General features: G+C 40.7%; 3 protein-coding genes across 12 annotated transcripts; 2 read left to right on the forward strand and 1 right to left on the reverse strand.

Annotated features, from left to right (window-relative positions):
* Positions 1-1,600: 1,600 nt before the first annotated feature.
* FAAP24 (FA core complex associated protein 24) lies at positions 1,601-5,574 on the reverse strand. Of its 6 annotated transcripts, none has more exons than XM_071567380.1 (5): positions 5,399-5,574; positions 4,221-4,593; positions 2,945-3,084; positions 2,502-2,654; positions 1,601-1,886 (listed from the first exon to the last, which is right to left on the reverse strand). In XM_071567380.1, the coding sequence occupies exons 2-5, from the start codon at positions 4,330-4,332 to the stop codon at positions 1,644-1,646; spliced, it is 648 nt and encodes a 215-aa protein (XP_071423481.1). In that variant the 5' UTR covers positions 4,333-4,593; positions 5,399-5,574; the 3' UTR covers positions 1,601-1,643. The 6 variants fall into 6 exon arrangements, with proteins under 6 accessions (XP_071423481.1, XP_071423480.1, XP_071423482.1 ...); XM_071567379.1 differs by having other exon boundaries at positions 4,221-4,877; XM_071567381.1 differs by having other exon boundaries at positions 4,221-4,372; positions 5,337-5,574.
* Positions 5,575-5,799: 225 nt separating this feature from the next.
* On the forward strand, positions 5,800-34,957 carry CEP89 (centrosomal protein 89). Of its 4 annotated transcripts, none has more exons than XM_071567658.1 (19): positions 5,800-5,967; positions 8,353-8,459; positions 10,514-10,663; positions 11,938-12,139; positions 12,566-12,671; positions 13,569-13,600; positions 14,823-14,910; positions 16,233-16,451; positions 16,807-16,949; positions 17,284-17,334; positions 18,878-18,961; positions 19,307-19,414; positions 22,097-22,208; positions 22,790-22,970; positions 24,154-24,321; positions 24,971-25,112; positions 26,694-26,783; positions 30,578-30,747; positions 33,806-34,957. In XM_071567658.1, exons 1-19 carry the CDS (start codon positions 5,929-5,931, stop codon positions 34,041-34,043), a joined length of 2,430 nt encoding a protein of 809 aa, XP_071423759.1. In that variant the 5' UTR covers positions 5,800-5,928; the 3' UTR covers positions 34,044-34,957. The 4 variants fall into 4 exon arrangements, with proteins under 4 accessions (XP_071423759.1, XP_071423761.1, XP_071423760.1 ...); XM_071567660.1 differs by having other exon boundaries at positions 14,823-14,877; XM_071567659.1 differs by having other exon boundaries at positions 13,572-13,600.
* Positions 34,958-40,813: 5,856 nt separating this feature from the next.
* Positions 40,814-53,407, forward strand: SLC7A9 (solute carrier family 7 member 9). Of its 2 annotated transcripts, XM_071567798.1 has the most exons (14): positions 40,814-40,931; positions 41,539-41,858; positions 42,057-42,183; positions 43,313-43,460; positions 44,376-44,618; positions 45,674-45,799; positions 46,134-46,233; positions 47,568-47,612; positions 47,932-48,055; positions 49,692-49,795; positions 50,608-50,704; positions 51,437-51,586; positions 52,130-52,304; positions 53,173-53,407. In XM_071567798.1, the coding sequence occupies exons 3-14, from the start codon at positions 42,079-42,081 to the stop codon at positions 53,235-53,237; spliced, it is 1,482 nt and encodes a 493-aa protein (XP_071423899.1). In that variant the 5' UTR covers positions 40,814-40,931; positions 41,539-41,858; positions 42,057-42,078; the 3' UTR covers positions 53,238-53,407. The 2 variants fall into 2 exon arrangements, with proteins under 2 accessions (XP_071423899.1, XP_071423898.1); XM_071567797.1 differs by lacking the exon at positions 53,173-53,407 and having other exon boundaries at positions 52,130-53,160.
* Positions 53,408-70,821: the final 17,414 nt, after the last annotated feature.

The raw sequence follows: 70,821 nt of genomic DNA on the forward strand, positions 1-70,821 counted from the left end.
CTGAGATTACTATCCAAGTAACAACATCTTTAGCAAAGTCACACAAATCCCCCTTCCAGCTCTTCATTTCTCTGAACCCACTATGAGAGTCTTCCTGCAAGTATTTTCCCTCTTAGCCTCACGATGAACTGCCTGGCCCTTCCCATCATCACAGTTGCTCGTCCTTGGGCAAAGGTTGGGGTGAGGGTTGTCTTAAATTTAAACCACCCCTCAATTCAAGTCAAAACTTGTGGTTTCTGTCAGCCAGCTAAAGACTCCTACAATGAGTGGTAGCCAACAGCTAATTAACTTAGAGTGAAATTAGTCTGTGCCTTATCTTCACGCTCACACCACAGGAAGATTTGTAACAAACGTGGATCCACAAGGATGTACAAGACTATAAAGCCCAAAAAAATAAAGTTAGTAATAGTTCAGCTTGTACCTCTATTAGTACTGGCTGTTACTATTCAACTGAACTCTATTCAATGCAGGGAGCAGATGGCCTTTTGATGCTGTAAAAAGTTTATTTGCCTTGCAACATAATAGCCACATGCAAAAAAAAAGTACCTTTTTCTGTACTTCTGGAAATTCTGATTGTTATTCCAAATGAAATATCTCTGTGTAAGTTACAGATATATTGATTCCACCCTTGGGATGAAAATACAAATAACAGGCCTGTCTGCTGCCCATTATAACTAACCAGGGCATGAGGTTGCTTACAGAGCAAGGCTCCCCCAAAAGAGAGTTGAAAATCCTACTCAGCTGCTTCCTGCTGCAAACCAAACCCCAAGCAGTGTGAAAGATGCTTTTTACACAATTCCTCAATAGATACATAAAGAAAAAGGCAATTTTACCCTTAGAAAATAGGGTAAGAATATAATTTAAAATTAAAATGTGAGATGTCAGGAAAACCAATCCTCTTTAAAAATAAATTTTCAGAACATTAACACTAGAACAGTATGCAATAGGAATTTTGTTCAAAGCCTCCCCTGTTATTTCCTTTACAGTGTAAATTACAGTATAATTAATGTTAAAGTTCTAACCAATATGTCAAAGTATATTGTAATTTATTATTAGTATCCCAACCTATATGCAAAAGGACAACATGAATTAACCAAGATTTTGGATATCAGACACAAGGGAATTAATTTGATATCACTCTGTGAAATGGGATAGGAACCAGAGAAATAAGTTAGTGTGAAGTCAAAGGACTTTCCAAAGGAACTCCACGAAGTTGTAAATCAAAGATATTACTATAAAGCAACCCCTGCTAACTTTTTTCAAGTGCTGTAACTCCTATTTCCAGTTACTGAGAAGGTAACACTGGGCACAAGGTGTTCTTCTGGAAGACAAAATTAAGCTTTTCAATTGTTTTTTTATGGATGCTGAAGAAGACAGCTGGCTGGTTTTTGTTCCAGGTAGAGGCAAAGCACTTTGCAGCCCTCTTTTTAAGGCAATTTTCACAGCTCAATCTCCATGAGCAGAGCAGCTCTAAAGAAACAGCAGCAGAGCCTGGACAATGAGTCAATATCCTCCAGTTGTTGCCAAGCATGATTATAAAAACTACCACAATATGTGCTTATCAACCCCAAAATTTTGTAATTCACAAGAAAACCAGACATACAGAAAGTCTTTATTTTGCACAATAGCACTACACACGCATGTCAGGAACATAAAAAGGCATAAATTTGTTGTGCTGCTGTTTGTCCAACCGCTTGCTCCAGCTCGCTGAGGGATGCGTTACAAAGGCGGTGGAGGCTTCCGAAGTGCTCCAGGAGAAGCAGAGCTTTTGTTTTCCCGACGCCCGGGATGTGCTGCACTGCCTGGAACGCCGCTGGCTCTGCCGGCGGAGGGCGCTGCTGGCGCAGGAAGGGGTTGGTGCCGTGCTCCCTGCTCTGCTCCCGCACCTGCGGCCAAACAGCCGTCAGAGACATCTCAGGAGCTCCACTTTCAGCTTCTAAAGTCGCTGCGTTCATCTCTAAACAGTCCAGTGCAGTCACTGGGAAGTTTTGAAAACCAACCCCCTCCTTATGTGTGCCCTTAGTACGGGTTTTGATGCAGTTCCCCACAAAGTCTCACTAGGAAACAGTTTCTTAATAGCAACCACAAATGAAAACAATTATTTTTGTCATCTTTTTGATGCAGAGAAAGGATAAAGAGAAACAACACAAGAACAGTTTCCTTAGAGAAAACAAAACCTCAGACTGGTTTTGACAGAGAACTTAAGTGAGGTTTGCCTGATGTCATCTGGTGGCACCTCAGTGCAAGGTCCCATGAAAAAAAAACAGGATCACATTCTTCAACTTTTTTTCCTTGTTTTCTTTGTTCCCAACTGAGCCCTCTTCCCACTGAACTAAACTACCACCCCACTGCTGCAGGATATTCATTCCTTACACTCACACAACGTTGTGCTCCTTCAGATCCCAGGTATTCTTTCTGAAATGAGTGATGATTGAGCCCCACCTGCTTTCCCACGTGTCCCACATTTTAATAAAGACTTGCCCACTAACACAGGAACTCACCAGCTGAGTAATGAGCTGAGCAGCTTCTCCTTGATTTGCCACAGGAAGCAACACCATTCCAAGTTCAAGCACCACAAATTTTTGTACTGCTAAGAAGTACTGATCACTTATCTGAGTTTTCTCTACAATTACAAGTCCCCTAAGATTGCTGGCCTGTATTGAAAGGAAAAAAAAGAAGAAAAGATCTTGTTAATGACAAGCTGATTGAAGGTAACAGAGTGAAATTCTTTCAAGTGTGGGCGGCCTGACACCAAATCAGAGGAAGAACGTTACTGAGGTTTAATGCAGCACCATCACAGCTTCAGAATTTTTCAGTTCTCAGGTGGAAATTATCTCAAAAGTTTAGCTCCACTAGAATTTAAAAATAACACAAGGAAAATGTTTTCAGAAGCATGGAATAAACAAATATTAGTTGAAAACTTTCATCTTTATTTAGCACTTACATTTCTAAACCTCACCAGTCTTCGTTTGAATTCATCCCCTGCAACCAAATCTGCTTCAGAAATGTATAAAATGCAAGTTCTGTTTGAAAGATGAAAGTCCACCAGTCCCAAACCATCTTCAAAGATGAGTCGAACTTTCCCTAAAGGTGAGATTGTTACAAGAAGAAGTACAGGAGTTAAAAAAGTTGTAACAATTACTGCACAGCACAACATCCCTCACGTGCCAGTAATTCTGGTCACTTCACAATGAACTTTATATTCTTTAAAAGCCTTTCTTCTCCTTAAGTAAAACTGAGCCAAGCAGTCCAAAGCATTGTGTGATGTCTTCAGTAATGCCAATTAACAGCACGTCCCAACTACAGATCTGTAAGTGCTGTAACTGCCCAGTAAACTCTGAACTTGAACAAAACTATCAGATGCTTTTCTGGGAGGATCATCCTAACTTAGTTTGCTGTGCCAACAGCTGATATCACAGTTTCAGTGTCCATGTAAATTCCAGGGAGTCCAGTGGAGATGCAGATCCACAAAGCCCCCCAGCAGCAGATTCTGCTGCTTCTCCACAGGGCTCTGCAACCACGAGAACATGACAGGGCTGACCACACAGATACAAGACAGAAAAACGTGGTTTTTCAGCCTGTTAACATGGTCTGCACCAAAAAAATGGTACCAATCAGGCACAGAGTAAAACAGTTCAGTTCTGGGCCCCTCAGTTCAGGCAAGAGATTGAGGGGCTGGAGCGGGGCCAGAGAAGAGCAACGAGGCTGGAGAAGGGACTGGAGCACAAGTGCTGTGGGGAGAGGCTGAAGGAGCTGGGGGTGTTTAGCCTGGAGAAGAGGAGGCTCAGAGGTGACCTCAGCACTGTCTGGAACTGCCTGAAGGGAAGTTCTGGCCAGGTGGGGGTTGGTCTCTTCTCCCAGGCACTCAGCAATAGGACAAGGGGGCACGATGGGCTCAAGCTCTGCCAGGGGAAATTGAAGTTGGAGATGAGAAAAAACTTCTTTGCAGAGAGAGTGCTCAGGCATTGGAATGGGCTGCCCAGAGAGGGGGTGGATTCCCCATCCCTGGAGGTTTTTAACCTGAGCTTGGCCTTGGCACTGAGTGCCATGATCTGGTAAAGGGACAGGAGTTGGACCAAGGGTTGGACTTGGTGATCTCAGAGGTCTTTTCCAACCCAGTTGATTCTACTATTCCATATTCCAGCCATTAACACTACTGGATGATAGAGGGCAATGCTTTACCTGAATTGTTTGTCCTCTTCCAATTTGTTTCTGCTTACCTTGCAGCCTTTGGGCTACCTCTGACCCTCTCCACTTCTCATTTCCAATCACATGCCCATAAGGGACAACTATAGACTCTGCTGTCACTGGGAAGTTTGTTTTTGTTGCCATCAGACCTCCTTTAAATCTTCCCCTCAGCAGCAGTTACACCCTAGAAGGAAATGTGGAAGGGATATTAACATATTTTACAAACCTGTTCCAAACTTATACATTTTAATCATAAACTTAAGATGTAGTATTGTGGAAGAGGCACCATCTCCTCCCCAAGATTCCTCACAGTTATGGTTGGCATATCAGACTCAGTGAGCAGCTCTGTTCACTCAAATACAAGCTGCTGGTTTGCAAATTCCACTTCAGCTTTAGCCACTCAATCTGAAAAACACTGGAATTAAAACACATGGACAGAGATAACCCCTCCACGGCCTCTCCCAGCCTTCACCCACCCTCCCTGGGAGAAACTCTGCTTGAATTGCAAAGCTGGTTCCAAAGGCACCTCCAGCCCTTCCAGCTCGTGGAAGTCTCCAGACAGATTATTAGAAGGCAGTTGCTGGAAAGGATTATTTTCAGGTCTGCCAAATTCTGACTTCAGGGGCAACTGGGAGCCTTGGAGGCCAAGGCACAATGTAGGGAGCAGCACCACAGAGGAGGCAGCACCACTGCAAACACAGAATCACTGAATGAGATGGGCTGGAAAAGCCCTCTGAGATCATCGAGTCCAACTTCTGCCCCAACAGCACCTTGTCAGCCAGACCATGGCACCAAGTGCCACATCCAGTCTCTTCTTAAACACCCCCAGGGATGGTGACACCACCACCTCCCTGGGCAGCCCATTCCAATGCCCAATCACTCTGTAAAGAATTTCCTCCTGATGTCCAACCTAAACCTGCCCTGGTGCAGATTAAGACTGTGCCCTCTTGTCCAACCGCTGGTTCCCTGGAAGAGACCGACCCCACCTGGCTCCACTCCTGTAACTCAGGAAGTTGTAGAGACCGATGAGGTCTCCCCTGAGCTGCCTCCTCCTCTCCAGGCTGAGCCCCCCCAGCTCCCTCCTCACAGCACTTGTGCTCCAGACCCTTCCCCAGCCTCGTTGCCCTTCTCTGGACACGCTGCAGCACCTCAAGATCCTTCCTGAACTGAGGGGTCCAGCAACGGACACAGCACCCAGGTGCGGCCTCACCAGTGCCGAGTCCAGGGGCAGAGTCACTGCCCTGGTCACAGACACGGCAACACAGACACCGAGGCACATCCCACGGCCGGGGCCGCCCTGAGGTGCGGGGAGAGGCCCCGATGTGCCCCTGTACCCTCGGCCCGTCCCTCACAGCCCTCCCGGCGCTCCCGCCACACGGACCCACCGCCCCGTCCCGCCGCGCGCGCCTGACTGACAGCGCCTTCCGCCAATCAGAAGCGAGTGCTCTTCGCCCGCGAGCGAATCAGAAGGCGGGGGGCGGGCGGTGCCCCGCCCACTGGCACGTTGCTATGGCCGGGCGGGGGGCGTGAGTAAGGCGCGCGCTGATTGGCGGAGCGCGAACTGCGGCGAATCCGCAGCGCTGTTGTTGCTGAGCGGGTGGCGGTGGGAGAAGCGTCCGACGCGCCGGGAGAGCGGCCGGAGCCGGCCCGGCCTGTCCCTCTCCGTGTCCCGGTCCCGGTCCCTGTCCTGTCCCTGTCCCCTCCCGGTCCCGGTCCCAGTCGCTGTCCTGTCCCGTCCCGATGACGTTCCTGTTCAAGAGAGGCCGCAGCGGCTCCTTCGTGAGTACCGCCCGCCCCGCGCGGGGCTGTATCGGAGGCAGCGGGAAGGGACAGGGCACTGGGCGGTGTGACAGAGCTGAAAATCGGGGAGAAAATAAACCCCAGGCAGGGACAAAAGATTTGCGGAGATTGGTGCGCTCTTTTCCCTCAGTCTCAGGCCTGCCCGGGGCCTCCGGAGGGCTGGAAACCTCCGGGCTGGATCCCGGGCTGGCACTGCAGCTCCTTCCCAACCTCCCTGCTTCCCTCCCTCTCTCCCTGCTTCCCTCCCTGCTTCCCTCCCTCCCTCCCTCCCTCCCTCCTCCACCACTCCCACCCTCCCACCCTCCCTCCCTCCCTCCCTCCCTCCCTCCACCCCTCCCTCCCTCCCTCCACCCCTCCCTCCTTCCCTCCCCTCCCTCCTTCCCTCCTCTCCCTCCCTCCTCCCCTCCCTCCCTGCTTCCCTCCCTGCTTCCCTCCCTCCCTCCCTCCCTGCTTCCCTCCCTCCCTCCCTCCCTCCCTCCCTCCCTGCTTCCCTCCCTCCCTGCTTCCCTCCCTCCCTCCCTCCCTCCCTCTCCCCCTCCCTCCCTCCCTCCCTCCCTCCCTCCCTCCCTCCCTCCCTCCCTCCCTCCCTCCCTCCCTCCCTCCCTCCCTCCCTCTCCCCCTCCCTCCCTCTCCCCCTCCCTCCCTTTCTCCCTCTCCCCCTCTCCCCCCTTCCCAAGGCTCGCCCAGACCATCCTCGATTGCACTTTCCCTGCTCTAAAGTGAACTGGTACAAGTTACTGCATTAATTTAGTGTTAAGAAGAACCCAACAGACTTTGCTGTAGTTGCTCTTGGTAACACTTAAGTGGTTCCAGTTCGAAGAGTGTTTTCCTCCAAGGGAAGGAACATCCTACTGGCCCTCGAGTTCAGGCTGCACAGCTGTGTCAGTTGTAGCAAACACCAGGATCTGCCTTCTCTTAGAGGGAAACGCTTCTCCAATTGTGTTAACTCTGAGGTGCTGACGTTGGCAGCTACAGGAAGGTCTGCTGGGCTCTTCTTAATTGTAAATGAATGTAATGAAAGCTCAGAGCAGCACAAGGTCACAGGTTGGCCCAATGGCGTGGGTGTTGCTTTCCAACACACTTGAACTAATTGAACTCTTTTATTACTGGAATTAAAATATTGCTCCTCTTGTTTTTATACTTTCCCGTGGGATGGCTCTTCCCTCCGGTGTGTTCCCTGCCAGTCACAGGGAGGAATCCCAGCTGGCAGCTTTTAGTAAACAAAGCAGTGAATACCAGACAGCCCTGCAGAGTTAAGGGGCAGTGCATTTGCAAGATCAGACTGAGTAAAAACAGTCCTTGTAATGCAGCATTTGATTATTTGATGTGCCTTCCTGTAAAGACAGAAGTATTTCCCAATTTGTCTCTTCATTCCCCTGGTGGAGAAGTGATTTAAAGAATAATTGAGGGCAAAAACCCAACTCTGTAGAAGAAATAGCAGGAACTTGGCCAGTTTTACTCAATTGAAAAGTGAAATCTATTCAAAGGTGATGGATTTTATTCTGGCATCATTTATTCTGATGCCCAGAGAGAGGACAAGAGGCAAAATGAGCTCAAATTCAAACACAGGTAACTCAACTCAAACGTGATCATGAAATACTGTGAGGTGGTTCATCACTGGACCAGACTGGAGAGACACAAGATGTGACTGGGCAGGATCCCCAGCAAACCTCTCTGGCTGACCCAGCTCTGAGCTGAAACCTGGACTAGATCAGAGCTCCCTTCCACCCTCAGCTGTTATTGGTTCTATTCACAGTACTCTTTGTAGGGAACTCTGCTCCCAGTTTTTCTGAGCTGGTACTTAATGTTATCCCTTTAAAAAAAATTACTGTGTTTGCTGCTAAAAAATTCACTATTTTATTTTTTTTAATTCAGGTTGAACCTTTGACTGCAGGACTCAGTGACAGGGGTTTTTTTTCATCTTCTACTGCTGTGACTGAGGGTTATTTCTGACTGACAGACTACAGAAGGAAGGGACTAATATTGTTACTCTGAAGCAGCATTCAAATATTTTGAAAGAAGTTACTTTCTAGTTCTATTTTTCATGTGTATATATAGAAAAAAAGATGGAGTGTGTTAAAATTCTGGTTTTGCAGATTGTGCTATAGTGGGTAGAGAACCTCCATTTGTGGTTTCCATGTAAATTACATTTCTAACTCTCATAAGAAGCTGTTCATACACATTAAAAGTGAAACTTGGAACCATTTCAAGCCTTCAGTTGACATTAATTGCATGTAACTGTTCTTCCTTTTTGTATTATTTTATTATTTTTATTTTCATTGGGTTTTTGTGCCTGTTCAGTTCTGTGTTTTTCACTGTGATCCTCAGGGTCCTTGCCAACTAATTTTATTTTAACTCGTTTAGAAGCACATAGCCCATGGCCTGGTCCCTGCTGCCTCCATAGCTCCCAAACCCGCCGTTCCCCGCACCCCTCCCCCTCGTAGTCCAAACCCTTCTCCAGAAAGGCCCAGGTATGTTCTCATTTGGTTTTGCTTTTCCTTCATCAAGTACTGTAACCTACTAGAAAAGCATGTTTAGAACAATCCCATGTCTGTAATATTTGCACAAACCTTTTCATAACTACCTGAAAGGATGTTGTAGCCAGGTGGGGGTTGGTCTCTTCTCTCAGACAACCAACAGTAGGACAAGGGGGCATATGAGGGTTGGTTTCTTGTAGCCTCGTTATGCTGAAAGAATCTGCAACTATATGGAACTTCTCCTGGTCCTGGATTATCAGTCCATTAACCCAGAAGTGTGTGCTCTCTGCTTACCCCGCCCATGTGGTCTCTGAGAGCCCCCAGAAAGGACACACAGGGACCGTCAGCGAAGGCAGGAACAAAGAGAGGGTTTAATCAGGGGTACAGGTTTATATGGACTTTGGAGGGAGACAAATTCACCAGTAAGGGACAAGAGGGAAGTCTGGATTTGTGCCAATAGGAGTAAGGGGATTTACATTCAATGGGAGGGGGTGACAGAAAATACGAGGCCACTGTCCTTCTCCCAGCCCCCTGACGTGGCAGGGGTTTATGGGAAGGGCAAGCAGTGACTATGCACTTTTTACATTTAGTACATTTAAACCACATTAAAAACATCAGTTGTTAAAGCATTCTCAGTGGCTGGTGTATTTTCTTCATCAGCCCATTTCTGACATGACATCTTCCAAGCCATGTGTTGAGAATGCATTGCCACAGGGGCAGAGGCTTGAGCTCTGCCAGGGGAAGTTTAGGTTGGATATGAGGAAGAAGTTCTTTGCAGAGAGAGTGCTCAGGCATTGGAATGAGCTGCCCAGAGAGGGGGTGGTTTCCCCATCCCTGGAGGTTTTTCAGCTGAGCTTGGCCGTGGCACTGAGTGCCATGATCTGGTAAAGGGACTGGAGTTGGACCAAGAGTTGGACTTGATGATCTTGGAGGTCTCTTCCAACCCAATCCATTCTATGATTCTATAAAAACAGTGTATTTTTAGGTGGGGCAGCTCCCCTCTCTTTGACTTTTTTCCCCCTCTCCTCAGCATGCTAAATACTTAGAGTGATAAGCATTAAGAATATGTGACTTATCTGAGTCAATTGAACTATTTAAAGTCAGGGTAATTTTTAATTTGGCTGCCACAGTAAACTGCAGAACTGCAGCAGCACCAGTGCTGTGAGTCAGGAAACCTTGGCTCATTAGAAAACTGTAAATTAAATGTTGCTACTGTGCCAGGGATTTAAAAAATGGGCTTGTAAAACCACATTGGATTTGATTTAGCAATATAGGCAAGTTACATAGAGAAAATTACAAATCTATTTTTCTTCTAAGTTGTAGTTTCTTACACTTTTTGTTCTGTGTTTTCTCTGTGTTTAGTTCAGTTCTGGTTGTTTCCTGTGGTCTTTCTACTGTCTGTAACATTCCTCCTTAATTCTAGTTAATTTCTTCTTCCTTTTGTTGTTGTCTTTCCTTTTACAGTCCTCACCATTTCTCTGCTTCAGTCTTAGCTCCTACTTGTTCCTCTTCATCACACCCTTCTCTGCACTCCATGGTGTCCCACAAACAGACCCTGCTGTCTCCTTAATGCTTGTCCTGCTGTGCCAACACTAATTAACAGCTTCAGAGTCATCAGCAAAAGTTCAGAGTAGGGAATAATGGAAAATAGGAGGCAAAATTGCAGGACTTAGAACACCTTTTCAGCATAACCCAGGTAGTATTGTTATGACTAAAGTGAATACTAAATTATTTAAATTATGTGACTGGATGTGAATTTTGGGACAGTAATTCAGAATATTCCATGATTTTCATGCATGTGATTTGGGAAAACCTCTAGGTATTGTACTTTACTCTTGGAAAGCTGCTTTACAATAGTTTGTCCCACTTTGTGCTTTACTTTGTGAGTCAGTAGTTTATAACCAGTCCTGTAGCATCCAGTGGTGTTTATGCTTGTTAACTGTGAATGTTTTGCTTTGCTTAAATAGTGAAGACATTTTGCAGAGGAAAATATGCAGAATGTGGAGCACAAGAAGGCATCAGCTTTGCTTGTTTCTGTTCTCTTGCAGGTCTGCTCTGGCAGCAGCAATCCTTGCCACAACACTCACAGGGCGCACTGTTGCTATTCCTCAGCCTCGGCACAGATCCCTCTCTGAAAGTGATTCCACCTCTGTGCAACAGGAAGGGTTTGAACCGTATGCAACAGCCACAGAGCTCAGGTTAGGGTAGTGTGGACTTTCTGGTTTGATCTCTTGGGTTAGGAATAGAATCTGCCCATGATACAGTTGTACCAAAATGCTACGGAAAACTCCTGCTTTTTAGTTAGAGCATGTGCTGGTTTAAAGGTAAACTGGCAGCAGAAATGAACCCAACACAAAAGGGATTATAAGTCAGAGTTACAATTTAATAACAATATCACAATAAATGCAATGGCATAAAGAGAAATTGGTTTTAACACATGAAACACAGAATTATAACCCAGCCCCCTGGGGCACAAAAGGTGTTTGGTGGCCCCTGTGCTGAGCCCCACGTGGTCCCGCCGAGTCCAAAGGAAAAGGAAAGGAAAAACCTGTTGGTGCAGATGATGGCACAGTCTGGTCAAGAGTGGGGGTCTCCTCCTGTCGAGGATCTGCTCCTCCTCTGGATCTGACGAATGGTCTCAAGTCCCCAAACCCCAAGATTCTCTCCCCTCAGGTGCAGGTGGGAGCCCTCAGTGCCTCCCCCAGGGCAGGGAGTTCCACACTGGGGGATCTGACTCTGGCAGTCAGGGGGTATTTTGGAATCGTTGCTGGCCCATAAGCAGAGCTGAGCCCTCAGGTGGGTGTGGAGGTGCCAAGGACTCCCTGCAGGGTAGTTCTCCCAGCTCCTCTGCCAGGCTTCTTTCCCAGCCAGCTCCCAGCCTGAGGGCTCAGGTGTGCCCTGGGCAGCTGCTGCCAATGGGCCATTGGGAACAGTTCCTGGGCAATGGCAGAGAGGGTTTAGAATGCACAGCTTTGGTCACACCCACACAGGGATAAACTGATCCCACCCGCTGAACTGGGACAAACATCATAAATTTGCTGTGAAGTGTCTACAATCCTTACTCCATTTCTTCTAAGTGATGTTGTCCATACCTTCTTCAGAGAGGCAGGCTTGGATTGTACAGCAGTCATAGATAAAATCATATTATCTTTGCCAAATGTTTATACAAAATGTGTTTAACTGAGTTAAATGGAGTAACATGAGAGATATTTCCTCCTGCCTCCTGGTAGAATTAGCAATCTTCTATCTCTAATCTGGTATTTTCTTTAAGATAGTGAGGACAAGATAATTCCAGTGTTAGTTGGCTGTTCAGAGCATACACATTCCTTGTTTACACCTGGTTTAGGTGTCTGCCTGTGGTGTTTGGACTTGTGTATATTTTAAGACTGATGGTTCTACTTTACTAGTGTTGCTTTTTTTTGAAGAATAAGCAGCAGAGCTGAAAGAATCATTAATTTGCTTTTACCTGCAGGTCCACCTGGAAACTTGATGGTTGTGACAGGTCTCCTGTGCAGTCTCTGGAAATATCAGGCAACTATGGTGAAGATGAGGACATGGACACCTACCTGTCAGATGCTGACAGAGAGGCAGAGTCCAGCTGTCAGAGCAGTGAGAAAAGGGAAGAAAGCTTTAGGACAGATGCCATCTATGCTGTTCCTTGCAAGAATAAAAAGGTAGGATTTTCAAATGGTAGGATTTTCAATACTTTTACCATGTTCTAATATATTAATGCACATTAAATATTTCTGATGCTTTATATTTTCTTCTTATTCTTCAGACATTTATTCAATATTTATTTCACATGCTTCTTTTTGTAATTAATTTACTCCTACATGAGTTAGGTAAGTTTGTTGGTTCTCAGAGATTCCCTATCTTTGATTATTATGAGCCTTTTCTTACTAGGAAAACATTGGTATTGTATATAATTATCATGCATAATTTAGTCTTGTAAAATGTCCAATAATTTATGTTGAGCACGGTAATTTCATAGCAGATGATTTGTTAAAAGCACCAGGATCTTCTAAATGGTGAAAGCTTAGTCAGTGGTTCAGTATTGTGCTAATGAGAACTTTTTAGAGGCTTGTCTTGTTTTTACATAGGAAGAGTTTCTACCATCACCCAGCCCTAAGGCCGACAAGAAAGAGGTTCCTTCCCATGAAACTGAGTCTCAGGTGGTGGTGGAGAAATCAAGTTTGGAAGTAGAAGGTAAATAAAGTTACTTTTACTTCCAAATGCCATACATTTTAATACCATTTAGAAAAATAAATGTTGAATAAAATGAATGTAATTCTCTATGATAATTGTATAACCCTTTTTTAAAAAGGTTATTAAAATGCTGCTATGTACTTAACAGTAATTTTTAGTAGTTAGAGAAAATAAAAAATATGCATAAGAGAGGATTGGTCTGTATTCACTGTGGGGTGACTTCCTAAACATCAACTATCAGCCAGTGTAAAAAGAGAGAGGTGGGGAAAAAAGGGCTGTGTGAACTCTGTCTAGTACAGTCACTCTCTACTATAAATCCAGTGAATCAATCCCATTTATGCTCTGGAACATTTTATTCATGTTGGATCCCAGCTTTTTTTTAGTAGTATTTTCAATGGAGTAATTTGAAAAGTTTTATAGAGAATAACATCCAGAAAGAAAGGGTTGCTTTGATGAAACCATTTGGGAAGAGAAGGCATCAAACTGAAAAGAATGGGATAAATACAGAATTTATAAATCCCTCTTCTGCTGCAGGTGTTGAACACTGTCAGAATTGCACTTGCTTTGCTCAGAGGTGCAACAGGAGTAAAGCCCAATAAAATCCATGAAAGTATTTCACTTGTCCTTTAGTCAAATTCTAATGGAAGCCAACAATATGGCATCATTTCTTCCACACTTGCATCTTTACAGTGTGAGGTAAAGTCTCACATCAGTGTCCCAGTGCACCATGAAAGAGATAATGGAAAGTTACTGATGTAATCTGTGCCTTGGGGAGGACTTCCTTGCATTTGTTTGCAGTGTTAATAGGTGTGCATACATACCCTTATGAACCCTTATAGTTTATGGACTTACAAGTAATTTTTGTTTTATTTGACTGAAAAATCTGTTTTTCTTTAGCAGAAGACCAACATCTTGGCTTGAATTTAAAGGTAAGACTTTATATAAAGGTTGATTTATGATGCATTTTGGAAAAAAAGGGTGTCATAAAGAGCTGATAGTTTGCAGTCACTTAGAAGAAAATTAACTGATTGCCACTAGGGAATCCTTTTGGAGTACAAGAACAGCTAATAATTCTTTTTGAAAAAACCAACTATATAGGTAAATATGCCATACAAAAGTTGGATTGTTTTTTCTTGTCTTCTGGTAATTCCCATGTGAAAGAAAGAAACTGGGAATGTGACACATCACAGTATAGCAAGAGAGAGCTCTTACTGGTAATTTTCAAATTCTGAGCCTGACTTGACCACGTTTTTCTATAGTTTTCCAACTGGGCCTGTCTGACTGCTTTCATAAGCTTGAAAAAGAATACCCACAAGTGTAGCTTCTCAGTTTCAACTTACTGGACTATTATTTACAGAAATTGTCAGTTCTATCATTGTTACAACTTTTTTTCTTCGAGTTCTTGACCACGTGTTTGGTTTTTTTTGAAACTGTTCATAAGTTTCCACTCATTTGGTCATTGTGTCCTTCAGTACCAACAGTGTGTTGAACTCTGTGGTAGCACATCCTTACAAAGCTTCACTGCTGTTCTACAGAAACATGGAGAAAGTCTCTGCATCAATCATGTTCACCTCAAGTAAATACTTTAGTGTAAATGAGCCTGTAGTTCTTTCCTGGTGAAAGAACCTCCTGGAAATGTAAAAATAGATACTTTTTTTTTTGTTACAGCAAAGCGAGAACAAAATTCATCAACTTTGAAGAACATTTTCCATTTTGATTTATTTGCTGATACCCAGTTAGGGACTGACAGTTCAAGTTCATGTCATGATTTTCTAGTCTCAAGTCTTATTTTACACCAACAAACAAGTGGGAATAATATCCATTCTGTTTGGTCAAGAAGCTTTATGTTTATGTGACTTTTAGGTCAGCCATAAAGAAACAGTTTTGAGAAGTTTCTGACAACTGAAAACAATACTGACAGTTTCTGGTATCCACAAGTGTCTGAAGTCAGTGATAAGTGACAAAATGATGTCAAGATGAGTGAGAAGTTGTGTATTACCAGCAGTGAATCCAGCCTTAAATTTTTTGGATTTATATAAAAGAAAGTCCTAAAGTTTTGTTTCTTAAGTTCTCCAGCAGGGATGCTCTTCAGAGAACTTAAGGAAGTGTAACTGTCAAAGCAAATTGTCTTATTTTTTGTTTCTCTGCTAGGAGGAAAAAGCAGTACCTGAAAATCTGATATGTGAAAAACCTCCACCCTCCCCAGGTCTGATATGTGAAAAACCTCCACCCTCCCCAGGTACTCTGGATTTTTCTGTGACTTTATTGCACATTTTCATTATGTGGATATAAAACACATTTTTCTGCTTGTATTTTTGTGTGTATGTGAAGGTGTTTTTCCTGTACAGGAGATGAACAATTTCAGAGTGCTCTGTGATATGTATCACACAACAGTCCCAGGCTTTTATTTTATGTTGTTTAGACTTGTTTTTATTTTCCAATCTGAGTGACTTTTGAAGTCTAAAGTAAAGGATTAATGAAGTTAAAGGCATCCTGGACCTCTCCAATGCCTTAAGTTTAATCTGCTCTAGGAGATGTGGTCATTACTAAGTATCCCATTGCAACTGAAATGGCAAACATGGATGAGATACATGGTCTGCCTCAGCTTGTTTGTGTTACTGCAGCATGTCACAAATTGCAGGCCCAGCACCTCTGAGCTGTGTGTGTGGCATGGGTGGGATGTGTGCCTGCCATGAGTTCATGGGGCTGTCCAAGTATCTTAGGCCTTCTCACAGGAATTTAACAGTGACCAGAAGTGCCTGAAATGTTACTAACCACATGAGGTTGTTGTGTGTCATCAGGGACAAGAGAGAGCTCTGTTGGCTTTCATATAGATCTTGTCCTGAGGAACTGTCCTGTACTGAGTTAAATTGATGCCTGGGTGCTGTTGGGTCATGCTGGCAAGGGGAAAATCCCAGCATTCATTTAATAGGTCAGCTGTTTACCCCATACAGATTGAAAGGAAAACTTGGAAGTGTGAGCCAGTATTACAACAATATAGCCACAATATATCCACAATCTTGCAGATGATCTAAAATGTTACTTTTGTAAGGTTTGTTAAGTAATTTCTGGTGAGTAACAGAGCATTGAAGGCCTTTGGTGGGAAGGAAGGTAAAGCTTTTATTATACAGGTGATTAAAATAAGGAGGGATCAAGAGGAGTTGGAGTTGGACCAAGGGTTGGACTTGATGATCTCGGAGGTCTTTTCCAACCCAATCCATTCTATGATTCTAGGACTGACTGCTCCATGCAGGCCACAAACACTTTGCTTACTGCAGTGGACATTTCTGACTCCTCCCTAAGAGAGAGATCTGATGACACTTTATTTCCCATTTATAGGAGGAATGTTTTCATGTGGGAGTTGCAGCCACTCCACAGCTCTCTCCAAATCTACTTCTTTTATTCTTTCTGGTCTTATCTTTTGGGATCCATGAGCTGATTTATATCTTATACAGTGTCACTCATACACAATGCCAATATTAGAAAAAATGGATTGTAATTTGCTGAAACTCATATTGGAGTCTAAATGCCATTTCAATACCTTGTACTGTGGCATTACAGATGTGTCTGTTCGGGCAAGGCAAGCGTGGGAACAAATGACTAAAGAGAAGTTCAGAGAACTAAAACAAGAAAACTGGTCCCTGAACAAGGCATGCCAGGCTGTGGTCCAGCAGTTCGAGGGAACAAAACAGCAAATGGAAGAACAGCAATTAAAGCTGAAGAAACTAGAACAAGAAAACAGAAGACTTAAAGAAGCTGTGGAGAAGTCCCATAGAGAAGGTGGGAGAAACATATAAGCTGTTCTGGAGCTGTCTTGTGTGATTTTGCTAATTTCTTATAACCTATTCCTGTAGTAGTAGGTTTCAAGGCATTGATTTAGGCAGAAGTAGTTTCCAAACTGTATTTTCTACATTTGTAGAAATTTTGTCAAGGAATACTTACATAATCATGAAAAAATGATGTGGGTTGTTGGGGTATTATTATTAGTTTTTCATAGGATTATTCCATAACAATATTTTCAGAGAAGTTCTCTCGTGGTTCCTATTGGATTTTCTTTTTCATTAGAATTAACACATTTTTGTGAACATTTCTTGAGTTTTGATTGAACTTTCTTGTTGGATATTTGTTTTAATAGAGGAGGCAGCAGAATTACTTTCTCTCAGACAACAAGCACAAGAACTGGTAGATGAAAATGATGCTTTGAAAATGGTGGTCCATCGTTTAAATGTAGAATTAAGTCGCTATCAAACTAAATTCAGATCATTGCCCCAGGAAGAGGTGAGAGTTTTGGTTCCTACTGAAATGTCCCATTTTCCATTATTTAATCTTTGAGGTTTTTATTTTCTCCAAATTTGCTACAAAGTCTACAAATTGCTTAGGCTTTTCCTGAAATTTAACATCAACATTTATCATTAAATCTAACTTTAAGAAGTCAGTTTTGTTCTCCTGCATTAGTAAGATACTGAACTTTTGACTTTGAGTGTGTATTACATATGCAACACATGTAATTAGAAACATAAACTTGTGTGGGGTCATAATTGTGGTTGCAGTGGATACTTGTTGCTGCTTCAAAAAGCATGACATTATGTCTTTTTTTTTAAATCTACTCTAGCATCTAAAGCTGAAAAGTTTACCCATGAAAGGACCACCACCACCATGGCTGGTAAGTCAAATAATATTGTCACTTAACCTGTTTATTCCTCTCTAAGTAAAGCAGTAGAAATTCTTTATTGGAAAGAAAATATTCAGAATGTTATTTACTTACTCTGCTGAACTATCACATACTAATAGAATATTATAAATATTCTATATACTGTATAAATATAAATAGAATATTTTTTTGTTGTGTAAAAAGATGTAGGGCAGAGTTTTGCAATGAATGTTTGAGGCTCCAGTTGGATAAACTGCAGACTGCACAGTCACAAACTCTGAACCACTGAAAAGTACTGTTAGCTGAGAGTCATAAATGCCATCTTCACTTAGAATTGGCTAGCATGTAGTTTGCTTCAAGGTCTTCCAAGGTCTGTTGCTTAATTGTTGATCTCCTTAACTTTTAATCTTCTGCTATTATTAAGATGATTCTAAAAGCAAACAGAGAAGAGCAATGAGGTTGGAGAAGGGACTGGAGCACAAGTGCTGTGGGGAGAGGCTGAGGGAGCTGGGGGTGTTCAGCCTGGAGAAGAGGAGGCTCAGAGGTGACCTCAGCACTGTCTGGAACTGCCTGAAGGGAAGTTCTGGCCAGGTGGGGGTTGGTCTCTTCTCCCAGGCACTCAGCAATAGGACAAGGGGGCACGATGGGCTCAAGCTCTGCCAGGGGAAATTGAAGCTGGAGAGCAGAAAAAACTTCTTTGCAGAGAGAGTGCTCAGGCATTGGAATGGGCTGCCCAGAGAGGGGGTGGATTCCCCATCCCTGGAGGTTTTTAACCTGAGCTTGGCCGTGGCACTGAGTGCCATGATCTGGTAAAGGGACTGGAGTTGGACCAAGGGTTGGACTTGATGATCTTGGAGGTCTTTTCCAACCCAATCCATTCTGTGATTCCGTGAATATTTCTGATGGTAGGAATGGCCATGGGTCCACCAATAGCCCATGAATTTCTGGCAAGGAGAAGTCAAATAGTCTGTGACATTGAATGCATTTGTAATGTGTAAAGGATTGCTCCTTGAAATGCTAATCAGATCTTACATTTTCCTTCCTCATTGTTGTTCAGAACTGTACAGAATAGGAAAACCCTCCTGCTCTCTCTTTCTAGCCATAATAGCCAGTAATCACATACGTATGTATTTAGTTCTAAAAATGCAGGTTTGAGAATGTAAAAATTCCTTTCCCACTTACTAATGAATATAGGATAATTTTTTGATTAGTAGTGTTCACTGTAGTGTTTCAGTTTGGTTTTGTATTCCTTTGCATCCACATTCTGCTGTTATAGTTACTCATAAGTTAGAGCTGCTTTTTAGAGAAGTATTTCCTTTCCAAAGCTTGCTCCTGACATGGTGCTGTGAAGTGTTTCTGCCATCCATGCATCTCATCTGCATCTCATCTGCATGTGCTGCTCTGCATGCTTGTATGAGTTCTGCACTTTTGTCTGCAAGTCATGTGTGAAACCCCTTAACAGCTTTTAAAACTATAGCAGGAGAAGTAAAAATGACAAATGAGATTATTGTTTATAATTAATTTATATTTATAGATTTTAAAATTTTCTTTTAAGTTGGATGTGAAGTATTTGTCACCTCTTCTGTTGGCATATGAAGACAGAATAAGAGAAAAGGAAGATTTTATTCTTGAACATGAAGTAAGTTGCCATTTAAAGAAAATATACACTAAAATGGAAATAAATTACTGAATTTCTAGAATTCAGTTTTTTAAATACATATTTTAAGGATCTACAACTTGTGACACAAATGTGGCACAAATCAAATGTCAGCATTATTTTAATCAATTATTATTAGATTAATGAAACAATTTAGAAATAAAACATGCAAATCTGAATCAGAGATGAGAGAGTACTGAGATAAAATGCTATTAAGGCAAAAATTGGAAGGCACCCAAGCATGTATCCTTACAAAGATTTTCATTGATGTAAAAAGTAAAACAAAATACCTCTAAAGAATGTTATGTGAAATCTTTGGTCTTCCAGGAGGATATGAAGAATTTTAAAGCACGAGTTGAAGAATTGGTGAAGGAGAATGAAGACCTGCATGAGCAATTAAATAAAAATAACTCTATTACCCCTACAGAATGGCAAGTTATATTACTAGAAATTAATTTAAAGTTACTAATTATTTTCCTTATTACATGCAAACTTTTAAGATTACAGATTTTAAGGAAATTTTTTTTTCCCCTCAAGCACATTGTTTTGCTGAAGAGTTAACAGGGTCACAATTGTCTTGATGGAACAGTGCTGATCTGCAATGCCTGGAATAAATTGGGAGTAAAGATTAAATATGAATGTGCAGTTTTGCACCTGGCCCACGTAATTCTGTCCCAGATATTGCAGGTTAAATACTTTCACAGTGTGCCAATGACATCAGTTTTCTACTAATATAAAATGGCAGTGGAATGTGGCATTAGAAGAGTTTGAACCTGCAGTTGTGGGACTCAGGGCAGTGTTGCTGGAACAATACCTGGGTATTCATTCACCACAAAGTGGAAATTGGAAGAGAATTCCTAACCAGAGCAGTGGGTTCTGGAGCATTCCCTGTGAGTGACCATAATAATTCTTGCTGCCCCCATGGCAGAGGAAGTGTCTGTGTGGAAGGGCTCAGAGGGCACAGGGTCTGCATGGGGAGCACTTTGACTCCGGCTGTCTCTGCCAGTCTGAAGTGTTTCTGCAGGTTCACCCAACAGCACAGACTGAGTCTCAGTGGGGGCTTCCTCGAGGCAGAATTGCAGGTGTTGGGTCTATATAGGTTTGGTTAAATAGGTTGTTATAAAAGTATCAAAAGTGTTGCACAGGTGCTTTATTAAAATACTCTGGATATTTTTGTATCCTTGACTGCTTATATACTGCCCCCAAGTTTCAAAACATTCCTTATACAGATGTTTCAGCTTCTTAAATACTCATTTTTTAACTTAACACCTTTGCTTTTAGTTCTGCCTCTCTCTAAATGAATGAGAGAAGGTCATAACTCTCTGAGCTGTTTCAGGCTCTCTGTAGTCTGGGAGCTGTTTTCTGAGGTTGGGTTCAGCCAGGCAAGGAAGCAATACCACCCTACCAAGCTTGGCTCTGTACCTTCAGTGGCTCTTCACACTCAGTCTTGTGCAGTGCTCCTTTATTTCTGTTGACATAACCACTCACAGGAATGCACTGTCAGCCATGTAAAGGAGTTGGTCTTCATTAATCCCTCTTTTATAGCACTTCTACAAGTTTTATTTCACAACAGAGCTGTGTGGTGTCAGGCTTAGCTGGGGCTGGGGGTGTAGCTTGGCAGCTCAAAGCCATTAACTCTTTGGCAACTGGCTGGTAGGCACTTGCTGCCTTCTCCTTCTGCCCATTGCAGTAAATGTCACAGTAAATTAAAGAAGTCAGCTGAACTTACAAGCTTCTGTACACGGAGGTTTTCAGGGATACAAGGGTAAGTTGACTTCCATTTCTGTGTTTGCAAAACTCTTCTGTTTATATTTTTCAGCTGGTGTTTATTAGCTGTATATTTCAGCTTACATTTCAGTCAGAATATGGTTTGATGGTAGAGGGAATGGTCACTGTCTAGATCTGTGCACAATAAGATACATTTTTATGTAGGTCAGGCCACACATGAACAAAGCAGATACACACTGTGTTCCTGTCACCAGAAATCCTTGGGAACAGCCCATTTTGCTACCCTTTGTTTGGGCTTGGGCTGCTCTTGCTGATTGATGACAGTTTTTCAGTTTAAATTCATGGGACATCGTCTGACACTTGTACTGCATTTCTTCTTGCACTTTGGCTATGACTTCTCAACTTTTTAAGCTCTTACTACAACAGCAAATAGTTTCTTAAGCTTTTTTAAACATCAGAAGGCATGTGTTGTTTTTCTTAAAAGCTAAATTAACTCTCTACTTTTTAACTGGTTTTAAGTTCTCTGCTTGGGATAGTTAATTTTAAATGCCCATGTTCCTTACAGGCCCATAAAGTTCTCTGGAAGCATTTTTCTAGAGATCAAAGCCAAGTGAATCTAAATGCTATCCAAGAATTTATCACATGTTGGTTACAAAGCTGTCTCTAGGTCATCTTGCATAATTGTGTATTCTCTTATATGGGAAAATCCTGAGAGAGCTGGGTGTGTTGTGCCTGGAGGAGAGGAGGTTCAGGGCAGGTCTCATCCCTGGGAATCAGTGCCTGAGAGGGGCTGGAAAGGCAGAGCCAGGCTCTTGGCACTGGTGCCCTGTGACATGACAGGAGGTGCCAGGCACAGACTGAAACACAGGTGGTTCCCTCTCAACATAAGGAAATAGTTTCCACTGTGAGCATTCCAGCAGGCTGTCCAGAGGCTGTGGAGTCTCCATGCCATCTCCTTGGAGTCTCCATGCCATGCATGGAATCTCCTTCAAGCCCTCCAGACCTGGTCCTGGACAGCAGGCTGTAGGTGCGGGGATTGGACCAGATGAGCTCCTGAGGTTGGAGATCCCTTCAAACCTTATGCATTCTATGATGCTACAAAGCTAATTCACACATACTGATTTTTCCTTCTTTCTATAGGCAATTTTTGTTTTTGTTAGTCAGGGGTTTTAAATGTTATTTAAAATAAATGACATTTTCATGGTTGTGAGTTCATGTCTCCAATAAACTTAGCTTAGGTCCCAACATGGCTTTTAACGAGGGGTTTTCATTTGTTCTTTAAAGAGGTTCAAATACATCTTTATAAGTTTACACTGTTGAAAGTCTGCTGGGACATAAGCTAACATTTGAAGTATATTTTATTTACAAGCTGGTTGTCATTACAGGCAGCAGCTGCAAACTCAGGCCAAGCTGGTCTTGGAAGAAAATGGATTGTTGATGGAGCAACTTGAAATCCAACAAGCTAAAGCAAAGGACAGTCACAGACAGCATGTTCAAGAAGGTAAAGTGCTTGAGTTGCTAGTCATTTGAACTACACTGAAGGTGATACTGCAGGTTTGGGGTGTTTTTTGGTTTGGCAGGTTTGGGAGGTTTTGGTTTTCTTTGGTCGGGGTCTTTTGGCAACTTTATATATGCCTAAAAAATGTGGTTGAATGAAGTTCTGGATGTCAACTGATAGTAAACCAGAATGTCTGTATCACCCATTGCCCCTGTACAACATACTCCATTTTGACTGACTTCTGAAAAAGTGACAGGAACTGTTAACTATCAATACATTCATTTCTGTAATTTAAGAGCACTTTAAACTGAATTGGAATTTTTCAGAGTAAAATGATAGCTCAATGGTCCTGTAGTTCTGAAAAGTAGTAGTCTTGAAGTTTCAGCATTTTACCAAAACAAGTTGCTTGAGACAGCAAAAAAAGAAAATCCAAACTGTTAAAATACAAACAAACTGACAAATCCACTGTTACATAATGCTGTGAACAACTAGGAATTAACATATTAATGGTTTAATTGGAGTTTCATTCGGTGATTGAATTAGTTCTGTTATACCCAGTTGGCTTTTTTTTTCCCTCCCAAAAGCTTCAAAGTTGACCAAACAGATAGTAATCTTAGAAGGTAAGAAACAGAGTCAAGAAGAAGAGATAGGAGAGTACAAGAAGAACTTAGAAACTTTGTATTCTACTTGTGAAGATCTGAAAGCCCAAGTGGATAGCAGAATAGCAGCAGAGGAGCACTTGGCTGTGGTGAATGATTTAAACAGGTATGAATTTACATCTGGTGCACAGAGAAACAATTCTGCAAAGCATGGACATGAACAGAGCTGCACACACAGCACTCTGTGGGCAGGAGGCCAGTGGAAACCTCTGCTGCTAATCCAGGCAGGTAACTGCCAAGGAGCAAAGAAAGGGAAAGAATATTTCAAAAATATTGTCTTGGTTGTTAGAGACATTTAAATTTACAGAAGGAAATCTCAGATCTAAAAACATGGGTGGAAGTGTTCCTGCCATAGAGTACGTGCTGCTATAATGGTAGTGTTATAAATAGCAGAAGAGGAGGCATTAAACTTGTCATTTTTGTTAAATCTATTAATTTCTATCAATACTGACGTTATTCTTTAGTTTTCATCTTTGGGAACATTCTAAAGGATCTTGAAATTCTAAACCAGAAGTTCTGAGTTTGTTCTGTCTTTACAATATAGAAATAAAATGGAACAGCACAACTGAGAAGTGCTGTCATGCAGCACAGTCTGCAGAATTGTTTCCCTGAAGACATTCTGTAAATTTGTTTGCTTTCAAGCCTTTGGGTAGTGCAAGTTACTGTTTTGTGGTACAGTGCTGTGCTGGGAAGTTCTCAGACCTTGTATTTTGGCATTGTTAGTAATTTCTTTGGAAAAAAAAAGGGGAATACATCTGGGCTAAGTATTTTTGTAATTTAAATAAGGTGCAGCCAGGCTCTCAGGCAACCAGCAGTAGGACAAGAGAGCACGGGCTTAAGCTCTGCCAGGGGAGGTTTAGACTGGATATCAGGAAGAAATTCTTTAGAGAGAGTGGTCAGGCATTGGAATGGCCTGCCCAGAAAGGGGGTGGATTCTCCAACCCTGGAGGTTTTTAAAGTGAGACTGGATGTGGCACTGAGTGCCATGATCTGGTAATCAAAGTGGGATTGGATTAAGGGTTGAACTTGATGATCTCAGAGGTCTCTTCCAACCCAACTGATTCTATGATTCTGTGATTCAAATAATTATTTAAATTATAATTTAAATAATTATTTAAATATTTCATTCATGCTTTGAGAATGTAATACCTCTCTGATGTCACCACTGAACATTAAACATTTTCAGTGTATCTTTTTTATACCTTTACCAGGGGTGGCTTCCTGTAGTTCAGCTTTTTAGTGACGTGGGTCTGTACATGCCCCCTGTGCTGTGCTGTTGGTTTCTGCAGGCGTTTAAATCAGGAGCAGGAGAAACAGCGCCGGGAGGTGGAGGATGTGCTGGGAAAGGTGGCAGCACTGCAGGCTGAAAACAAGAAACTGCTCCTGGAGAAAAATAACTTCCTGGCTGACAAGAAGATCCTGGAAACTGAAATGGAAATGACACAAAAGACAAACAGGTCACATCAGTCTCATTTCTTGGATAGAAATACTTGTGTTTCTTTAAGTAACAGCAGAAATATCAGTAAAATTGTCTGACTCCCCATAATGTGTATTTTCTACCTTGTGCAGAAAAACATGTTTCCTAAACATATCCTTGTCACATCCAAAGCCCTGGCTGTCAAGTTTTGCTAACCTTTGTATGTTTTCATGCTCACTTTTCTGTGTCTGCATGCACATTAAGAATATTTCTGTAATACAGTAGTTAGTAGTACATGTAGGAGTTAGCTAAGCAATTAATCATTTGTGTACTCCTCTGAAAATAAAGCCTTACACTATTTGCAAACCTTCTCATGCACCCAGTTGGTTCAGAGATGGGCTCACAATAATTTAAAAAGTAAAACCAATATTATTGTTATAGTTCTTAAGAAATATGAGCTTGCAGCCATTGCACAAACTGTTTTTTGAATCATTGTTGTTGTTCAGACAATATATTGTAAAGGAAAACACAATACTTTTGGCACTGCAAAAACTGTGAGCCAGTGCACTTGAACAGTATGTTTGATTGTTTGAGACTTGTATGTGTGGATTTGCACATGTGATGCAGGTTTTTTAATGCCGTTATTAATTCCCAATCTGAAGATTTTCCCTTTTCTGTTAATTTTATAGGCGACTAACGAAGAAAATAGGTCATTTGCAACTGCAGCTGGAGGAGGTAATGGAAAAAGAAGTTACAGCCCATCACTATCTAACAAACCTTATTGGCCTGGTGGAGAAGATAGCTCAGGAACGTGATCATCTTGTATTTTTGGTAATTACCTTTAAATAATTCATATTAATTTATATTTCACACAATTATCATCCTACTGGCACAACTTGCTCTTAATTTGAATTATCAAAAAAGAAAGCTACAATTTCAGTTTAAGGACTTGCTATTTCAGTGGAGTTTAGCAAACAGGATGGGAGTAGCAGATTTTTTCTAGAAGAGTGGCTAAAAGGAGCTGTCCTTATTTCTGCAGTCAACATAATTAAGCCTTAATTCACAATAGGGATTGCAATGGTATATATCAAGCTTAAAAGACTTTTTAACCTAATTTTAGAGGTTGGTGTTGAGCTATATGTATTTAAAAATAATCATAAAATGTTATTGCATGTTTCTGAATCTGAAGGTAAGCTATTATCCTCAAAGTGATCTGTATGGACCTTCTCCTGTGGATGCACATGGGTGTCACTGCTTCTTAATGGTTTGTAGTCATGTTGACAGGCTAATTGAGAGTTTTGGAATGACTTCTGTTCAGTGGAAGTGTCTGGCATGGAAGTTACTGGGTTTTTCATAAGCACATTTTGTTTCCTTTACAAGATCATGGACACAATTTCAATTTTACATACTGGTACTCTGTCTTCAAATTTGTCCTGAAACTGTTTCACAAAACTTTGTTAAAGCTTCTTTTACTTCTGTTGATCAAGTAGTATTCTTACTGAGGGTTAAAAAAAAGTCTGTAGTAATCACATCTCCACAAAAATAAAGGGATAACCTTAAACTTACTATTTCCAGGAACAGTGTCAGCCTAAAACAGAGCAGCAACAAATTTGTTTAAATCAATTCTGGTAGTGGAATGGTGATGATGAACTGTAATTCTGAGTTAGCAGCTGTCAAAATTACTCTTTTATTGCACTGTATGATCCAGCTACCTCACACTAAATCAGACTGTCACTTACTGAGCAGAGGTGCACAGACTCCAGCAGTGCCAGTTAATTTTGACTTCTCTGAAAGGAGATGTGTCTCTGCAGTGATGTGGGTAGTTCAAGGGGGGCAGACATTGCTGATTCTAAAAGCTACTTATTTCTCTTTCAAATGCTTTCAGTAGATTTAACAGTTGAAGCCTCCACAGTTTTGCAGTTATTTCATTGCTCATAGCTTATGCATTTTTGTTTGGTTTACTTTTGATATCTGGGAAGGTAGTGCTGTGAAACAGTGAAAACAGTTATAAGACAAAAAGGTTTCATGAGACACATGTGAGAATCCTTTTCTGAACCCTGCCCATTTCAAGGGCTCTTTTGAGGGCAGACCCAAAGGATGAGCCTCGTGCACACAAATGGGATCCCCATGTATACAAACATATATCTGTAGAAGAATTAATCAGAATTGGTTGAGTTTATTATAGATTTTTATTATTCCTTTCAGAATTATGTTGTTTCATAGTATTCAGTCAGTTGACAATTATTAATCAGCCATTAACAAATAATATTTCGGACTCATTTTCCATGTTGGTTCTTCAGACTGTTGGAGCTCAAAATGGAATTGCTGTGTCTTCCTCAGTGGATGCATTTTGTCTGCCCTAATGTAATGATGTAATGATGACATTTAGTTGTGTACACTGTATGGTTGCAGGCCACAAGTTTGGAAAATGAGAAGCAGGGTGTCCTCAATAAAATGATAGAAGGCAGCCTACGCTTAGGAAGACTGGAAGAAAAAGTTAAGGTAAGCTGTGTCTCTAAGCTAATTATTCATGGTGAAACATTTTAGGTTTTTTAATGAGAAAAGTCAATAGTTAATTTGTGTCAGTGCTTTATCAAAGACTTATGGATTATCTTAAAGTGTTTTTAAAAAGCAAAGTGGACCATCATTATAGTTTACACAAGTATCTTCTTCCACTGTGTTCATGCATTGCCTGTGTGCCAGAGCATTGCATGTACATCATTACCTGGAGAACTATGACCAGCTGTAAAAATAATTAAAGGTTATTTGTATTGTTGCTCTGTGGTGTCACCCAGGTCACACTTTTCTGAGGCTCTGCAAATGCTTCAACTTGAAGTCCATTGCAATTCAATATGGAAGAATGAAAATCATATCTCAAGTGTGCAGTTCCCATCAAGAACTTCATGTGGCCATAGGGTAGGAGGTTTAGAAACTCAGAGGGTGTTCAAACATGGAGCCCAGTTAGAGAACACATTATAGGTCATCTTTGCAACTCTCTAACCTATACAAAGCACAGTGTGTAATTGCAGTGTAACAGTGTATAATATGAAACAAATTTGAAACACGTTTCAACATCTTTGGTGCTACCATAATTGCTTCTACTGTGATCTTAAAAGGAGAGAAAGGGACCTGGTTTGTATATATAGAAAGTAATCTATATATTACTTTCAAAAGCTGGTTTATATTCTGTCAGGTTTGTTTACTTAACCCTAAAGCAGAGATTTTACACTTTTCAGTCAATACCTACAGTGCTATTCATGCATCAAGTGACACAAATGTGCACCAGCACTGTTAGTGGAGACCAGCTCCTTCTGCACTACCCTAGAAGAATTATCTAATTATACTAATACAGCCATAAAATATTTTTAGCATTTTTCACCCTATTCATGTCTATATTCCCTACCAAAACAGTGGCTTTTGTTAAATACAGATTTTCTGCAATTTAGTAGATCTGTGACTACTATAAGAGATAGAGATTTGCATAAAATTAAGAACATTTACATGTAGTGAATTTTAAGTCCAAAACCAAATTAGAAGAATTCTTAACCCATCAATTATTAATGGAAATTAGAAAAAAGTCTGTAAATAAAGTTCTTAAATACAGCTGTTTCAATTTAGCAAAAGTAGGACTAATCTACTTGCCAAACCTTTTCATTATTTTTGTCAGCAAAGCAGAGGGCTTAAACAGTCACACAACACTTACAGATATCATGTGCTCTTTGGTTACTGTATTAATTGAACTTTGCTAAAAGCTGGTGTAATTAATTTCTTTGCTCCTTCAGGAAATCACATGTTGGGTAACTGCCCTGCATATTGAGTTTCAGGATAAACCCTTTATGAGGTATTTAGGGGTAATCTGTCTCCAGTGATAACAGTACCTAATACACATTAATTTTTCTGAAAGGGTGGCACTATTGATAACGTGAGTGTTGGCTATTCCTTACCTTAGAAAAGGTCATTTTGCCTTGACTTTTCACCACCATCAGCCATTTCCATGAGATACAAGATAAGAGATACAAATTATATCAAGTGAAGCAGAACAAAGAGTGAGTCCTCAGGCTGTGAGGAGAGAAAAGCCTTTACCCTACAGTTTGGAGTTACTCCCAGGTGCCTGCAGTGTGAGTCTGTATTTCCTGCTCTTCGGACACAACTGAGTGTACACATTTACTACTTGCTGAGTTTGTTGCCTCAGATCACATTAGCTGCATCTGTGATCATTCCTCATCTTGCTTACTCTGTACTTGGTGCCATGACCTTGGTCCAACTACCCTTTCTAGCTCTGGAGGAAAATATTACAACTTCCAGCTACGTGCTGTCATTCTCTGCCTGAAAACTTATCTCCACTGGTCTGTTTACTGCTGCCTGCTTCACTTCAGAGGGCATTAATAGGTTATCTTGAACCAGTCCAAGGTAATGGCCTGCTGGGAAGGATCTGTAAGTGCCAGCATGTGCCAGTGTGCCCAGAGCCACCCTGACCTGCCCAGGCCACGTTTTATTGCTGCTGGGATCAGTCAGTAGGAGCAGCAGCAGAACTGTGTGTCCCTCATATCTCTTTTCAGGCCATAATCATATGGCCATAAGAAAATAGTTCACTTTTGCCCTTTGTGCCCCACTGATTTTGCAACCATTCTGCACCTGGGACTCAGCTTTGGCTGGCAAAGGAGGGGCACGGGGCAGAGCCAACAGGGGCAGCTGGGGGTGTGAGACCAGAGGCTGAAACATCTCCAGAGTGCACCTTAAAACACAAAACCCACCTTAAAACACAAAACCCACCTTAAAACACAGGCCTCCCTGGAGCTGGATGGGCAGTGACCAGAAGAGGAAAAATGGATTTCACCAACACTCCCAGCTGCTTTATCAGCCTTTTCTGTGATAAGAGACATGGGAAGTTCTCTGTCTGAAATGATTAGGGGCACCTGCACTAGAGAGGGTGTTTCAAGTCCTGTGTGGACCTGAATGAAGCTGCAGGACTTGGGGACAGAGGGGAAAGTTCAGCTGTTGCCCTGAGCTCTGAACTTCCTCTCTTGGCTCAGAAGGAACTTGTTTTCCTTCAGCCTCCCATGGCATTACAGTGCAAGCATCTAACTCTGCATTTGGGAGACTTTTCTGGGAATTTAAAAAGTTGAATGATGTGACCAGTTAACTTGCAGACTCGTAGTTATGTTCTTAGAACTGACAAGGAAAAGCTAGGAAAAAACCCCCATCCTTAAATACTGAATTACTAATATTCTAGGTAAGTATTATTATTTATTATTATGCTATTTGCTCTAGAAAAATAAACTCCACAATGACATATTTTACAAGAGATAAAAGGAAACAGTTTGTGGAGAGGATTATATAGCTTTATATACAGCATATACCAAAATTATGTCCTTTTTTTTATTCCTCCAAAAGGCAGACTCAATCTTTCTGCTCTGATTCAGATTAGTGATTAGCACCTCAGATAAAACTTAGCAAGACATAAACAGTATATTCAGAGCTTCACAATTAAATAGTTTACGGTTTTATTAAAGGAGGTGTTTCCATCCCAAAACTCTGTCCCGTAGGAAATGTCACATTCTGCAGACAAAATAACAGTCTTAGCATTCTGCTTGTAATCATGAGAAAAAAAGCTAATGTTTGATTCATTTTGTGTCAAGAGCAGCACCATGGAGACATTTGTAGCAACACAAGCCATAGCTTTCCATTCCTCTTGTGCTTATGCAATTTAATGGGGATGTTATTTCAGAAAGCAAAATAATTTTGTACAACAGTGATTTCTTATTTTTGAGATGAGACCAATATATTTGGTTATTTTAGCCATCAAGCAAAAAATCACTTGTGCTTCACTGAACAGAAGGACTGTTATGTGAAACAGCAAGCTAGTTTGAAACACAAAGCTATTCTTTTCTTCCTCTTAATATTAATACTGGACAACTAACAAAACATAAACACTTTTTCTTGATATGACTGATAAATATGACTGTTGGACAAGTGGGAAGCAACATGTGCTGTGAAGTGTAGCTTTGCATCTTGGAAAACAGACCCTTTTTTGCAGCTAATTCTGTTCACTCATAAGACAAACATACAGTATGGTATTCACTGTACACACGAGTTTTATATGCAGAATAAAATGAAGTGTAATACCTTCAAATTAACAAACAGGTTTAAAAAAGCCATAATGACATATTGAGGCAAGGCAGCACTGATTAAAGGTTCAACTGCAAATCAGTGTCTCAGCTGTTTCTGTTGTTGGTGGTGACTTGTCCTTATTTCTCCTATAATCCCATTTTCCCTATTATCTGTAACCCTTGCAGGCATATAAAAAGAAAGCAGCTGGGAAGCTTGGAAACATCAGTCTCAAGATGACTGAGCAGGAGAAAGACTTTGCCGGGAAGATTGTGCGCTATGAGCAGGAAATGCGGCACCTCCGGCACCTGCTGCAGGACAAACAGGAGACCCTGGAGGAGGTGCTGCAGGAGAAGAGGTGAGAGCAGCAGCAATCCAGGCAGGTCTGAGGGGTGAAGGGCTGAGGGGAAGCACCTGCACACAGCCAGGGCCTCCTGTGGTGTGTTTGGGGTCGCTCTTCTCACCTGCAGCTGTACTGAAAATGCTGGAATTCTTAGCTCCAGGAAGGATCTCTTCAAGGAGGATTTATTCTGGATGGCTACTGCTGTTTTAAGATTTCTTCTTAAGAAGAATGTCAATCTGAGCCTAATCTTTCATGATTTGAGTGGGTTCTGTAAATCAAGATGTATGTTAGGTTGTTTAATATAAGCATCTTCTGCTTAAGGCTGAGCACTTGCCCATCCGCACTCCTGAGATTATCCACACTCCTCACTTGTCCATCCACACTCAGATTATCAGGAAATGAAAGGAATCTAATGAGTACACATAAGATTTGTATCCTTTTGAATCTGTCTTACTGCTCTATTAGTAAGTGACTTAGATTGGCTCTGTGCAAAATAAAAAGAAAACACATTTTAACAGATTTATACAAGATTAGGACTATCAGTGTTAAATATCCTTTAGAGTCCTTTAAAGGTATGTTTTCCTTCTAGTAGTGGAAAGCTTCATAGAGCATTCACCTTATCAGAATAAAAGAAAAACTGTTTGCAACTGAAGAAAAGTAATAAACAGTCATTTCTCAAGTCATCACTGCCATTGTGAAATAATAGGTTTAAATAGATTTTAAGAGACAATAGAAAACCAGGGCATGGTACCATCCACCTTCCATCAGCTCAGTTCCTCTGAGTTACTTTATACAGTGCTATTAAACAGGGTGAGTAGTAGAGCTGAACAGTGAATATTCCATTAAGATCTGAAATTTGCATGAATCCCCAGATTGAACTAATCAGAAAACTTTTCTTATACTTGCTTTTGCTCTTGAATTCACTTTTGTTCTCATGACAAAAATCAGGAGTTACCCATTGCATCCAAGGGATGAAAATTTTTCTACTTGGTTTTCAAAAAGAAACACATACAGACATAATTGTTATTTTGATAAATAAAGTACCATTTTGTTCTTCAGGCAGCTGATAGTGACATCTTGATTATTCACAGAGCAATCTTCAGCGTCATCATTATCACATGCCTTAAATAAGATACATTGCATTTCTGAGATATAAACAAAGTTGATGGTGCAGTCCTAGGGTGAAAAAACAGGGTCATAAATGCTTCCAGTGTAATTTCACAGGACACTTACCTTTAAGAGTTTTCTAGGTCAGAGTTTATTTTGTAGGTCTTCTGCAGAGAAACAGTAGTTGACACAGTTACAGCTGCTGTGCTCTGGGTGTGAAATGCATGTTTGAAGGTGCCAGGGGGTGTCCCGGGCTCGGGTGAACAGCAGAAAGGCTTTGCAGCTGTGCACAGGCAGGGGAGAGGAGCTGTCTTACCTGTGGGTGACATGTAAAATTGTAACCAGGATAAAAATTGTTGATCTTTGTGATAAGGAATATTTAAACAAACTCCCATAGGATAGATGAAGATTAATTCTTGAGATGGCAGCCCACATCTGAGATTAAGGCTGAATTAATTTAGTTCAGTAAGGCCAGCAAGCTCTGTCTTGTGTAAAGGAGAATCTGCTTTCAGAACCTGCCTCTGTTAACTTTTCCATCTTCAATCAGTACAGCATTGGCGTTTTGTTTACTCTCAGCATGATACATTTTAGCTAGGTTGGAGTTGAATGGAACTTTTATTTGTACTTATTTAAGTAACAACAGCCTGGAGCACAAGTGCTGTGGGGAGAGGCTGAGGAAGCTGGGGGTGTTTAGCCTGGAGAAGAGGAGGCTCAGAGGTGACCTCAGCACTGTCTGGAACTGCCTGAAGGGAAGTTCTGGCCAGGTGGGGGTTGGTCTCTTCTCCCAGGCACTCAGCAATAGGACAAGGGGGCACGATGGGCTCAAGCTCTGCCAGGGGAAATTGAAGTTGGAGAGCAGAAAAAACTTCTTTGCAGAGAGAGTGCTCAGGCATTGGAATGGGCTGCCCAGAGAGGGGGTGGATTCCCCATCCCTGGAGGTTTTTAAAGTGAGATTGGCCTTGGCACTGAGTGCCATGATCTGGTAAAGGGACTGGAGCTGGCCCAGGGGTTGGACTTGATGATCTCAGAGGTCTTTTCCAACCCAATCCATTCTGTGATTCTGTGATGTTCCATCTCTATATCAAGTAAACGGTGAAACACAAAGTGGGCAGGTACTGTCTATGCCACTTCTCCCCAGTTCATTCTCAGTGTTACCAATCACAAAGGGCTCTGTAAGACCCTGTATTTGCTAGTTTTCCCCCTTTGCCAGCAATGTAGTCTGACAGCATTTAAGCTCAACATATTTATGTTCTGCATTGATTTGTTCTCAATTTTAGAGCCTGGTATTGGGGAGAATTTGTGTAGGCAGTCAGCTCTAGCCAGGGCTTCAGGTAGTGTCCTGAAGAGTCTGTATTAGTCCATATAGCATTAAAATTTGTGTGCTCGTTTTCCAGGCAACAGCTTTGCTTTCCATAGCAATTGGTCTTGATGTCCTTCTTCTTTTGTACTTTGATATATACCAGAAGTGAGTCAGAGGAAACCCCAGAGCTTAACCTTGACCCAGTATAACTTACTAAAAAATCTGTGCTGGAATACACTGTATTATTAAACCATGTTAACTTCCATGCTTAAAAAACCAACTTTTTCATTGAGAAAGATACTAAATAATTTGTTCATTTATGCTTGGGCATCAGACAAATGAGCCTGTAAAGTTGTAATGCCTTAAGGACTGTTCTCCTCTAGCTTTGTCTCCCCTCCTGGTTTACACCACTTTAGTTTGGCTGCCACAAAGAGGCATTAGTTGAGACTTAATCCAACTTGTTACATGGGTCCAAGTCTTTCTGGTCATGTCCTCTCTAGCATTACATTTAATGGGCTTTTCCAAAAGCAAAATAGGAATGAATTCCAATCAGGTAATTTCAAGCACCTAAATACAGGCCATTTCTGGTTTGCTTATCCACAGACTGTAATTCTGTACTGCTGAAACATTGTTATAATTAGGATTTCTCTTTGTTTTTTTCCCCAGGAAAACAGAAGGGGAACTTGAAATCATTTGGGAATCCACAACCAAAGAAAACAAGAGAATGAGAGAACTGTTACAGAAATCCCTGAGGAAGAACACCATGTGGAGTGCTGTCACAGTCCATGAGCCACACTTGGATGAAAGCTCTCAGAAGGACCTGGTTTACAGACATGATTTTAGCTATTGTGATGTGAAAACTTCATCCCCTACTAAAAATGAAATTCAGGAAGAATCTCAGTGATAAGAATCACCCAAAAAAGAGAACCCTGTGCCTGAACTTGACTTTTTCAGCAACACAAGATACGATGGGACATTTACCCCTTTCAAAACTACTGTATTTTTAAGGTCATAAAAATGATAGCAGCATATTCTCCAGCTATACCAACAATAGTGTAAATTAGCTTAAAATATTGCTTTGATACTTGAAGAAAAGGCTCCTCTTTGTTAAGACAAGATGTGGTACATCTTTAAGTTAACATGAAAAGACAAATAACCAGTTAACAGGATAAACAACTGGTAAACTTGACATTCTAGCCCAGACACCCACCTTGCCACAACAAAAGTGAAGGGCAAGACTGTTTATTAAAAGGGCAAATTTCAGTGTATTCTCCCCCAAACAATGGGGGATGATCCAAGCTGAAAAAAATGTGTGGCCTCTTGTTGCTCAGGATGAAGCGTCTTGACCTCCTAAGGAACAAGGATGTCCTTACACCACATTGTCTGCCAAAAGTCTTGGGATCTCAAGGACAGGGCAGAATTTGGCTGTTGAAACAGCCAAGACTGAAACATCCTCATGACATCTGGTGGTGCCTGAATGCTCAACTGTGCTCTGCACACTTTACAGGAGCCCAGGTCTCAGGGAGCTCCTGCTGCAGTTTTGCCAAGGGGATGACCTGCCAGGATGCAGTTCTGCTCCAGGTTGTCTTGTTCATCCCACTTTTCCCCAGAGCATTCTCTGCAGCAGTGCCAGCCTTTCATTATTGATGCATATTTGTCTTAGCTTTCATAATTGTTGCTTTTTCACAGTATTGCACATTAACTTTGTAGTAGTATGTATTAGTATGAAGTGAGTTTAGTTTGGATTTACACACAACTTGCTGGCTCATCTTTTTGGTTTCGTTTCATTTTCATAATAAAACCTAAATGTTACCAGAGTACTGTAGCAGTACAAAACCCCTGTAACTATCATAGTTGTGTAATGAAGATTTTCACTGGCTCTGATCAAAGTTAAGAGCAGAAATACCAAAAGGAACACATACTGTTTGTGTCCAGAAAGGTTCCTGTGGCCTTTTCCTTCAGGGTAAGGCTGTGACTCAGCAGAACGTTATTGAGGAGAGGGTGGGGACAGCACCTTCTACCATATCACACCACCATGGGAGGGATGGGCAGATGTACGGCTTTCACAGGCACCTTCCTTTGATAAGGAATAAAACAAGTGCAACAACCTTACCATCTCCTCAAGGCAGAGCTCAGCATGTCGGGGTCATTAACACTGACTGACAGAACTACTGTCTAACAGCACCACTCGCTTAAAGGTCTCCGCCCAGAGACTTAACAAGAGCTACGCCCCTAATCCTTTCATTCTTCTGGCTTTTTCACCTTGATTTTTGTAGGACTCTGTGCCTCAAAACAACATCCAGACGCTATTTTTAAATGCAGTCTTAAATAACTTCGTTAATATGTGACATGTTCAGGGGAATGGTCTGTTGCTAAACCAGTTCTTTTCTCTGGTCTTTCTTGAATCTGAACAAACTAATTTGAACTGTAAGGTCTGAAACGTCTCTTCAGACAATCCAGGGACAGGCAATGCAGACACAGGCAATACTCTCCCCTCGTTTCCACACAAGCTCCGAGCTGCCGTTGTGCTTACACTGACCCTGAAAGAGCATCCAACATGGCTATACCCACAGTTCCTCCTGTTTTTGGAGGCAGATTTTGAAAATGTCATATCTTTTTAATATAAGCATCTCTGAATAGGAAAATACAATCTCAGAACTGCTTATGTAAATTATTCACATATTCTTATCTGGTTTTAATTGCCCTTTTGAATATGTCTCAAGAGTTTGTAAACATAAGCAGCTTCATGGGGAAAAGCTGTCATATTGACAATTCCTTAGAAATAGAAGCAAGACTTTCAAAACACATTCAAGCTGGCATTTTGCTTGGTTAGTACACAGCTATTGAAGAAAACTGTACTTTAAATACCCAGAACTTAATAAGATTTTTAAATCATAGCCTTGCCTTGTTTCATAACCACTACACTAAATTTAGATGCTACACTTATTTAACTATTTTATTCTACTCTGAAAACTCTACCCCTGCCAATTCATCATTTTCTGCTGCCCACCTGCCATCAGCACCTTGCTGTTTTCCTCCCCCAGCTGACAGACAATACTGATGCCCATGTATTGCCTTCCACTCACAGTATCTTCCTGTCTGTAAATTGAACCCATCAAGTAGTTCCAGCTTTTTCACAAGACAATAGAAAAACATCAAGTGTTCTTCCATTCCTACCAAGAAACTGAGAAAAGAATACAGGATTTCTGGATTGTCACATTGAAGTTTCACTGCTGAATTTACAGATTGTATTCTGTCCATAATAACTGAATGTAATTTTCACTAGTAAAACATTTGGATTAAATAATGTGATTACATATTCAAAAAACAAGCATTGCTACCACCTTTCCAAAACCAAATCCACGGGAAAATCTGGAGTAAATCTCAGTACTTCCAATGCATTTGCCAACTACTGATAAAATACATTAGCATTACTTCCTGCTCCATTTTCAGAGCAGAGTATCTCCTACTCGGTGCTTCAGTTCTGTCAATATGAGGAGAGTCTGACACAGCAGTCACATTAAAGTAGGCATGTCCCAGTGTCCTGTGACCTGAGGGGGTACTGGGTCACACTCACCTTATCATTTTCAGGTTTCTGAAAATTCCCCCTGCCTTTAACAAGTCATTTAAACCCAGCTGTTTTCTTTTCCCCTGCCTCTTTATTTCAAGGCAGAAAGGTGCTGTTATCTTTCAGGCCAGAAAATTGCCTTTCAACAGCTCAGGAGAGAGAACCTCCCAAGACTTTTCACCTTTTGATGCCATTATCCTGGCACATCACATCAGGAGTTCTGAGAGCTTTTCTCATGGGACTACAAATCCTTGGTTGGTCAGGCCCAGCTCTTCCATTTAGAAGAGCTCAAAGAGCTCATCCTGCTCCTCAAATCTAATAGAAGTCGGTATGGTAAAAATTCCACAGTGTTAACCAGCTTGAATCTAGAAAAGCAAATGCACTTGGAAGGCTTCTTTACCTTTAAAAAAATGGTTTTTCAGTGAGTGAACTCTCCAGATGTTTTTTAGCCATGAATGTTTTTTTCCTGTACTAAATTTATTTCAATATACCTATATAAGCACATGCTTGGATATGAACCATAGATACAATATTGTGGCAATTAAAATTGTTTTATACCTCAAATATTTAGTTTTGGTAAATATTAAATTAAAATGAGACTTCAAAAGTAGCACAGAACATCATAACCTCCACGGAGTGCCTCAGTGTTCTAGAGGTGGGCACAGGGCAGATGCAGAGGGGTCTGCCAAAGCCAACCCCCCCTTAGTGAAAGGCCAGTGGAGTTCAACCTGAATTTTGGACTCAAAAAGGAGATGAAAGTCAGGCCTGGTTCTTCAAAGGGAAAAAGGTGAGGAGCTGGCTGTGAATCAGAGGAATCACTGACTCTGCTCAGGCTTTGAAACATGGTTAAAATCTTTGAAAAAAACCCTAGTGTGACATACTCCAGCTAATTTTCTTCAGAGGCCATCAAAATTCCTTCAGAACATCCTTAAGAAGAGACACTTTGATTTTTGTAACCTTTTGTGTGGAAAGACATACCCAGTGCTTAGGAGTTGGTCAAGAGTCTATACCAGCTGAGCTTAAAAAAACCCATGAGACAAAACCCCACTGTCTTTAGACTAAGGACTGTGCACTGCTCAGGCAAGTCTAGTAGTAAACTTCTAGCAAACCTGAAAATCTTTTCAAAAGCCTTATTTGTCTCAGAGACAAAACCAAGTGAACTGTAACCAAGAACTAAGTAGGGAAAAAATGAGGGCCCTTAGATCCCATATACTCTTATGGGCATTAAGAACTACAGTTATTAATATTTTCTATTGACTCCCACAAGATGCAAAGATGTTGCAACCCGGTGGCATAACCCAGCATCACCACAGCTATTGGAAAAACTTTCTTACATTCCACTTGGAGCATAACTGCAATTATTCAGAGGGGAAAATAAAGTGCTTTTAAGGACAACAGGAGTGAGATCAAATCTTAGGACACACCTGTTAATGGTCAGAAAGAAGAGAAAAAGCAAGGAAACACCCTGACCTCGGATTAAATAACCTGTAAGCAGCAAGGTTAGAATGGAAAGTATCCACTCGGAGGTACTGCTCAACTCCAATTAAAAGCTGCAAGTTTGGATCATCCTCATTATTTGCTTTAGTATTGGTCAAAGCAGAACGTTCATTACTGGAAGCAATAAATACCAACCCTAATAAACATTAACCTTTACTATTAGTGGCTGGTGATAATAAAAGGTATTTATACACTGTGCTCTTGCTATTTCCTGAATTAAAGTTGAAAATTACTTTTTACGATTTAATTGGTAAATAGCGTTTGAAAAGGTTCAAACTACAGAGTTTAAATAGGACCAGCCCACAGAGTGTTTACCTCTGTAGCCCCTTGGAATTTGAACTCCTTATCTCTTCATCTCTGTACCCATTTGAGAGGGAAGGAGTCTTTTCCCACGGCTGTAAAATGCCATTTCTCTTGGCCCTGAAGAAAATAACATTAGAATCCTTGAAATCAATGTTTTTGTTTTTGTTTTTTTTCAGCAGCTGAGGAAAAGAAGGATTCCTGGTAGAATGGCAACTACTTTAGTAAGTTTACAACATCCCCAAAAGATTAAGCCCTGAAACAAAAAGACAATAAACGAAAATACTTTTCTATTTTTATAAGGAAATACAGACTAGTTAAGGTCAAGTCACTGCAGAGACTTTAGGCACCTCTTGAAGAGATGGGAACTCTCCAGATGCACATTCCAGGTGACTAAAGAAGAAAGTTTCTTAGGCAAAAACTCAAACAATATATTTTCAATGTTGCCTTTGTTGCATCTGAAGAAACAAAGTGGAGTGTAGTTCTGATGCAGAAAGAAAAGACAACCCAAACATATATCTGCACAAAAAAAAATCAAAGATTATTTACCCTAAATAAAATAAATTCTAAGCAAAACCTTACTTATGACACTAAAGATGACACACTCTATTACCTTTTCATCAAAACTACAGAAGTGTCTTTCCCCCTTTTTTGATGGTCTGGAAATTCCAGGGTCGAGTCAATGGGAAAGGTGTGCCTGTGTCATTTTGAGGACAAAGTTAGTCCCATAATATGATCCTCCTTTCTTTTTTTCTTTTCACATTAACTGTTTCAATAGTCTGTGGCATTTCAGGGAAGACACAGGAAAGATGAGAAGGTGATGAATCTTCACTTCAAAATTATCAGCTATAGAGAACACAGAAGTGCATTACATAATATGCAACCCCAAAGGACGGATCTGAAATTGAAGGATATGTAAACATTAATTTATTTAATCCTAAATCACAATTATGATGAAAAATATTTTAAAAGATGCAAAAAAAGGAATCAATTGTTGATACCTGCCTTTGCATGGGCTTGTCATAAGAGTGTAATTTTAACATGTTTTATTATCTTTATCTGTAGGGGGAATAAAAGAACTTTTGTCTGACCATTTTTAATGTGGTAATTCTTCAACAAAAGGTTATTTAAGATGGAAGAGATTCTTTTGTAGCTTAACCCTATTTCTACAGGAATTAAACAAGAAAAACAAAGTCAAGAAAAAGGCAGTGACTGAAAAACACAGTTTTGCTTTCAGTACTGACATTACTTTGCAACCTCAGTCTTGGAGAGAGACATTCCCAGCACAGTCTGGCTCAGCCATCCCAAACCTGGTAATTATGAACAAGTGGCTCACGTGATCCGAGAGTCCATTTTTAGTCACAGATTTACATCATCACTGCAGAGGGAATTCCTGTTGATCAAGCCTGCATGCTTAAACAGGCTAAAAAAATATGAGGAAAACAACTGTCAAATCAAGCTTAGGAGAGTTTTGTTGATACTCAGGGCCAACGATCTGGTGACATTTCCAGCCCTGTACTACCTGTTCATGAGGCATTATCTTAACAAGATAACAAATGTTACCACCAGGGACCAATACCAGAACATCTTTTAGCTTTTAAAGTAGATGTTTATTGAAAAAAGTCAGCTGCAGTTAGAGGGTACAGCAAACTGCATTGCTAAAAACAATTAAATTATTAACATGATTAAGAGTTGTTTGGGTTTTTTTTTTTGCAAGTATTTTAGGGACGACTGGCTCAAATGAAACAAGCCACCTCATTCCAGAGTTCAGGATAACAATACTTTTTCCCTCTGGATATAAAACTGTATAGAAATAGAGAATTGTATTTTTCACTTAAGTAAGATTTTAAATATTTCCAAAAATGCAAAATTATTGTGACTGCAAGCAAAGAGAACACGAGCTGCCCCCTCAGCTGCCTCAGGCTAATGAAAAACAAAGCTCACACTTCTCTACCTTATCAAGACAAACCCGACTATTTCTATAGGGTGCACCCAACATCTGGACAGATGGTTTTAATGCACAGGACAATTACTTCAAGGTTATCTTTCCAAAGCATTTCCAAACTGGCAGCTGCTTTCCTAAAGGTCTTCACAATCAGACTCTCCAAATGTTGGTTCACTCTCACTATGTAATACACTGCTTAGCACTGGATAAACACTCTCACGAATGGAACAAAGAAGTTTTTCCTTTTTTTTTGAAAGATAAACTAATTGAACTGTTCGTTCCTATCTGAAAGCTTTTTAGCCGAGAATGCTTTTAATGATTACCTTTTATAACCTCTGTACTTAATCTGCTGCTGCTTCTGCATATTGTGGTGTCAGACATGGACATGCCTTGCAGAGTAACTGGCTGGGGGATCTAACTGGAGAAACACTGGCCAAGGATTCCTGGACCCGATTAACACTAAACAAATATGAATAAATAAGGTAAGCAGACCCAGGAATTGCTAAAGGTTGTAACTGAACAGTCTAAATATGTGACTTTAAGAGAGAGGCTGGGCACAAAGCTGTAATGGAGTTCAGTGACCCAAGCCCTGCATTCCTCACGTGGGCAATTTTCTATCATGGGTTTAGTCTTAAAGTTGCATTCATTATGATTTTTAAAAAATCTTTAACTCAAAAGATAAACGGGATGTCTTTATAGGCCAAATGTTTCTGAAGACCAACAATACTGAGATAGGTGTTCTGACAGTTTAAAATGCTACAGTTTTGTTGCCAATTACTTCTTTATTTGCAAAACAATCCCAATATAAGTTGCCTACACATACCACATTCCTTAATTACTGTCTATGTAACTACAAGGTGATAGTCAACATTCAGATCCTGGTAATTACAGTTGTCAGGATTTAGGAGAGAAGAGACTTTCGACTGAATCCTCCTTGGAGACTCAGGACAAACCTGAGCATTTCCTTCACTATCTCGGGTTGTATTTTAGACCAATCCTAGGGGGAAACAGGCCAAATCCTCACCGAAAACATTCCCAACTCTGCGTTGAAATCTGAAAACAAACTGTTTACCTTCCAATTCTAAACAGGACAGAACACTGAGTGGAAGAGATTCCCTGTGAACCAGCTCGGAGATTGGTGACTCCTCGGCAAAGAGCTGCTAATTAGCTAATTGCAGCAGCACACACTTGGTTTAGCAGGTACTTGCACTTCCAAGGAACTGAGAGGAGACCTGATTTAATGAAGATCAGAAAGGTCTCCTAGATAAGAAGAAAACAGAGTAGCTTTGGGGAGAAAGATAAAATCGGACTGGAGCTCTTGAAGAATTCCAAGGAAGAATTGGCTATAAAAGCTTGATCGTTCACCAGGACATCCTCGAACTGAATGTAACACAGACAATTCCCTGCAGGTGGGTACGAGGGAATCCACAGCAGGGGAGCTGCTGGAGTGACCACAACTCCTCTGCGAGTCCTCCGAGCAGGTCTCTCCATGAAGTCTCTGAGCGAGTTTGTTTTCTGGCAATATTTTACCCGCACTATTTTGGACCCAAATGTATCAGCAAAACTCAAGCAAATGTAAGAGTGAGATTTTGGTTTTATTTCCTTAGAGATTTCAACGAGAAAAACCAAATGGGTGACGAAGGCTTGAGGAAAAGAAAAGGAGAGGACAAAGGAAGAGAGGACACACAATCTCTCCAGAGTCATGAACCCCAAACGACGAACCTACAAAAGCAGGCAAAGCTTTTTCTTTTCCCCCTTTGGTCCGTGTGTGAGGGGCTGGCAGAGGGAGGCTCGAGTGGGGATTTGTGCAGGTATATCCCAGTTTAGCTGATATCTCAACACTGCTTGTTATCATATTCAGAAACTGCTAATCACTATAAATGGCTCTGATATAAACCAAGAAAAAAACTCCAAAATATGTTTTAAGTCTTTGAAGTTATCATATAGAAAAATAATTCGAAGCTGATCCACTGAGGCACTTCATAAACTTTGCTTTTTCCCCCACGTGTGGCTCTCGGAGGTTGCAGTGGGTTGTTCAGCTCATTGTGTCTCAGACTTTGTCAGTGTCTGCAGCCAGGAAATAGGCACTGGTACTTCGAGAAAATCACCGATGTTTTAGGAGGTAGTTGGGTCACTTGCTCTCAGAAGGGAGCGGAATTCCTCTTTAAGTAACCTGGAAAAAGATTCTCTATATGGTTTTGGTTTGGTGCCAAGACTGTAAAATACTGATGTTATTAGAGTAGCCATAACTATAAAAGAAAAGCCATTTATTTTAGCAGGACACGCCCCAAGTTTCAGTGGTTTCATGTAACTACATGTAACGCTACAAAGTCAGGAGAACATCATCTTGTCACTACTCAGCAGTACCAAGATAATTCCTGTGCACAAATACCTAAAGCGAGGAGAGGAAATGAACTGCTCAAGGACAACAAACGTTGTCATTGAGCAGCTGTTTTCTGTAAAAGGCAGTTTCTGAAGTTGAGAAAATTCAGAATTCATCACGTGCTTATAAAAGAACTTCACTGTTTAGTCAGAGAGGAAAGGGGAAGTTCACCTTGTACAAGGTTTGATTTGAGACTCCCATAATTCGAAAGAGATTTTTAATAAAGGCAATACACAGGGAGGCAGACCACAGATGGGTGTACTTTTGAAAAGAGCAGGGGATTGTCACATGGTACATATGCATCTTGGAAAGAAAAGTGAAACTTCATAAAGCATTTCAATATATTTCTTTGCAGAACTTACATGTTAAAAACTGATAAAAATAAGTCACTAATGACAATTACTGGAGTTCTATAATACTGAAAAGTAATTGCTGAGTTACTAGAATTTACTTACAAAATCCATCTCTTTTTCTTTCAAGGTGGGCCTCATCAGTGGAATCTGTATGATTGTTGGTACAATTATTGGTTCAGGGATCTTTGTTTCTCCAAAGTCAGTACTTGCCAATGTTGAAGCTGTGGGTCCTTGTTTAACCATCTGGGCAGCCTGTGGAGTTCTGGCAACATTAGGTAAAGGAGCCAAAAAAGAATCTGAATCTCTGCCTAAATCTTTATATCTCCTGTTTCTGCATTCTGCCCTCATTGCACACATTAGCACATAGACCCAAATCAGTTAAACACTTATGTATTTATGCATAGCAGTATTTGGCCATACATTTAAAATGTGCTGCTTATAAAAGATAAATTGAGATTTTAAAATTGTGCATCACACTCTCAATTTATTTTGAAATCAAGTTTTAGTTTTGCTGCCCTCATCCACTGGCTGTGATAAAGAGAATACTCTTCTACTTAAATCACTGGCAAAATGTGACACCTACTGGCAGTGAGTTGGGGACTTCTGCTACTTTTCTACTTGTGTGATTCTAATGCTATTACCCGAAAATTTAGCACCAAGCACCTCAAAATATTTCAGGGATTAAAACAAGGGAATTCCTTGAGCATTGTATCAAGGGACACAGCATAGAGAAAAACCTTCATGCAAGATGCCAGAAACAGCAATGGATCTGGAAGTATCACTGTACTTTAATGTTGAGCTCAGCAGATGTTTCAATTCAAAACTGTGCAGCAAGTCTGTTTTTTTCAGGCTTCCAAAATGTATGTCAGTCAGTGCAGTTCTCACTTAAATGCTTCTTATAGTATTGGTTTCTTAAACAGAAATCTAATATGAAATCAAACTGTTTGTACTGGTTTTGGCTGAGTAAATTTTGGACTGTATCTTATCACTTTCATGGTATGTTTTCCAATTGCTCACAAGTAATTAAAATTTTATTTTGCATATACAGTAAAACACACAGAAACTCAAAGAGTGTAATGATGCACTGTATGTATCAATTTTCTGAATTTTTCTACCTACTAGAAAGTGATCAGCTATTCTGGCCACTCATAAAAAGTGCATGAACTAAACCTGCTTTTCTTGCCCCTCAGGTGCACTTTGTTTTGCGGAGCTTGGTACAATGATCACAAAATCTGGAGGGGAATATCCTTACCTGATGGAAGCCTTTGGCCCAATCCCAGCATTTTTGTTTTCTTGGACGAGCTTGCTGGTCACCAAACCCAGTTCATTTGCAATCATTTGTCTGAGCTTTGCAGAATACGCCTCAGCTCCTTTCTACCCAGGCTGTGACCCCCCCCAGGCTGTCATCAAGTGTCTGGCAGCAGCAGCCATTGGTGAGTCATAGAATCATAGAATCATAGAATCGATTGGGTTGGAAAAGACCTCCAAGATCATCGAGTCCAACCCTTGGTCCAACTCTAGTTCATTTACTAGATCATGGCACTCAGCGCCACGTCCAATCTGCATTTAAAGATCTCTAGGGATGGTGAATCCACCACCTCTCCGGGCAGCCCATTCCAATGCCTGAGCACTCTCTCTGTAAAAAATTTTTTTCTGATATCCAACTTAAATTTCCCCTGGCAGAGCTTAAGCCCATCGTGCCCCCTTGTTCTATTGCTGAGTGCCTGGGAGAAGAGACCAGCCCCCACCTGGCTATAACTTCCCTTCAGGTAGTTATAGACAGTGCTGAGGTCACCTCTGAGCCTCCTCTTCTCCAGGCTAAACACCCCCAGCTCCCTCAGCCTCTCCCTGGGTTTGAAGCCAGGCCAGCTCCAAAATTGCACAGTGACTTGTGTTTGGCCCCATCAATCAGTGCCCATCACACCCTGGCACTGCCTGAGCTTCCCCTTCACAGACACACCAGAAAGGTTTGAGATACAGTGTAGTGACTCCTTCCCATAGTAACTAATTCAACAACTTAGAAAAAGTATAGATTTAAAAATGGTTTGTTCCCAGTCCAGGGTTTTTTTATTCTTAAGACTTACACGGCTGTGTAATTAACACTTACCTCTAAAAGGAAGAAAAAATAAGTGTGGAAGTGTTATTTCTGTATTTATCAGAATGCTGTGCAACTTCACTGTATTTTTTTGTTCAAGGTACTATCACAATCTGTTTCAGAAAACTGTAATTGAACAGTCTAAACGTGTGACTTTAAAGAGAGAAGTTGGGCACAAAACTGCAATGGAGTTCAGTGACCCAAGCCCAAGTTTTCCTCACTATTTTGCAAGTTATCCAAACATAGCATGTTAAAAACTCTATATAATATAGACAAGTGAGGAAAAAGCAATACAGTATTTAAGGGGAGGAGGGTGTGTTTAGGGTTAAAAGGCAGCCTTTCTTTCAATACTGACCAACTCAATCCAAAAATGTATAATGTTATTTCTTTTAGTGGTAATTACAATTGTGAATGCACTGAGTGTGAAGCTGGGGAGTTACCTCCAGAATTTTCTCACAGCTGCTAAAATGATCATTGTCGCAGTCATTATTGTAAGTGGAATTGTTCTCCTTGCACAAGGTAATCAAATATACATTACTTCAAAAAATGAATTAGCTTCTGCTATGACCATTAATAAATTCCCCACTAAAGGAAGTGGCACTGTAATAAGGCACAGCCTTGAATCTCTATTCAGGGTTTTGGTTCTGCATCTCTTGGCAACTGTGGTAATTTCTTTTAGAAAAGGGGGATGGGTGGGAAATGCAACACCACAGATCAATTAATACAACATTGTTAGTTGATTCTAGCAGTGAGAAGTTTAAAAACATGAGAAAGATGTTGGAATGTTTATTCATCTGATGGGAATGAGAAGGATTCATTTCAACACTGATCAGTAATTACATGTTATTTGCAGGAAAAACTGAAAACTTCAAAGATTCTTTCAAGGACAGTAAAATTTCTATTAGCTCCATCAGTCTGGCATTTTATAATGGACTCTGGGCATATGATGGATGGTAAGGAATCTTTACTAGCCTTAACAGATACAGTTTAACAGCCTTTAACCAGTTTTCTCTCCCCCTGTTGAACTCTGCAAAAGTTAACATCTGGCTTGGTATTAAGAATCTGATGATTAATTCTGGAAAAGGAACAGCAGTTTGGTTAAACCCCCAAATCTCCACCCCCTTTATTTGTTGTTTATTGGGAAAGGGACTTTGCTTTGCTGCTGAAGGTGCTCAGACACTGCAGCAGTGAGGGGAATAGAGCACAGCTTGATTCCCCTGGGTCAGGCAAAAGAGCTCTCCCTGCAGGTTAGCCCATCAAATCCCATTTCTTGTGAATTATGTAGAGGTGTTTGATTAGTACCAAAGGACATAAACTAGAACTTTGTCTCAGAGCTCATAAGGTTCCACTTGCAGATTTTCTCTTAGGGAATGTCAGTTGAACTAGGGCTCTGTTGGCACAAATCCCTTAGGGCTGTTCTTAAATGTTCAAACTGAAAAGTCTACATATAGGTCTGTATTTAGAAAGGAAATAAGAATATATATCTTTACTTGCAACAAAGCAAGTCCCATTTAAAAGCTTTTAAAACTGAATTTATTTTTTAATAGATTACTCTTTCAGGTTCTATTTCCAAGCCTTGAGTGTCTCAACTCAGGCATATAAGTCTGCTAATTTAGACATTCAGATGGATTTTTAAGGGGTAAAGATGCTGGTGCCTAAATAATTTTTTGCATATGTGACACCAGGCACTAACTTTTGAAAATTTGCCTTTTGAACTGTAAAAACCAAATCTTCCATTGTTAGAGTGGATGAGTAAAAACCTTGTTTCAATCTGGTCTACATGTTGTAGCAAAAGTGAGTATTTGGAAACTGTAATTCAGACAGATGTGATCCTTAGAAAGGTTTTCATGCCAGTTTTTTGAGAAGTGGGACTTACAGAAGAGCTGTGAAACATCAGCACACCTGCTGCTCTCCTTGCCCTCAGCACCTTGTGCTTTTATTGGAAAACACTCAGATACTGCAAAGCTCCAAGTTAAAAGGCAACCTTGTAAATCTGAGATGTCTGCCAGTGTTTTGTTTCATTATTCTGGGATATTTTATCCAAGATTCAAAATCTCAGAGATAATTGACATCATGGGGAAAGAGATGGGGAATCAAGAGGCTGCCACTGGGATAAGAAGCTCACACAGGTTTTGACCTGCAGTTTTCCCACTTAAAAGATTGGTTGTAATGTTTTTTGGTTTTATTTTTAACTGAAAAGGTAAAAAGCACTAACACCTGACCTTATAGTATGGTAGTACTTCAACACCTGACAGCTAAAATACTGTATGAATGTTTTTTCTTCCAGGAATCAACTCAATTACATCACAGAAGAACTTAAAAATCCTTACAGGTAGGAAAACACTGTTTCTATTGGCAAAAATCAAACATTTTATATTTTTCTACAAGCAAGTGGATGATTTGGGTTGTTTTTTAAAAGCAGCAGCTATTCAAGGTTTGAGCACCAACCCAGCTAATTAGCATGTACTACAGGCTTTGTATTTCTGCATCAGTTTGTGTTTTTCCTTTTTTATAATCCTGATTTCCATAACTCTACAGTAAAATAATGTAAATACACCTAAAGAGCATATAGGGAAGAGTCCAGAGTTTGCTCTGACAGCTCTACCAGTGATACAGCAATGCTGATGGGGTGTTACTTTTGCATTCTTTAGAAACCTACCGCTATCTATAATTATTGGGATCCCCCTGGTTACAGTTTGTTACGTTCTGATAAACATTTCCTATTTCACCGTAATGACTTCAACAGAGCTCCTGCAGTCCCAGGCAGTTGCTGTGGTAAGCACTTTACTTTGTAATAGAGCATCTGAGAAGGCTGTGTGCATTGCAGTCATGTGAGCCATAAGGGCAGATGGTTCCTTCTCAGGAACCTGCAATTTTTCTTGAGATACAATTCATTTCAGTCTAAGCTATCAGTGTCACCTTTTCCCCCCATTGTCTACTGTCATTTCTTAATCTAAAAATTCCAGTAATGCTTAATTTAAACAGCAGTTCTGTCATATCCCAATAGGGGGAAAAAATGAAGCAAAAGTAATTCAGTCTTCAGCTAACATTTTGTGAGCACTGCAGCTCAGAGGGCGACTGCTTTCCATGGGCATCCAAAAATGGAAAGAAAAATAGCATCTGACAGTTGCTTTGCCCTGTTCAGTGTTTCCAATATTTCTGAGAAAGAAGTACATGCCAAATGACAGTAGATCAAAGTTTGTTTTTCTGGAGATAACAGAAAATAGTCTGTAATTCCCTTCCACCTTATTATTTTTGTTTATTTTTTTTCCTCTTAACAAATCTGAAAGATAAAAATTTTACAGTAGCAAGACATACAATTACAGGTAAAACTAAAGATGATAAAATTTCTGAAACCTTAAAAATTACATCTGTCCCTTCAGTTCCACTCAATAATTTTTCCATGGGACACCTGTCTCTGAAACAGCTGTTGAGGTCATGCAGCAATTACTCTTACTGTTAGTTTTTGGAGGAAACAAACAGTATGTAAAATACTTAAAAATGTTTTAAAAGAAAATCTTTTAAAATTTAGATCTTGTGTGCATTTCTGTATCTTGCTTGCACCCGGAGGTACAGCAATGGATGTATCACATTATATCCTGTTTAAGAACTAGTCCTCTTCTGAACACCACTAAACTTACAATCTGAACGAAACCAATCAACTACCATTGGACTCATCAGACTAAATTATCAGCATCTCAGAACTGGCACTGAGCAGAGGCAGCACAGCAAAAGGACAGAGAGCTGAAGTACCCTTTGAGCATCCTCCTTGTGGTCAGAGAAACAGCACTGATGGCAGAGCTGTGCAAAACCAAAGCTCCTTGTGCCTGACTTACTGAAATAAAGTTAACCACCCCCAAATAAAACCTCAAAACCTACCTGTCAAAACCACTTAAATTCAAATCCATTTGCAGTAGAGAATGTACCTCCATGAGATCTAATCTATCCTGCAGCAACAACTGATGTAGCACAGCACAGGTGAGAACTCCAGTGAGAGACCACAGGGAGTTTGTGCCTCCCTCCTTCCTCCCAGGCTCAGGCTGTCACTGCTGTGACTCCTCCTGGGGGAGCTGACAACAGTCTGGTGTGGACAGGGCTCTGTAGCAATGCCCTCTGCCTTTTTGTTCTGCAGGCACAGCCCAAACCAGTGTCCTTAGCAGAATTTAATTGCCATATAGTTTTTACCTCTGTCTTCCAGTGTTTCCTACAGATGCTGCATCTTAAACATCAGGACAACAACAGTCCATTTTATAGAGTGGCCCATGAGTCAATCCAGGTGGCAAAGCATTCTGTAATAACTGCACAAAAAATGCATGTTTTTATTGATAACATGTCTCAGACACACGAATACTGAATATACCTAAAGGTAGTTGAAATGCCCAAAGTGATTCATTTTAATCCCATGTCCCAGACATTCGGAGATAGAGTCCTTTATCCAGCCTCTTGGATAGTTCCTCTCTTTGTGGTATTTTCTACTATTGGATCTGCCAACGGGACCTGTTTTACTGCAGGCAGGTAAGTTCCCATTCCAAATATCTTCAAATCACAGTTTTTGAAGGATGGAAAAAATTATATTCCCGTTTATATATCCACACATAAAGACATTCTTCTGATCCACATTATACAATTTAAAAGTACCTGTAAATATTGTTTAATTTTCCAAAACAAACAGTGGCTATTCAGGTTTGACAAATTAGAAAATAAGGTCTCATTCTTAACTCAAAGCAAGTATAGTACAAAAGGTTTTTTGTTACCTCTCATCGATTTTAAAGCTGAAAATTAAAAAGTTAAAGATTACCAGTTAAAACATGACTACACCAGTAATAATAAAGGAAACTGGAACAAGCAGCTATTCCTATCACTTGTTCAACACTTCCATTTACTATTTAAAATATTTTAATATTTCAAGTCCGGCTGAATACAACAGGTAGGGCTGTAAAGAGCATTTTTTGACAAAAGGTTGTCAGTGTAGCTTTTTGATAAGAAGCAAATGAAAAAGGAAATATTTAATTAAAAGGGGCACAGTAGGTAACATTTCCCCAAATAATTTTCAATTAAATGTGCAAACTAGTGATTCTGGAATTAGTTTCAAGTTTACTATTTTAATACTGGTTAAGAATTATTTTCTAGGTCATTGGTTATTTCCCTTATTTCAGTCTCCTGCAACACTCCCAGTGCATTTCAAAGAAAATACTGACAAAATTGCAGTCAGCTTGTAACCACCCAATAAACAAACCTGAAAATGAAGGCACTCATCCATTTTTCGGGAATGCCACTTCAGGTCTGGGGGCCACACTAATGCCATCCCCCTGCTTTTGTTTTGCCAGGCTGGTTTATGTGGCAGGCAGGGAAGGGCACATGCTGAAGGTGCTCTCCTACATCAGTGTGAAACGTTTAACGCCAGCACCTGCCATCATATTTTATGTGAGTATCTATTCTGAGCACAGAAAAATTACCAACTCTCACAGTTTCTTACAAGCAGTTCTGACACGTCTTGGACTATCTAGACAAGAAAAATTGCTAAATATATATTGGAAAAAAGAGTATGCAACCCCCTCCAACTTCTCAATTTGAACATACTCAGTTCAGAAATGGATTTTTAAAATTAAAATGTTTTAGAATTGACAGTATGACAATAAAAAGTTAAATGAATTATTAGCATTGGGCAATCCTTTCACAGGATGCTTGAAAGCAAACTATCACTATCCTGTCTCCTCCATGTAAGAATACATTTACAGCTCACTATAAAGAATTCCAGTCAGTAAATATATTTAAAAATAAATCCAGAATGTCTTGTTATTTTTATTTTACCCATTTATCTTTAAGGCATAACAAGATATATTCAATCCCAGTAACATTAAAAAACTAAAATTATGTTTAGTATCTTCAAGATAATGCAGTCAACAATAAAACACATTAATGCACAAAAATCATAAGTCTTTTGGCATAAAGTGGAATTAAGATTGCACACAAAAGTAACCCCATGCTGGCAGGATGTGGTGACAAACTTTAAAGGTGCTGCAACACCCCCCAGATGTCTAAGCAAAAGCATTCACAGTTCACCCTTTGGAACACTAAGCACACTTATAATGACACATAAGTAAAATTTAACCTTCTTCTACAACAGATTACACTAATTTTTGTTTTCATTTTTAGGGGGCCATTACTATTATTTATATTATTCCTGGTGACATTGAAACACTCATAAATTATTTTAGTTTCGCAGTCTGGATATTTTATGGTTTAACTGTATTTGCACTCATTGTTATGAGGTTTACAAGGAAGGAGCTCAAGAGACCTATCAAGGTAAGTTCCTCATTCCATGTGGCTTTTCCTTCATTCCCATAAATGCTGTCGCATAAACTCATCCTACAGCTGGATATTTAAACAGCATCCTTGGGCAGTCCCCTTGTGTTTTTCTACACTTACCTGAAGTCTGGCTCTTTATTTGTAGTTATGCATCAGGACACAGCTCATGAGGAAAAGTTTGCAGAATGTTGATTTTCCATTGGACAACCCATAGGGCACAACCCAAATTTTCAGGGATGGAAAACTGCAAGAGTATTTGAAATAAGACTGCAGGTCATTCCACTGGAGTTTGGTCCCACACTCATTAAAATGCAAATTTTTACACTGCAATTTGCAATTAGACAAAGAGATTTTAGTGAATGCTTTAGCACAAGAGATTCCTCTACCCATATTCTTGCTACACTTTTAATTGTCCCATCTGATTCCAGAAATTTTAAAGCATAAGAATGCATAAGACAATCAGAATATTCTTTCATACAGGCAGCTTCTGTAAGGAGAGCAAAAGAATGGAGAAGTGATCCTGTGTTTTGTATCTTGCAGATCCCCATCATCATTCCTGTCATAGTGACCCTGGTCTCCATTGTGCTGGTGCTGGCCCCAATCATCAGTGCACCTGAACTGGCCTATTTGTACTGTATCTTATTTATACTTAGTGGACTTATAGTTTATGCACTTTTTGTTCATTTTAAATTCAGCTGGGCCCAAAAAATATCACGTAAGTATATGCCAGGTACCCACCTCCAAATTATAGAACATTTGCTAAGCTTGAGATTAATTACTGTAGTGAAGCTCATTATCTAATCCAGGAAGCAATTTCCCAAACCTGCAGTTTGAGCATTATTGAAGACTGTATTTTACTCCTTCCTGTGAAAGAAATGTAATGTCTGACTTGAGGAAAAATTAAATTTAATTCACAAAAAAGCAACACACAGAGCACTGTAGTAGCACAAAGAAACTGATTTTTAAAGTTAACAGAACTATTTAATCTGCAGTTTCTCAATTATCTGTATTTCAAAACGTTATTTTAACCATTAACTAAAGATTAGCAAATAAAAATTCTTATGCCATTAAACAGTGAGTTTCTACTGTAGTTACTAAATGTTAGCAGCATTAAGATAAAAAATAATCACAGTGCTGAGTACAGTGAAAGCTGCAAGAGCCCAGTGTGACTATTATAAACTGATTTTGCATGGTCTCTAGAGAAACTTGGCAATTATTTCAGGGAAAACAGGATACCCAGGTAAGAGGCTAATTGGAACTAGCTGAATAGAACAGGATTAGTAGTTCTAGAGACATCCCACAAATCCATCAGCTGTGTCTCCTGTCCCCTGGTTTTATTAGTTATAATGTCCTTATGCAATTAGGAGCATTGCACTCCAATAAGAGCAAGTTTGGAAAGCTGGAATGCTGCAGTTTGCATCTTAAGACTGATTTTATTCCCCACCTGTTATTTTTTCGGTTTGAAATAGGAATACAGAAAGGACAGACAACTACTTGGGAGGAGAATTTTCTCACATAAAAAAATAGTCTGAATTGAAATATTGTTGTCTCATAAAGCTTCTAACAATACCTTTTTTCCTCAGAGCCCATCACTATGCACCTCCAGATGCTTTTGGAAGTTGTTCCAGCAGAGGAAGATATGACATGAAATATTTTTTTCCTACCAGGTTGCTTTTAAGTGCTGTACTGGTTGAAATAGATTTACTTTAGTTGGGCAGATATATATACTGGCTAAATTGTTATGTTCATATTGGTGTATTATTTTTTCAACCCTTTGGTACTTGAAAACATTAAATATATATATAATAAAAGAAGGTTTCTAAGACAGATTACAGTGTCCAGCAAAGCTGTTTCATTGTTTGCTAACAAGTTACAATGTCTTGTTTTCTCCACTAAAATAACACAAAATACTCAAGAGGAACTTTTCAACTCTGCATCTTCCCATTCTGTGGTTTGGAGAGAACTGATGTATCTTTTTCAAGTACACAGCGGCATCTGGTGGACTTTCCCCAGTGTCGCCGTCCAACAGCTCCACTAGATGGTGGTGTGTACTCAGAAAACAACCCGGTGCACATCCAAAGGTGGAAACGTTTAGCCACCAGTCTCAAACGAAAGGTGGCAGGACAGAAGGGGTTTGCTGACCTTCCCCTTTCATGTGCGAACTCTTATTTGCACCACGCTCAAACGGCAACACAAGCTCCTTCCCGGTTCTATGTGCTAAGACATTTTTCCCTCTTGCAGGGTCCAACTATAAAACTAAAAACATCCAGCAAAAGTACAGCTCATAAAAGTGTCAGGTGAGCAAACATTTGGTGACTGCAGCTTCAGGTGCTCCCACTGAAGAGCACCACAAATCGTGGTATCTGCACTTTGCATTATAATCCTTCAGTCTCACAGAGTCAGGATCCAAACCCCAGACACTGAAAAAACAGGACAAGAAGCTCAACAGCTTGGTTTCTGCATTCCCTCTGTAGTGGCTGAAAAGCTCTAACCAAGAGCATTGTGTACTAGGAAAGCAATTAAGTTCACCAAGACCACCCAATCTGTGGATCCAAAATTGGTTTCTGCACTACTGAGAGGAACTATGACCCTACATCTCAAAAGAAATATGAACCCCCCACAAAAGAGAAAATATCCACTGTTACTGGGCAATGTGATTTCCTTCCTAAGGGAGGGAACTGTCATTCACCTCCTGGACGCCACCACCGAGATTTCAATTTCAACTCCAAAACTGATTATGCCAAGGAATTGCTCCATGAGAAAAGGTGCCAGGACAGAAAGGTCTTGCTGCCCATGGAGTGTCTTGGGGCTTTTGTTTTAGGACCTGATTTTGGGCATCACCCTCAGCACTGCCCTTGAGCAAAGCTCCATCCCCAGGGGCTCCCCAGCCCTGCAAGGGGCTCTCCCCATCGGACCTGGAGACACCCACTTGAGCCACCCCCTGTGGGCAGCTGAGCCCACAGGATCCCCGAGGGGCCACCCCCTCCTCATCCTCACTGGCCACACCTGTGGCTGCCCCATGTGACAGGGGGCTCTGGCCAGTGCTCCCAGTTCCCTCCCACTGCTCACAGTAGCACTTTCAAATCTCGTTAGTGGTACCACTTTGGTCAAAGAGTTCCCAGTTTCTTTCTCACTGCTCCCAGTATTGCTTCTTTACTCTCCCAGTGCTTCCAGTTCCCTCCCACTGTTCCCAATATCAGTACTCCTTGACTCCCCTCATTGCTCTCACTTCCTTCACAGAGCTCCCAGTTCTCTCCCACTGTTCCCAGTTTCACTCCTTGATTTCTCCCAGTGTTCCCAGTTCCCTCCCACTGTTCCCAGTATCACTCCTTGATTTCTCCCAGTGCTCCCAGTTCTCTCCCACTGTTCCCAGTGTCACTCCTTGACTCCAAAATTGAATGCATCTCTATGTGACAGTGAAAAGAATGACCAACCAAGTTCAGTTTGGCCAAGTACTGGTCCTGGTTTTAGAAGAAAAAACTGCTGTAGTTAGGATGTCTCTGGCTGTGTGAGGGGGGTTGTATGTAACAAACAAAGTCATTTAGAAGCTTCCAGAACATTAAGATGAGATCTCTCAGGAAATTTCTGGAAATAGAAATACAATGTTTATTCTGTAAGCTACTTATTTTCCAAAAAAGCAGACTAAGGGCTAAGTTTAAATACAAGGCCATGAAGAGTTGCTTATGAAGTTGTTGTCAAGAGATGGAATTTCTGCCCTGGCCATGGGCAGGAGTGGTGTCTGCAGGTATTAGAGGGGCACAGTATTTTTCATGGACAGGTATTGGCTCTTGTACACAGGGGGAGTTGAACCACGCTGAGTCTATGTAAGCTTGACACTTCTTACTTAGGTGTTCCACATCTAAAGGATCCTTTATAAAGGGATTTTTCTCACAGGAAATATGGAAACTGAAGCTTGCTCAGTGAGTTTCTTGCCTTCTTGGCTTGGCTCTCATTTCAGTTGAGGGATCTACTATCAAATGCCATTTCACACCTACAATTTTTTAATGATACTTTTAATATTCCTGCCAACAACCATTTTGTAGCTTTGCTGGTCACTGTTCCAATGGCTGCATTTCACCTCAGAGGTGGCTTGATTTCTTAATGCTGGAAACAGTTTTCCCTTGGTAAAAAGCATAAGACCCCCTCAAAATCTTCAAAGAAAAACAGACACGACATTGGAAGATGTTTTTTCATCCCTCTAAAATACATACTCAAAGTGTTTTCATTCTGGTCATTCTACAAAGCACAAACTCAGCATCATTCCAACTGTTTACTGGATGGCAGACCTGGAATAAAGTCTGCTTCAGGAATTTCTTGTGGTTCACCTAACTGGGGTTTGGAGTTCTGAATCCCATTGCAACAACCATGGGACTCTTGTCAGCTATGTTCTCTATTTCTGTTGTTTCCAAGGAATGCAAACATTCCTGGTAGCCACTCTGTGGAAACTCTTGCTGTTCCACTGTCTCACAACAAAAAGCATTTCTTAGTTCTTAACAAACTCAGTTGGGCACAAGAAAAGCATTTGACTCCAAATGATGAAACCCATAGGAAGATGGCGGGTATTCTCCTGAGTATATTTGCCTTTCCCTGTTCCAGCCTTTCTGTGAGGTTTATTTTGATAATATTCTTAGGTTCAGGCCACAGGATTTTGTACTTTGGCTCATTTCTTAATACAGGTAACATAAATTGCATTCTAGTGGGCTTGAGGGAATCTTCCCCCTTCCGATGGGAATGACCATTTGACCTCTGATTTATGCTGTGAGTACCATGAACATTAATGCCCTTTTCAGATAACACATTAGTCTTATTTTCATATTATGCTTTCATAAATCTTTGGAATAGCTTTTCTGAAGATGAATGACTATGCAGCTTTGGTTGAGAAATTAATAGGAGGTTTGCAAACCACAGCCAATGGAAACACCATCAACCCATGTATCAGCTCAGCAATGTTTTTACTAAAATTGCCTGCAGCTGGGTGATTGGAGTGCAAGTTATTTTCAAAAGCCATCATTTCAGGCAGTTTCAGATGGCTTTTTCTGGACATTAGTGGCATTGTCCTGCATTAATCATAGGCACTATATTTACTTTTATTTCTGTGCTGCTATTCATAAGTAGGAAAGTACCTGCTGGAGGTGTCACCACAGACTTACACACTGGATAAGGCTGGAAGGGACCTCTGTCTTAAAACATTTTTTCCAAGATGGTACCAAAACCAATATAACTTATGGGTTTTAGCTTAATTTTTCATTTTCAATGTTCTGTCACAGAATCACAGAATGGTTTGGGTTGGAAGGGACCTCAAACATAACGTGTTTCCACCCCCTGCCATGGGCAGGGACACCTCCAACCAGCCCAGGTTGCTCCAAGCCCTGTCCAACCTGGCCTTGGACACTTCCAGGGATGGGGCAGCCACAGCTTCTCTGGGCACCTGTGCCAGGGCCTGCCCACCCTCACAGGGAGGAATTCCTTCCCAATATCCCATCTAACCCTGCCCTCTGCCAGTGGGAAGCCATTCCCCTCGTCCTGTCCCTCCAGGTCCTTGTCAATGGTCTCTCTCCATCTTTCTTGTCAGGCACTGCAAGGCCACAGTGAGATCACCCCAAAGCTTCTCCTCTCCAGGCTGAACAATCCCAACTCTTCCAGCCTTTCCTCTCAGCAGAGCTGCTCCATCCTCTGACCATCCTGGTGCCTCCTCTGGACTCCCTCCATCAGCTCCATGTTACTTCCTCCTCTTGTGCAAGAACAGGTAGGAAGGATCGTGGTAGGTAACAAAAGGAATATGCACATCTTGCTGCAAAGCAAACTTAGCAAAATTATTTCCCTTAACTCTTTTGATAAGTCTCTACTTATTGTAAGTTTATTTTGCAGAAGTGCAACAGCATCAACAGGGTTATTAGAAAAAGCAGGGAAAGAGCAATAATTACCATACAGCTCTACTGTACATGCTGCAAAAAAAGGACAGTATTTGTATCAGAAACCCTCAGAATTCCACATAATGGATTAAAGTTCAAGTCCAAGTCTGCATTTTAAAAGTTTGAAAAAAATATTACTACTCTGGCAAATGACACTAAAACTTTGAATTTCAGCATTTCTTCAAAGGCATTCACACACATAACAGGAAATAATCCTGTGCATATTTAGTGAGCACTTATAGCAAGAGTCATCACTTCTGTTCTCTGTATCATCATAATATTCATCACAATGAATTTTAGTCTAGACAGTTTTTCCTCATGATTAAAAATGTATATTCATAAAATAATTTGATTTCACATTTGGGAACTTTGTTTATTTCATTTGCATTAAATGACAGCTTTAGTGACTTAAAAAAGTAAACAATTCTGCCTATTTTCTATATACACATCTCTTATAAAAGGATTTGAATATTTAGGTTGCTATCAGCTGTATCTGCTGCCACCTTGGATTTCAGTGTAATTTATCAGGCTTTATAAAAGTATCTCTGCAGTATCTTGATTAAACAAACATTGCATTGCTAGATTAATCAGAGCTTTCATAAGATATCCACAGAATATTTGTTTGAATTAGGGCTGGTTTTAATTAAGATACCTTCATGTTCAAGGACTACAATAAGCATAGAACTAACACAGCCCTAGACTTGTCTGCTTTTTCTCTCTGTTTAGACATTATTGTAACTCCTGATGACTAGATTAGAAGTGGTGTTAAGGAAGATTTAGATTAATGCAAAGACATGTAAAGTCATGACAGAATGTATTAATATAAACCCCACACTGTTTTATCACACAATCTGTTCTTCTGCTTACCCATTAACCCAGATTTATTGTGTCTTTACACAAACCAGTGCAAGTGTGTTTGAGTGCTCGGACCAAAGACTCTTGACATCAACAGAAACCTCCAGTGGCTCCAGAGAGATTTTACACCATCTGTAAGACAAACCTGCCACAAAAAAGATATTCAGCATCAGGTCTTCTAATTCAAACAGCAGCTATTGTCCTTCAAACCAGCATTTACAGCAAAAGCAGATAATTGCAGTGAATTGTACACCTGATCCTTTACAGGGGTTCTAATGATGATGTTCAGAACACAAAGCCAAGGTTTGAGTGCAGCTGTCCCAGAGACACTGATGGGGACACCCTGGATTGAGGCACTGCCTGTTCCCACCCTTGCTGAACGAACAAACCTTCCCCAGGACTGGGGTACTTTTGATAAATTTAAAGGTACAGCAGCAAAATAAAATTCCTGGTTTGCACCAGTCCACACCTTAATTTTGCTGGTTTCCACCTAGGAAGGCTCCTTACTAAAATTAGGCCTTTTTATCACACCAAAGACACTTCTTGTGTTCACGGTAAAGGGACATGTTTATAGCCCTGTTTAAACCAGAATGCCAGTTACAGTTGGAATGTGTCCTCCAAGTGCAGTTCTGGTGCATTCAGGACTTTTCTGTGAACTTTATTTTAGAGAATATTGCCCTGTACTCTGTTTAACTGTTGCTGCAGTGTGATTGAAGAACTGGGTTTGGACTATGAATAGAATATATAGCTATCCTTAATATTTTCCCAGTTAAAAATCTGTATTAAAATAAACAAAATTTTCCCTCATTACCTCTATGGAAAAAGGGAAATGCAATCAAAACAGAGAAGAATTAGCCTTGGCTTCAAGGCATCTTTGTTTTGGTTTAACTATGGCATCATCTAAAATCAGGAAACTGTCATCAACAACAAATTCTGGTGTTATTGGTAAAGTAAAAGGGTAAATATCACCATATATTTGGATGTGAATCTTGCTTCCTAACGTTTTCCTGGGGACCTCATTTTCAGACATTGCAATTCACCTTTGAGTGTCTTGGGTAAAGTGTTCGAGGGTGAAAGGACTGACCATGGAAATCCTGGATGGAAATATTCCCTTAGTTCTACCAATGTTCTCTAATCTTAGAGACTACTGTGAAGGGATGGAGAGAGCCTGTTCACAAGGGCCTGGAGGGACAGGACGAGGGGAATGGCTTCCCACTGCCAGAGGGCAGGGATAGATGGGATATTGAGAAGGAATCCTTGGCTGTGAGGGTGGGCAGGCCGTGGCACAGGTGCCCAGAGAAGTTGTGGCTGCCCCATCCCTGGGAGTGTCCAAGGCCAGGTTGGACGGGGCTTGGAGCAACCTGGGGTGGTGGGAGGTGTCCCTGCCCATGGCAGGGGGTGGGACTGGATGAGCTTTAAGGTCCCTTCCAACCCAAACCATTCTGTGATTCTGTGATGAAGGCACTCAGTTTTCCTCTCTGTACTCACTCCCAGCACTGCCTGCCTTCTCCATACTAACTCTCCTACCCACTTCTCCTTGGCTTTCTAAGTCAATTTGCAGGCAAACTATTGCTGAGCCCATTTTTTGGTCATTCATAACACACAAAGATTACAGTGATCTTCCTCCTCCTCTTCCCTCGCCCTCCCCCTCTTCCCCCGCCCCCCCTCCTCCCAAAAAAACCCCACAAAACCAAAAACCTGTTTGAAATACTTTATTTTTTCCAGTGAACTCACTGTAAATCTGTAACTCATTGATCCCTTCCCTATACAGTGGAAAATGGTGACATATTTCTCTGTTACCTTCAGTCACTTTTAGTTTGAGATAAATGTCTAAAGAGCTTGAAACTGCTGGTCTTAATGGGAAACTTTCTGCTAATGGCAGGGTGTTTGACTCTCACAAAGCGTGAGATTTTGCCACATTTTGGTAAAGATTTTGGCAAAAAGCCACGACCTAACCACTGGATGACACTAGTAAGGAAACCTTCCTGTCTGACCACGCAGGAGCCGCCCTGGCAGTGCCACCCCCACCACATGAGCTGGGACCAGAGCCCCCCTGCAGCTGCTCCCTTCCCACTCACACCAGGATTCCTCACTGGCTCAGCCCCAGGTTGAGTCTCAGACACCTCAGTCCTTAAAATATTTTAATCTGGGTGGAACAGCTACTTAACCAAATCACAGCTCGAGCTGGTCCCTCAGTGTTGGCTGATCCCTAAATGTCTGTTCTCTGCCACTTGCTCCATGTGGCAGTTGTTGCTGCCCTTCCCTCTATCCCAGCAGGGCAGTAAATGGCACAGCCCATACCCAGCACTGCCCAGGCAGATTCTAGGAGTGCCTGGACCCCAAACTGCACCAGGAATTTACTAGCACAGATCAGAATCAAGCACATGCACATCAAAAGCTGTGGATCTGGACAGAATTGGCACAGCCAAATTCACTCTGAGCTTGAAGGGAATTTTAGATTAGAGTGAGTGTATGTGGATGAAAATCACTGGAAGTCCAGCCTTGATCCAGTGAAATTGCACAGTGCTTGTTTTCCCTGTTGACCTGCAGCATTTAGGCCAGTCTAAGGCTTGGCTGGTGCCAGGGGTCCTGTGTAACTGGTGTGATTTAAGCCCATGCTCAGGTGTATCCTCAAAAGCCTGGTGGGGTCTGGAATATTTCCATCCAGCAGAAGTAGTTCTAGCAAGGAAGAGCAGGTTACCAACCCAAGAAATGCCAAAGGATTGCAGAGACAACACACTTTCTCCTCTTCCTCAGCAGAGCTCAGACACAAAGCTCAGTGAGCAGAGGGAAGCAGCATCAGCACAGCCCTGACACCCCAAATCTTGTAAGGAGCACTCCCAGTCTGCTTGCATGGAGTTGCTCCAGAATGTTCTCAGGAAAAATGAACCAGGATTTCAGGAACCAACCTGCTTTGCAGTGGACAGCCTGAAGGGCTGGCAAATATTTTCACTAAAGCATTTCATGTTGATGTTACAGTTTCTCTCTGACATATTAATCCACATGCCATAACCTGAGAAATGAGACCTATAGACACACAATTCTAGCTTGGATCATCTGGCCTGGGCTTCCACATGGATAAGAAATGCTGTGATAGTTCTGTATAGCAGCTTAATTTCAAAATCACTGAACCCTGAAAGCCTCAAATGAGTTTTCCCTTTCTGAAACAGAAAATAAAGCTTCAAGATCCAACTGTTGAAAAGCTTCTCTAAATCTCCTGGGAACCACAATGCAGTTTTATACAGCAATAACAGCCATCATACCCATAATTCTTCATTAAAATACAGCCTTAGCCGTATAAAATAGAATATTTTTTATGTGCAACCTTTTTTACTGTTACTGCAGCCTTCAAAAAATGATATTTAAAAAATTGCACTTTAATATACAGAGAACTAAAGCATACAACACATTGATAATAAAGATTGAATTTGAGGGGTGGAGGATAAAAATCTGAAGTCACACTCCCCACTGACCTTTCCAAAGACAGGTCGTAAATAGAAGCTGGAAGGTGCCATCACATTATCCAACAGCACCAAAGGGATTGGCGAGGTCAGGTTGTTTCTAAAAGCAACATTTAAACTCTGGTTGTAGTGAAACTTGAAACAATTACAAAGTCAAGGGATAACAGCATATTAAGAAAGAAAAAAAGACTGAAGTGGAAGAAGTCTTTTCTCCCAGGGAGCAGGAAAACAAAATTGATTCTGCAATTGATCTGAAATGTTTGAATTGATGAAATTAAACCTAGTGTGTCCTCAGGAAAATGATGTAGGATTGTTTTCCAATATTAGTGCAATTATTCTGCTAAAAATGCATAAATCACCATATTAACCTAGTGCTTTCCAAAGACCTCGTTATCAACAACACTTCCAACATAAATAAGAACATCAGTGCTGGCTCAGGTCAAAGCTTTCTTTGCTTTAATTCTTCAGCTGTCACAGTTCCAGTTGGACGTTTAGGAAAGAGTAGAAAAAAGGGACAAGTAGCTGCAAAGTCCTCTCTGAGCAATTTCCACCGAGGGGTTTCCTCAGCCAGGTGTGGGTTTACTTCACAGTTCTTAATGGGTTTCTTCTTTATGATTTTGAGTCACATCAACCCCCAAATAAATTATTAGCTGCTGTACATCCTGCAGGGAGGAATTTCAGTGCTTAATGAGGTCAACGTTAAATTTTATGGTGTTTTAAATTAATACATGAGTGCTGACTACAAATTTTCCCCTCTGTCCCCTCAGTCTGTCTGCATTCAGTCTGCACATGAAAAAAAAGAAAATGAATCTGGTTTCCCCCCCTTGAATATTAAGGCTGCACATCTGTGCGTGTATTTAAAAACCTGCTATTATTGTGCAAGCATTTGCACATTCAAGAGTAGGCAAAATACAGAAATTTTTAATGACACCTGGACAAGGTGAAAGGAATGATTTTCAGGCTGATTTAGACCTTAGCTTTGAGAAATTCACCTGTTATGCTCTGAGGTGCCTCCAGATGGTACTGGTGTCCCACGGACCTTCCTCCCAGTTCCAAAGCGCCGTGCACAGTCTCGAGTCCAACACCTCGTTTTGTCCTCCTCAATGCAGAGCTGAGACCGTTTCAGGCAGCTGTGCTGAAAATTGTAATCCTGTTTCTTCTCTAATGTACAGTAATTTAAATGTGGAATAATAAGCTGTTCACTGGGCATTGTTGTGCAAATAGCATTTAATGAACCTATTTTTCTGTGGCTCAAACTTAGTTTTCCAGAGTGAACATTTACTACAGGTGGGAAAAAAAACATGGATGTTCCAGTTCTGTACTCAGCTTTCAAAACCAGAGAGTGGCTTGGCTGACTTTTAACGGAATTTGAGGGTGGAAAAGGAGAGAGAAGGTGGAAGGTGGAAAGGGTGAGGGAAAACCAGCCCTACCTTGGGGCAGCCTGCACTGCATCACTTACTACAAAATAAAGTATTTAATGCAAAACCCCTGCATAGAAACACTGAGAAATGCTGTTTTGGGGAAGAAAGAAAGAAATACTTAAATTTAAGGGGTGATTTTTTGTACAGTATTTCACTTTGAAATGGACAATAGTGAGACACTAATCACTTGCTTATTCCTGGAGTGATTCACTAATTTTGATATAAAGACAATAAAAGTTTCCTTCTCATTTAGGAGCAGGAAGGATTGGGAGGAACGATGAATATATATTTTCTATATATATATATATAAATACATACATATATACAAAATATATGTATAAATATATAAAAATATAGATAATATTTTAGATATATTTTGTTTATATATATTATATATTATATATATGTAAGATGCAGATTATATATGTGATATATAAAAGTTATGACTTTCAGTCAGCTGATGTCACTGAGCTAAACGGCTTTGAATTTACATTTTTCAGCTTTCAGCTTTTCAATCTTTTCCTAAGCTCAATAATTTTGACCTTTATATATTTTCTTTATAGAATTAATTGATCAATCTGCCAACAGAATGTGAGCTTATTTAAAGGCTGAAAAAATCGACAAAAACAATCTTGAATGTCCTAATCTTCCAACAATGAAAAGCAAAGGATTTTTGTTTGTGCTAAACCAAAAAGAAACCCAAAAAAACAAAAACCCCAACCAACCAAGAGGTTTGTATGTGCCAGGAAGCATCTTGGAGTCTAATGGGAAATCTTCCTTTAATGTTGCTGGAGACAAATGATATGATCCTTGAATGGCACCAACATTTCAGGGGAAAGGGCAGAGCATGGAAAATTTGTCTGAATTTTATAGATTTCTGCTGGGGTAGAAAGATTCACCTTGGAAGGAACAACTGTATCATGGCACAGAACACTCTCAAGTCATCTAATACAAAACACCAAAACTCTCCCTCAAAAACTAACCCTGAATCTGTGCGTGACTATCAGTGACTTCTCTGGACACTGAGTAACCATTTACATAAAAATGCCAAAGTTTTCTAACGAAAACCTAAAAACGCACCATCAATTTTCATCAAGATTTATAGACATGTATAATAAACAAATAGAAATGTGTTACTTGCAAAGACAGGACATGAAGGAATGGGTTCACATGGACAGAGGGCAGGGTTAGATGGGATATTGGGAAGAAATTCCGCCCTGGGAGGGTGGGCAGGCCCTGGCACAGGTGCCCAGAGAAGCTGTGGCTGCCCCATCCCTGGAAGTGTCCAAGGTCAGGTTGGACAGGGTTTGGAGCAACCTGGGCTGGTGGGAGGTGTCCCTGCCCATGGCAGGGGTGGCACTGCATGACCTTTAAGGTCCCTTCCCACTCAAATCAATGTGTGATTCCATTATTCTGTGATTCAGTTATGGAATCTAAATGTGGATCTTCCAAATTAGGAAAAAAGGAAGAAAAACACATTACTTTTAAACCTTTAAGGTTAAGTTTTGTGTAACATCTTTCCCCTCTACATCAATTTCCATTTCATCTCTGTTCTCATAAGTATTAAATGGGATTGTAACTGCATCTACTGCCAAACTTGCAGCCACCAAGAGTGTGGCTTATTCTCTGAAATTGTCCCTTAACTACTGAATATTAATGTCCTCAACTGTATCACACCAAATATCTGAAAGATTTTGTCCTTCTATGGTGATATATTTCTAGGTTTTGTTCATATTGTATATTTTCTAGCCCTTCAGTGTTGCTGAAGGAAACAAGTCTTTTCCATTTGAAGGAAGGAGAATGTCAAAATGGCATCTTCACAGTTCCACATGCAATTATATTTGCACAAGTTCTGAGTGCCCAAGTGGGATCCTGAATGCTGAAGGTTTCTTGAAAAATGTTACTTACCTTGGACCACCTATAGTTGCTCTGATCTACACATTTCTTAATGATTTGTTGTGTGACATTAGAAGAATCATTTTACCACCAGAACCTTCCATCTGTCTTTCATTTTTTGTTGCCTGAAGTCTGTTCTTCAGCAGAAAACACATTATCTTCCTTACTTACCTATTTTTTACTTATTTGTGAACTTTTATCTTTTTATGTTTTTGTTTGCTTGCATCTCCTTTTGAATTTGAATTCTTAGACACTGAGACTCTTCAGCAGAGCTGCTCAGGTTGATTATATTTTTCTGAAGGACAGGTAACACAATAAAATGGTCCAGTGTGAACCACAAAGGTTATTTTCTGTTCTTTGCAACAGTTGCCCAAAAAGTCTTCTGTAAAATACTTTAAGAGATGATTTGAGAGGTTGTGTTACTGCTGCACAGAGTTCATCTTTTCAGACCATGTGTGCTTTAAATGGATTCATTCAGAAAGCATTTTCCTAACTTAGTGGTCTCTAAATTAACACTGTAATAACTAGAAATAGCTTTGACCTCCCATGCTGTTGTGATTTGTCTGGAAGGCTGTACCCAGAGGAAAGTTGCAGAGGAGAGCTGTGCTCTTGCTCTTGTGGCTTTACAAGGACACACGTCTCTTCCACTCCTTTTCATAATGGAAAAGTGGCTGGAGCCAAGCACAGCCCTTCTTTTATTGGACTCCTTTTGGTGCAGGGACCTTGGGGAGCTGCTTCTTCTGTAGCTGGTCCACAGGATCACACCATCCCTGTACTGTTTAGGATTTCTGAGCCAGACAGAAATCATGACTATGGAGGGGAAGAATCTGATGCAAGACTCAGGTGAAGGGGTACAGCAGGACACTAATCAACTACTTAATTATATTAATGAATCAGAGCACTAAAGGAGACTGAGAGCCTGAGCAATGACATTTTAAGATCTGTTGTCAAAGAGAAGAACACAATATGGGCATTAGTCTTCCTTTCTGCCCACGTTTAAACTGTGTGATGCTCTGATTAAGCTCACACTATTACCTTTTCCACATTTCTTCCCTGAAAGAAAGGAATAAATATCTTCTCTAAAGCAGTTGAGTCCACAGAGTCTGAGCAAGAGCCTACAGACTTGTACAGAACCACAAAATCATTGAGGCTGGCAAAGCCCTCCCAGCCCTTGGAGCCCACCCTGTGCCCAATGCCCACCTTGTGCCCAGCCCACAGCTCTGAGTGCCACATCCAGTCAAGTTGTTCCTTGGACACCTCCAGGTCTGGGCACTCCAAACTATCCTGGGCAGTCGTTCCAGAGCCTGACCACCTTTTGCATGAAAAAATGAAGTATGAGGCCTCTCACAACCAGAAATGTGCATTTCTCCACCTTTCTAATTTCTCCAAAGGTTAAATCTATCAGCTTGGTCTTGACTGATTTGAATCCTGTTCCCTGACATTCATTTCCAAGCCCTGCAATTGCACAGGTGCTCACACAATCCTTCCTAGTTCCCAGCTCCTTCCTGGGCGTCTTGGCATTAAAAGCTCTATACATTTTTTGCTCTGCTGTAAGGCCAGAACAATTTGCACCTGCTTATACAGTTGACTGAACTAAGAAATCCACTCTCTGTTCTCTTACCCGGAAAGCAAAGCCAACAACTCAGACGTGCAAAATAAAGTGTCCTCTGCAAGATGAATCTAAAAACTAAATTTGGAGTTCTGCTCCTATATCTCCTTAGAAATCCATCCTAAAACTTACTGTGCTCACTTCAAACCTTACTGTGAACTCCTTATGGCTGTAATTCCTGATTTCAGCCCAGTCAACAACAGCATTTCTCAGTGATTTTTATTTTAAACAATGTGTGTAAATTCTAATGGTCAGTTAATTAGCAGACAGGTTTGCATTTTGGTATTCTTACTGATATATTCAAAATATCTAAGATTACAGAATTTTTATCTGTGTTTTCTTGAGGCAAGGCAGTTTGTGTGTGCTTATGTACATGTTTTAAATACTGCTGCTGAACCCAGGAATGCATTCTAAAAGCTGTTGTGCAATTACCAAAAATTGTTTAAATGAAAGCTATTGCCTACATTTCTTTTATATTACTGGAAGTGGCAGCAATATTTGCACTTACAGCAGTGCAGCATTTTTGTAACTTTAATTTTTAAACTCACCCAGCGCTCACTCTTTACCTTTGCATGTGTTGCATATTAATAGTATTATTCTTGGCTCCGTTTTTAGCTTCATGAAAACTATACAACCTACTTTAGTATTCTTTAGTCTCTAACAAGTGAGACTGGGAATTGAGGAGTAATCAGCAATGGTTATCTGCCTTTCCTATTTAAAAACAATAATGATGTTCACTCATCCTGAACAAGGCCTTTAATTAATCATTGTAGTAATGCAGACTGAAGTCCCAGTGTTGCTATCACTGACACACAACAGTAATATTAAGTCCTGCTTAAATGCTTTTGTTCTGTGAAATAAATCTTTACATCAATTCCCAATAATTTAGTAAAATTAAACCACAGCCTCATTATTTTAGTCACTACAGAATTTTCAAGCAGATGTACTTGTTTCTATCTGAGAGCTCCACTTTATTTAGAGAACATGTTTTCAGGCAGTGTATAAATAAATGCATTTTTATATATATTCTCTCTATATTTTCCATCTATATAATCTATATCTAATCTATATCTATCTATATCTATCTATCTATCTATTATATATCTATATCTATAACATATATCTATATATCTATATCTATATCTACATAACTATCTATATAATCTATATATCATCCATCTATCTCTATTCCAATTATCTCTATCTCTGTCTCTATCATCTCTATCTCTATCTATCTCTATCTCTATCTCTCTATCTCTCTAGATCTATATATCTATATATCAATATCTATATCTATATCTCTCCATATAATCTATATCTATATCTAAAATTCTTATATATACAGGTCAATTCCTCCCTCTATAAAGTTTTCCATTCAATTTTGCAACTTATAACTAAGTTCCACAAAACACAGCTTAACTTCCACATTTGTTTGTTGGGTTTAAGATGACTCTGGTTTAATGGGCATGGGGAGAATTACAAAACTTTGTGCTTTACCTCACAGTGATTGACTGAAATATAATATTCACCTTCTATTTAGATGTGTTCATCTCCTACTACTAGCTAATAGCCTAATTAGATTAAAAGCTACCCAGTGCATCTTTTTCCAAGTGAATAATTCAAATGAAATGACTAATTAAATTCTTAAGGGAACCACACAGATATTTATGATGATAACTTGGAGTTCCCATCAAAGTGGCCACGCACACATCTCCTTCTACTGTCACTTTTCAGTGCATCCCCCCAGGTTGGAAAGGCTGGAGAAGGAAATTCTGTGCAGCTGAATTCTCTGGAGAGCAAGAAGGAATTGTGCAGGGACTTAACAAACTCCAGTTTTTAATGAAGAGAGAAAACAAAACCTAAAGAAATACATTTTTGCAGCAGCCTGAAATGTAAAGGGCTACATTTCATCTTTATGTACCACGTTATGTAAAGTGTCATGCTCTGCAGGCAGTGAATTATCCAGAGCCACTGGGGGGGTTTGGCACTTCTTTAGCTGGACTCCACATAGATCCTGTCAGGGTTTGGTACATTTTTTTCCTCAAGCCTTGCCATGGCTTTATCCACCAGAGGTACTCAAGAAAAACTTTGGCTAGTATCAACTTTGCTTTTTATCCTAAATTTTCCACAGTTCTTAAGTAACACTGTGGGCCTGCCAACAGAAGAGCGAGCCAGCGAGGCACAGAGGCCATGGTGCTGAAATGAAAATCCAAACGAAGATTAAAAAAAATAAAAAAAAGAAAGATGAAGGAAAGGTACTTGGGTTTATATTGGGTGATGTGGAATTCCAGAGACAGGGACTGTGCCTGCATTCCAGGTTATTTTGGGCAAATCTCTTGACCTCTCAGCTTTCATTGCCAATTTAACAATTGGGGATGCAGACTTTTCCCTACCCAGACCATCAGCTCACAAACACACGTATCAATCAGGGGCTGTCAGGCACCTTGGTAATGGAGGAATCAAAGCAATAAGTATTTGTCTAGCTGGGCAGAAACCTGGGATCAAGCTCTCAGCATGAAAACTGAATCTGACTTTTAATGAGGGGATTTGGATAGGTGGTCTGGTTTTGAACTTAAAAACACTGAGAAACACTTTCCAAGTATATTTTTGTCCTTTTAATTAGAGCCTTTTCTCATTTTTCCAATCCCTTTCAACAATCCTCTAATATTTTTTCAGCCTTGCCTTTTGAGGGGCAGGCACAAAGTGAGGCAGATACACTGAACAAGGGGATATCAAAGACTGAATTTCCCCTGTCGCTTTAACCACATGAAAGCTCTCCAAATGTATTCCCTTGCTCCTCTTAGTGGTTTGTATAATGAGATGAGTAGAAGTGAACACTAACATCTCCCTGTTCCATTTGCAGCTGCTGGTAGCTGAAGGATAGCTGTGCTATGGTAATGATTCTATTTGAAAAGGGAATATTTGCTACTGCATTCTTTCTTACACTTCTTTTTTAACGTTCTGAAAATGTTCTCAGTTTTGGGGAGGAAAGGGAGGAAAAGAGAAGAGCACTAGAGAAAGGGATGATTCCTGCCTCAAGAATTTAAAAGCTGATGAGAAAAAAGAAGACAGAACTAACTGGTGATCTCAGAGGACAGAGAAAAACTTAGGACAGCCTGTTGGTTGCTTATCAATACAACTCTATCAGGAGCCGTGATGTACAAGGTGACATAGGCCAGTCTTCAGAACTGGAAGTGATAAAGCTCTGCAAGAATCACAGAATGGTTTGGGTTGGAAAGGACCTCAAATCTCACCTTGTTCCATCATGGTGGGTAGGGGGGGGATGCACCACCAGAACGGGGACACCTTCCCCTAGCCCAGGTTGCTCAGAGCTCCATCCAGCTCACTGTAGCTTTGCAGAACACATGGTGCTTTGCTTGGGGAGCACTTCAAATTTCTGCCCTTTTTGTGCTCAGTTGCTGCCCCTGTGCTACTGCAGCTGTGTGGATTTTCTAAGGCTTTTTCAGCTGTGGGAAGTTGCTCAGTGTTGTGTTTCATAAAGATCTGCAGGAGAATATGAAATGGAAAGATTGCATGTGTGCACATTGAGAAAGGAAATAATGTCCATTGGTGAGGGAAACCAAAACCCAGATGTGAATGTGTCCTCACAACACCCAAAGGGGGAAGCACAGAGCATGTAAGGACATTTTCCTGCCTATTTTTACTTTTGTTTTTTAAATCTATATGCTCTCAACAGCATGGCTTTTTGTTCTTACCTCATTTACTCAATGCAGATAAACTCCAAACCCAAGTACAAAGTAGGAGTACTGGTCTATTTTTAGGAAAATTAATCCTGGAACTAGGAGTTCCATGCTGCTCTGTGACACCTCTCCTCTCTCTCAGATGAACAGCCAACCCCACGTTCCCCCTCTGCTTCACCTCCCCCTGAGCACTCCTCTTTCCACTTCCCTGTTCCTCCTATTCCTGCATTCCCAGGCTGCAGGTTCAGCTTGAAAGGGACCTCAAAGTCCATCTCATCCCATCCCCCGCCATGGGCAGGGACACCTTTCACCATCCCAGGTGGCTCCAAGCCCTGTCCAACCTGGCCTTGGACACTCCCAGGGATGGGGCAAATCCT

This window comes from Pithys albifrons, chromosome 12 (assembly GCF_047495875.1).
Source record: "Pithys albifrons albifrons isolate INPA30051 chromosome 12, PitAlb_v1, whole genome shotgun sequence".
Taxonomy (NCBI): domain Eukaryota; kingdom Metazoa; phylum Chordata; class Aves; order Passeriformes; family Thamnophilidae; genus Pithys; species Pithys albifrons.

Excerpts from the sequence above, each read along its gene's own strand:
- CEP89 (XM_071567658.1), top strand. The coding sequence starts at position 5,929 with ATGACGTTCCTGTTCAAGAGAGGCCGCAGCGGCTCCTTC. Across the intron at positions 19,415-22,096 it reads TTACCCCTACAGAATGGCAA|CAGCTGCAAACTCAGGCCAA; the intron begins GTTATATTACTA and ends CATTACAGGCAG. Across the intron at positions 25,113-26,693 it reads GTGATCATCTTGTATTTTTG|GCCACAAGTTTGGAAAATGA; the intron begins GTAATTACCTTT and ends GTATGGTTGCAG.
- FAAP24 (XM_071567380.1), bottom strand. The coding sequence starts at position 4,332 with ATGGCAACAAAAACAAACTTCCCAGTGACAGCAGAGTCTATAGTTGTC. Across the intron at positions 2,655-2,944 it reads GACTGGTGAGGTTTAGAAAT|GCCAGCAATCTTAGGGGACT; the intron begins GTAAGTGCTAAA and ends CTTTCAATACAG. Across the intron at positions 1,887-2,501 it reads CTCAGCTCATTACTCAGCTG|GTGCGGGAGCAGAGCAGGGA; the intron begins GTGAGTTCCTGT and ends GTTTGGCCGCAG.
- SLC7A9 (XM_071567797.1), top strand. The coding sequence starts at position 42,079 with ATGGGTGACGAAGGCTTGAGGAAAAGAAAAGGAGAGGACAAAGGAAGA. Across the intron at positions 47,613-47,931 it reads GAACTTAAAAATCCTTACAG|AAACCTACCGCTATCTATAA; the intron begins GTAGGAAAACAC and ends TGCATTCTTTAG. Across the intron at positions 49,796-50,607 it reads ACCTGTTTTACTGCAGGCAG|GCTGGTTTATGTGGCAGGCA; the intron begins GTAAGTTCCCAT and ends TTGTTTTGCCAG.